Source organism: Cyprinus carpio, unplaced genomic scaffold, assembly GCF_018340385.1.
Source record: "Cyprinus carpio isolate SPL01 unplaced genomic scaffold, ASM1834038v1 S000000041, whole genome shotgun sequence".
NCBI classification, from domain to species: domain Eukaryota; kingdom Metazoa; phylum Chordata; class Actinopteri; order Cypriniformes; family Cyprinidae; genus Cyprinus; species Cyprinus carpio.
The window spans coordinates 117829-187387 of record NW_024872794.1 but is presented as its reverse complement, the minus strand read 5'-3'; the positions used below and the strand labels follow the sequence as shown (position 1 = coordinate 187387).

The following is a 69559-nucleotide window of genomic DNA, read 5'->3' as shown; positions in this document are numbered from 1 at the left end:
CTTTATATCAGTAAGACATTCATCATTCACTACCTCACATTGACCATACTGTAGTGTCAACCAATAAGGTTTGCACATTTGGCCCTCTTGTACAGTCCTGGTGAATCTTATTATTGACGACTACAGTTTTAACTTCATGCACATTATTTCTCACTATATATGTAATTCTTGTAGTATACAATCTCTTTTTATATATTTAATATTTTATTCTTATCTTTTTAAATTGTGTACTTTTATTCATTCTTTTCCATAGCTATATTTATGTATCTTTTTCAGCTGTGTTTTTGTATTCTTTAATATTGCACTGTTCCATGGAGCGGACCTGACTCACATTTTCACTGCTGGTTTTATATGCTCTATATATTTGCGTGTGTCTGTGAAAAATAAGAAAATCTTGAATCTTGGATTCTATGGAATCTTTGAGTAACTAGTACATGAGTAATAAATTACATTCTTTAAGTAATTAGCCCAACACTGTATGAGAGGACCACAACTTTCACTCTCAACCAAACTAACATTACTAGCCAGGGCAGAATTTTTTGCTCATAAAAATACGAGATGCGTATAATAGACCATTGCAAAGGGTCGCAGCCCGGATGAATGGGTGGCTACACGTTGAAAAACTGGAGGCTAACTAACTCAGAGTAATCAGGTCATAACCCCTATAAGAACGATATGATCGCCATAAAAAAAGGAACAGATTACCGGATTTTTGAAAAGTCCTGTTTCCCAACATGGGGGCCCTATCGACACCCGCGCAATACGACACCAATAGCACGCGGGTGTTTTGCTATTTCAGTCGCGGCGGCGTTCGCATTTTCCGGTCCGAGCGCCACGTCGTTTCAAATAACAAAATGCATTTGCGCCCATTTGTGTGTCCCATGGGGGTGCTGGTTCTAAAACAAGGGTGTGGTCAGGCGCGCATTGGGGGGGCTATTTTAGAGGAGCTGAAAATAAACTGCGCCATAGACCCAACTCAAAACCTGGTCTAAAAGTGTGGCGCAATGTTTTTTTCTTTGTTATTTAAAGAGCGTGTTAGTATAGACATGTCCCACAACAGCACGTACACACTGCTTATTAAACACAGGGGACGCCAGCAAGCAGCACAAACCTGCCAATATAAAAAATTAAAGGATTGCAATGCATAAGAATTTTTTGTAGTCTAATTAAATAGTAAAAATGGGCCTACATGTCATAATGGATAGTCATCGCATGTATCAGAATTAGGCTTATCTATTTGCTCGCACAACGAGCAGCTGTCTTTGCGCTTGCCAAATTCCGCCGTGGAAATAGCAATCCGTCATGGCACGAGCGCAACTGGCTCGTTAAAGGGAATGAAGACGTGAGACTTTGATTGGTTTTATTACACGTTATGCACAAAAAACACTCATTAATTATTAAGAGAATAGGGACAACCCCTTTAGACTATGCCCCGGGGCACGGCAAACCATTTTTCCGTCGTTAAAATAGCAATAAGTGGATTTGGACACGCCCTGATGCACCTGCGCCGGCGCTTTACACTTTTGCTTTTAAATCACATAAAATAGGTGCCCATGATCTTTAATGGTTAACTTACCAGTTATTTACCCAGTGAAGACAGTATGTGTGAAAGGGGCTAAACTTATACTCTTTATATGCTATTAATTTGAATTGCTTGAATTGTTCATCTGGGAGAACCGATGGTGCAACCTTATCTAACTAGATTTGTAACGGAAATAATTTATAAACCTTTGCCAACACAGAGAACATGTCAACCTGTTTTTCTAATATGGCCATTTATTGTATATTGGCGATTTCAAAATAAAAGTTTCTGAGTTTGCAATGTGGCCAAATATTAAAATCTCATGAATTTAAACAGCGTTCAATCACGCTGTAAAGTGAAACGTCACCAGGGCAGGCCGTTGGCAACCCTCTGCGGGTATTTGTTTATAATACATAATGTACTTAAGTCTGTTATGTTCTTATTATGTATAGGATATTACATTATGTATTTTAACAGTGTTGTTTAATAAACCCATGTAATTACTTGGTTTTGATATTTTTGAGCCATTATTATTGCCTCATCGTTAGTTTTATTTATAAATAGTCATACTAAAGCCTGGTTTTTTACTTAGGTATATTTGTGGTCGCTGAAAATGATCAGATTACTTAGTTGTCCAAATAATCATAGATTACTTTGATTACCGAAATAAAACGCTTAAAAATAGTAAAAAAATAATCTCTATCTTTCTTCAACCAAAAGACAAATATTTTTACACTGAAAATAACACAAAAATAGTATTAAAACATTCCCCAGTAGTGATCCAAGTATCTGTATTTTGTCTTATCTCTCTGTATTGTCACACCCCTAGTGCCGATAAGTGGTGATATAACTCATAATTTTCCAAGTGTATGATATAGCTTTCATTCTTCATATTCATGGTTTCACATCAAAAAATAAAAAACATCAGTTTGAATAGGGAAAGCAATAACTTTGCCATAGTATTTCTTTCAAATGTTAAAAATTACCCCCCCTGCCCCGCCCCTGGAAAAAAGTTCAGGCTCATGATTTTTTTTTTATTTATTTTTTTTTTGCTTTTTTGCTTTTAAAACCCATTTATTATTGTATTATTGTATTGTGTTTGTTACGACCCGTGAGGTCTGTGTGTGTTTTGTGTGGTGTTGTGGGTGTTTTCTGTCTCCCTTCTGGAGGTGTCCCGTATCTTGAGGTGTTGGCGAGGTGAGAATCCCGCGGCTGAAGCGGATCAGTGGCAATTAGTGGGGGTGTATAAGTTGAGCCAGTGAAGTGCGCTCGATGGGTTTTTTCTTTTTCCCTGGGCAGCTCGTGTCAGACTGTGTGAACTTCTGTGTGGATTACTGTGTGGATTACTGTGTGGTTTATAGCGCAATCTGCTGGGTGCTGATCTTAGTTTTTCCCCGTACCGTCTGTCAAGTGACTCTGTGGAGGCACCTGTCGGACCGGGATTCCCGATCAGCTGGAAGACGGCGTGGTGAGCTGGGGGCAATCTCCGCGTGCGTTCCTGTAACGCGGTGAGAGCCATGGAGACTGTAGATTGTGTTGCACTTTTTACTGAGTAGTTTACATTATATAAGGCTGAAATAAATAAATACATGAACTTGACACATGTTTTAGATTTTATCCTTGGTTTTCTTCCACCCTGGGTATATATTTGTTTGTTAGTCCCTACCCCTAGACAAGCCGGGGGACTTAACAAAGTGGGGGCTCGTCCGAGATATTTCTGGAAAACCAAGATGCTTGATTCATGTTTCATGTGGTATGTATGGTGATTAAACTTTATATTATATTTGTGATTTATTTTTTATTTTTTTGTTGTTGTTTATTGTAATGTAATCATTGATGTTACCCCCCCCGTGAATTTGCACTTGAACTGCTTTCCTCAGCTTAGCACAGGGTAGTGTCCAGCTGGGCTGAAACAGCCTTTCCTTCGGACACTAGTTTATTATTTTGCCTTTTTTGTTTTTGGAAGTAAATCCTGGGCGGAAACTATGTTCACACAGTTCAAAACGGATTAACCCATTAATTGCCGTATCCCTTAAAAAAACCTGAGTGCCAGAGGGTTACTGTAAATGCATGTGCCCGCTGGGCAAATTTTACCTCATTCCAACTGATTGCCTTATCCACCCATCGCTGCTTGCAGCTATATTTAGGGCTCAAGCCAATGGGAGCAGGGCCCTATTGGTTTCCTAAGGATTATTCTTCTTATTATTTTTTTTATTTATCTTATTATTATTATTAGGGCTCAAGCCTGGAGGGCGAGAGCCCTATTGTTTTCCTTAGGATTATTTTTTTTTATTATTATTATTATTATTATTTTTTTATTGGGTTTATTTTTTTTTTTCAACGTCTCGGGGGCTTTTGGGGCCCTTAACATACTCGAAAACTCTTGAAAATTGGCACACACATTGGAACCTGCAGCCATTAGGGCCGGGCAGAGACTGATACACGGGCGTGGCACAGGGGCTCTGCTACAGCGCCCCCCTGGAATATGGAGGGCCATATATCATACATACTTGCACGTAGACGTATGAAACTTGGTACACATATAGATCTCATCAAGCCAAACAACTTTCGTACTGCATGTCATAGGCTCCGCCGAACAGGAAGTTGGCTATTTAGGGTTTTGTATTCTTATTTTTTGTCAAAGTTTTGGGGGGCTTTTGGGGGCCCTTAACATGCTCAAAAACTCTTGAAAATTTGCACACACCTTAGAATCTGTGGCCATTAGGAGGCTGCAGAGGCTGAGACCCGGGCATGGCACAGGGGCTCTAAGGCGCCCCCTGGAACACAGTCAGAAATGTTGATGCATAGTTCAAACATACTTGCACTTATTCATATGAAAATCAGTACACATATAGATCTCATTGTGCCGAACAACTTTCATATTGCATGGCATAGGCTCCGCCCAACAGGAAGTCATCTATTTAGAGCTATGTAAAAAGCGCATGCTCTGGAATTTGATATACTGGTCATAGGTTTTTTACCCGATTGCCACCAAACTTGGTCAACATGATCTCAAGACATTGGGGATGCAAAATTGTCAGGGGATTTTTGATATCTCGAATGGTTTGCTTGTGGCGAGGCGTTGAAATTATGGCAAGAAATGAGAAACAGGAAGTGTCTAATAACATCCACATACATTTCCTGATTTTAATTAAACTTTATCAATTTGTTCGTTGTATGATGCCAATCACATATATGTGACTATTAGGAGTCAAAATTATAGCGCCACCAACTGGCAGCAGGAAGTGTGTCATTTTCAAAATGCTTCTGAATTCAGCATCTTATTTTTACTCAATTTGCTTCAAACTTCATCAGAATAATGACAAAACACGGCCCATGTAAAACTGTTGAGGGGATATTGATATCTAATATAGTGTGGCCATGGCAACATATCAAACTGGAATATTTTTTTCTGTATAATATATTCTGATTTTGAGGCAGATAACATGCTTAGAATTTCATGAAACTCAGAACACATATCAGTATTAATGATAGCTAGACACTGGCAAGAGCTAATAAAAGGGCGTGGAGGAGGCACTCTATAGCGCCACCTTTTGACAAAAGTGGGGGGCTTAGTTTTACCTACAGACACCAAACTCGTGTACATATATTGTTCTCATTAAGCCGGACAACTTTCTAATTTACAGTCATTAGCTACGACCAACAGGAAGTCGGCTATTTTGATTTGAATATGGATTTTTGGCTCTGTGTGAGGAGTGTATGTGTGCTGAGTATTGCCATTGTCTGAGAGAAATTGCGCCTCTACAGGAGCAATTCCCGGGACTGAGAGGGAGGAGTCTCGCTTAGTTTCACTTTTAAATCGGTTAAAAATACAAAAAAATAAATAAATTTAATTAACACTGACAAGCTAAACCAACATATCTTATTATTAGCGGGATCAGGGCTTATTAATAATTGATGTATGGCCAGAGAAAACAGAGAGATATACGAGAGATAAATCGCCGCTCGGAACAGCGCGTGCTGTCTCAACGAGCTCACAACAAACGAGTTTATTCTTGTTTAAGACCTTTTAAAAATAAAATATTACGGCGATTGCACACAATCCGCCAATTAGAACAAACCAAGAGCTAAATTCAGATGTTTGTGAGTGTTAAAATGAAATATTTTCTGCAGCCTGTCTGACAGCGCGAGACTTCTGAACACTTGAAGGAAAAAAGTCTACATACAGAAACTACAGCCTTTTACATTAAAACACAGCAGCGAATTAACACAAAACTTAGAAGAACATATTATAGAGATGAAAATGAGTGTTTATGAGTGCTTGTGAGATTTTCTTTGTCTAAGGGCTGAACATCACATCGATTGCTCTGCGCTCCAGAACACGGTGATGGTTTTTCAGCGAGAACGGACAAATAAATACACGTTTAGTTCACACTGACAAGCTGAACCACCATATGTTATTATAACCGGCTCAGATCTCATTAATAATTGATGTTTGGCCGGAGATCAGTGAGAAAGACCAGAGAGAAATCACCGCTGCATCAGCGAGTGCAGTATCACCACGAGCTCACAATAAAAGCATTTTTATAGTTTTAAGAGCTTTTTAAAACAAAATATTACCGCGAATGCACACAATCCACCCATTAGAACACAACAAGAGCTGAATTCAGGTGTTTTTGAGCTGTTTAATTGTGAAAATAAATACTATTTGACAGCGCGAGACTGTCTAAGGGCAGAATAACATCGATCTCTCGAGATCCAGAGGACGCTGATTCTGGCTTTTCGTCGCACAAGAACGAACAAATCGCGTACAAGATTATTTCAAAATACATAATAGCTGGGTGAATATAAACGAAAACAGCCACGTGAATATAAACTGTTGAGAAATAAATCTGAAGTGGATCATGATACTGGATTTGAATATTAATGTGACTGCATTTACCAGCTGCTTTCTTCTGTCTTCAATTTTAATCTATAAAAAACAGAAAATCATTCGTTTTGGCTGCTTTTTTGTATGTGTGTATTTATTCATGTATTTATTATTATTATTATTATTATTATTATTATTATTATTATTATTATTATTATTATTATTATTATAACTGAATCGATGACATGTTATTTTACATTTGATTTGTCCATTTCTGCATCCAAACACCTATAAACTTAAAACATGCACTATTAAACTATTGTTAGCAATTTCTTTATCATGCAATTTAACTGGTGTACACACCTTTATTTTCATAATACATTTTTTTTTTTAGATTATATTACAGTGGTCTGTAATAAATATTAACAGGTTTTGTTCAAGCTGCTTAAAATGTTTGAAGTAGGCTAAATTTTTTAAATATAAATCCTAAAAAAAAAATAAATAAATAAAAACAAACAAAACAAAAAACAGAAAAACTAAATTAGCAACTCACATAGTAATCTTTCAACACTGCTTAAAAAAAATGTAAATTGAAAATTAAACTCATGATTAAGCATGAAATAAGATACAGAATCAGTAAATTAGATTTTAATGTGGGTATATTATCAGTAAACTAATCATTATATATTTGTAATCATTCAAATAATATTGGCCCCTTTCATAATGTTGTTCAGAAATGAAGGCCACAATGCTAATGTTTTCCACACGATGGGGCGCCACAGGATAGCAAATACTTCAAGATCTGTTCAAAGACTTGAAAATGTTTCATTTATGTGCATAAATTAAAAAATGCATAAACATTCATTCTTTTTCCATAAACTTTAATAAAGCCCAATATAGTAATTATGCAAAAAGCTATCATCTCCTAAATACCATTACTTTTTGTTATTTTAATTGTATTGACAACATATTTCTCAAGTTATCACACATTACTGAAAAAGTATAGAAGGGACACTATATTAGTTATATATTTTCATGTTGTGCATATAATAGTACTCACATAAGGACTCATAATTTTCTTGAAAAGAGACACGTTCATTGTGTAACTGCATCATCTACACAAACCAATGTGCTTGGACCCCGAATGATCACCTTGACTTAAACCACATTGTTTCAGTTACCTTCTGTGTTTTGGCCCACAACGCTTCAGTGACTGGAATGTGAAATAGCAAACAGGGGAAAAAAATAAAAGGCATGACTTTATTTGCATCCAGCTAGCCAACTCTATTACAGATGTTCCACAGCCAAGACTTTTATTAGAATAGAAAATAGCAAGGGTTCGAATAAATAGTTTATTAATCATTTAATTTCACTTTCTTAATGAATACTGTTCTGTGTATGTGATTTCAAAGACTTGATGGTTCGGATTAACCCGTTAATTGCCGTATTCCTTAAAACCTGAGTGCCAGAGGGTTACTGTAAATGCATGTGCCCGCTGGGCACAGTTTTTACCTGATGCCACCGGGGTGGCGTTTGCGCTGATGGCTTGAGCCCGCCATCGCTGCTTGCAGCTATATATTTTTTTTTTTTTTTTAAACCTTCCGGGGGTTTTTAGGGGCCTTAACATAATCAAAAACTCTTGAAAATTGGCACACAGGTTGGAACCTGCGGCCATCAGGACGCCGCAGAGGCTGGGACCCGGGCATGGCACAGGGGCTCTACGGCGCCCCCTGGAACACAGTCAGAAATCTTGAACCATAGCTCACACATACTTGCATGTATTTATATGAAACTCTGTGTACCACTTATAGATCTCATTGAGCCGAACAACTTTCGCGCTCTATGTCATAGGCTCCGCCCAACAGGAAGTGAGCTATTCAGGGCTGTTTCAAAAAAGCATGCTCTGGAATTTAAAATACTCCTCTGAGGTTTTCCACCCGTTCTCCACGAAACTGGGTGAACATGATCTCAAGACATTGGGGATGAAAAATTGCCAGGGGATTTTTGATATCTCGAACGGTTTTTCCGTGGCGAGGCGTTGAAATTAGGGCAAAAAATGAGAAACAAGAAATGTCTAATAACATCCACATACATTCCTTGATTTAGATCAAACTTCATCGGATTGTTCGATGTATGATGTCGATCGCATATATGTGACTATTAATTGAATTGAACTATTAGGAGTCAAAGTTATAGCGCCACCAACTGGCAGTTATAGCGCCACCAACTGGCAGCAGGAAGTGTGTCATTTTCAAAATGCTTTGAATTCAGCATCTTATTTTTACTCGATTTGCTTCAAGCTTCCATCATCAGAATAATGACAAAACACGGCCGATGTAAATCTGTTGTGGGGATATTGATATCTAATATAGTGTTGCCATGGCAACGTGTCAATATTGAATATTCTGTTCTAGTGATTTTGAGGGAGATAAAATGCTCAGAATTACATGAAACTCAAAACACATATCAGTATTAATGATAGCTAGACAATGGCAAAAGCACATGAAAGGGCATGGAGGAGGCACTCTATAGCGCCACCTTTTGTCAAAAGTGGGGGGGGTTAGTTTTAGCTACAGACACCAAACTTGGTATATATATTGTTCTTATCAAGACGGACAACTTTCTAATTTACAGTCATCAGCTGTGACCTACAGGAAGTCGGCTATTTTGGTTTAAATGTGGATTTTTGGAAAAATATGGCTGTGAATTAATGCATACTCCGCACAGAGGGAGAATTACACTATACACACCAAAACTTTGTCTACATGATGCCAATATACTGAAGATGGTAAATTGGCTGGTTTAGGAGACCTTGAACGGTGTGGCCATAGCGATTTATTAAAGTAACATTAAAAAATGCAACACTTATTTTCCTATATCTTTTGAATTCTTTATTCTAACCCTTCATAATTTTTAAATATGTAGTAGAAGTCATTCTTAGAAAACACAGTAAGTTTCATAAATTTATCCATGTTCAGGAGCCAGCATAAAATTAAAAATATCATAACTTCTGGATCAAGCATGCATTTTTACTACCAGTGATGGCCACCAGATGGAGCTATCGGATTGCTTTTAAATAATTATTGTAGAAACGCGTATAGAGCATTTAAATCATTTATACAAAACTTTCAAAGAATAATAATACGTATTTTAAAAAAGTAATGAATTTAACTGGTAATACAGTTTTTTATATAATCATTTCACAAATGTTTATAGATCATTAAAAGTATTTTTTAAAATGGTTATAGATCATGAAAAGTGTTTTTATATATATTCTTTGTGTGTGTTAGAGAGAGAGAGAGAGAGAGAGAGAGAGAGAGACTCACATTATTAAATGCTAGGGCTGGGCGATATGACGATTTAAATTGGATGGACAAAATTAAAGGGTTAGTTCACCCAAATATTAAAATTATGTCATTAATGACTCACCCTCATGTCGTTCCAAACCCGTAAGACCTCCGTTCATCTTCGGAACACAGTATAAGATATTTTAGATTTAGTCCGAGAGCTTTCTGTCCCTCCATTGAGAATGTATGTACGGTATACTGTCCACGTCCAGAAAGGTAATAAAAACATCTTCAAAGTAGTCCATGTGACATCAGAGGGTCCGTTAGAATTTTTTGAAGCATCGAAAATACATTTTGGTCCAAGAATATCAAAAACTACTACTTTATTCAGCATTGACTTCTCTCCCCGGGTCTGTTGTGAGCGCGTTCACCTCACATCCGGTTCGCGAACGAATCACTCGATGTAACCGGATCTTCTTGAACCAGTTCACCAAATCGAACTGAATCGTTTGAAACGGTTCGCGTCAACAATAAGCATTAATCCACAAATGGACTTAAGCTGTTAACTTTTTTTAAACATGGCTGACACTCCCTCTGAGTTCAAATAAACCAATATCCCGGAGTAATTCATTTACTCAAACAGTACACTGACTGAACCGATCCAGATAACGAACGAAACATTGACTCGTTCTCGAGTCAAGAACCGGTTGCATCGGTTTTCGCGATCACCGGTAGTGATGGGAAGTTCTGTTCTTCTCCGCGAACTGGTTCTTTCGGACAGTTTTGATTCAATAAACCGGTTGACGAAAACGGTTCACCAGTTCTTTTGCGCTCGACGTAATGACTTCCATTGGCGATGATTGCCCTTGATTGAAGCCTTCGGTTTACCCGCGCTCATAACATTAGCACAGAATCGGTTCAGAATCAATCACCAAAAGAACCAGTTCAGTTCAGACGCTCTGTGTGTCAGTCTGAATCACCCATGCGCAGTATCATCAGCTCCTCGGTTCTCGAATTGGACGCGTCCGACAGAAACGGTTCTTGACTCGAGAACGAGTCAATGTTTCGTTCGTTATCTGGCTCGGTTCAGTGAGTGTACTGTTTGAGTAAATGAATTACTCCGGGATATTGGTTTATTTGAACTCAGAGGGAGTGTCAGCCATGTTAAAAAAGTTAACAGCTTAAGTCATTTGTGGATTAATGCTTATTGTTGACGCGAACCGTTTCAAACGATTCAGTTCGATTTGGTGAACTGGTTCAAGAAGATCCGGTTACATCGAGTGATTCGTTCGCAAACCGGGATGTGAGGTGAACGCGCTCATAACAGACCCGGGAGAGAAGTCAATGCTGAATAAAGTAGTAGTTTTTGATATTCTTGGACCAAAATGTATTTTTGATGCTTCAGAAAATTCTAACGGACCCTCTGATGTCACATGGACTACTTTGAAGATGTTTTTATTACATTTCTGGACGTGAACAGTATACCGTACATACATTCTCAATGGAGGGACAGAAAGCTCTCGGACTAAATCTAAAATATCTTATACTGTGTTCCGAAGATGAACGGAGGTCTTAGGGGTTTGGAACGACATGAGGGTGAGTCATTAATGACATAATTTTAATATTTGGGTGAACTAACCCTTTAATACAGCGTCCTCACTTATCAACAAAGTGCACACGATGTAAAAAAAAGGAGCTTCATTAATTGACAACTTCAGTGATTTTAAATGGAGTCTTCTTTGCTTGCTTTCATATAATTTAAGTAAAGTAAAAATAAATAAATAAAATAAATAAATAAATTGCAGCCGCATTTAAATGCATAATATAAAATGTATAATATTCCGTAAAATATCAGTGCAAGATTTGCTCTGCATGATGCTGAGTGCACGTGCAGCATTTTATTCTTATTTGTCTACATATTTTATCTTCATTACAATTCTTGTTTGGTTTTATTTTGGATAATTGCATGTAAAAAATTATTTACTTTGTAATGCAAATGCAAAAATGTGAATTATTATTCATATATTCAAGTGTTTGTGCAAAAATTATTAATGCGCATGCATGACAGGGAGGCGCCCTCTCGATCACGTGATTTTTTCCTAATAATGAAATAACTGAAAATCTGGGTGTCTCACATACATGATAAATGTCTTGAAATGTCTTTTAAACGAATCAATTCAGAATGAAAGCATTATGTAATCTGTGAAGGTTGTATTTCTATTTAAAGCGCGTCCATGTGGAGAGAGTCAGCACTGTGAATTTCATCTTGCAGCCGACAAGAAAACATTTGTTTATTAATAAATAATTAAAATGTCTCCTTTTTCATAATTATTAAGCTACTTCTACCTGTGTCTTGTGACAAACTTAATGCATATTATTGAGCGCGGAATATATTAAGGCTGGATTATAGTTGTAAATTTAATATAAAACTTGCGATTAGTTGAATAATGACAAATGAACGAACTATAGAAAAATCTTACGTGGGAAGCAGACCTATTAAATACCCTCTAGACATCTCTGTTAAAGTTTTTAAAGAATTTTATATGCGTTTGCATAAATTCCTCTTTCAGAACGGTCTGTAATGGAGAGATGCCTTAATACTGAGTTTTCCTCTGAAACACAAAAACAAAAATTGAAATAAAATAAATATTTTATGTTTTGAGAATGATTGGGCTCAAGCCCCCCCCCAGCGCGTTTGAGACACGCTGCCGAGCAGAGTATGAGCGGAGCGGAGTGATTCTGACTGAAGAGGAGAGGGTTTTTTAAAAGGTCAGGAGCGTCGTGGTTTTCACTCGCTCCCAGCACCGCTCCATCACGAATACAATTCATGCCAACAGCCTGTAATATAACTGCATATTTAGCAAGAATTCACATGATAAACATATTTAGCTATAGCTTGATACACATAATTTCTTCGATCAGAAGATTATAATGACGGCAACAGTCGAGCGGGATGTTACAGGCTAGTTCTCAAGGAGTTTTGTCTTCCTTTTACTGATTATTTTCGGGTTAAAGCATGATTTAAACAGATACAGCACATTCACACGTAATCGCTGTCGCAATAATGCATTCAAACAAATGTAATCTTACAGTAGGCTACTTCATCTGTATCTGATATTGAATGAGCAGAAATCTGTAACAAATGAATCGATCTGTAGATAAAATAACTGACGAAAAGGTAAACTGTTATTTTCATTACAAACAAAATTTGCGCAGCAAAGAAGCAATTATACCTTTTAATGCTGACAATTGTATTAGTTTGGCGTTTGGTAGGACAAAAAGTTTGCACACAATAGCCTAATCCCCTTTGAAACTCTCCTTAAATTAATTAATTAATTTATTTATTTATGTTAATTTTATTTTTATAAGCTATTATGAACATAACATTTCAACTTTAGCTACGGAGTGAAGGCGGAGCAGTGTTTCTGGTATCAATGAACCGCGGAGCTTAGTGATTATTAAATGCTAGGAACGCGGAGGGAAATTGTTGCTGCTCCACTCTCACATACTCTCTGCTGCTGGCTCACATAGGCCTACTGTACTGCCGAGTGAGAGAGATGTTTCGCCCTATATGAACAAGGCCGTCCGGTGTAGACACGGTTAGACAGTGTCTGCTATATTTACAAATAATTGATATAAGAAATAAACATACATAACCTAAACCAGCGGCATAATGAGATGAAAATATAGACTAGGAAATTGATTTAGGCCTACACTTGGTCTGTCATCCGTCCATGACACTGACTCACTGCGGAGCTGCAAGTTTTAATCTGAACAGCTCTTAACGCCGAGTGGATGGTTAGATGCATGATGGGCTAGTATTAAAAAATAATATATTGTTAAATTAAAACTTGTTTTGAACAATTTCTTTGTCATTTGAATATTGATTTTAAGTAGGGAGGCAAAAAAAAAAAAAATCAATTTAAATTGTAAATCGGATTTTTTTGTGAAAAAAATCGGGGATTTTTTTTAGGCCATAGGCCTATCGCCCTAATGCAACAGTTTTTTTTTTTTTTTTTTTTTTTTTTTTTTTTTTTTTTTAAGTTAAGGCAACTTCCTCTGAAATTAAGTTATAATAACTAATAAACTTTATTGCGCTATACAGTAGTCAATATTTGAAGTGGATCAAACCTTTCTTTAAAGTTGTCCTAAAACCTGTTCTGCAAGTTTGAAACCCTCATAGACTGTCCATATGAAAGAGCAAGAGATTCACACCTTTATCTCGACCCCCACAAGTTATACAGAACTACCCCCCAGCCTCCTCCAGCTGAACTGAATTCGGTCTGTTTGTTTGGCTGTGAGGAACGGTGTGTTGTTATGTTACTGGTTGAAACATGCCTGCACTCACAGCAGCCTTACTCTTTTTATTCAATATTTTCCCACAGCCCATATTATTATTTTCACTAGACCAAAATAATAACAAATTATCAATTGATAATTAATCATTATTTTTGCCAAAATCATTGTTATTTGTGAACGTAGGCGTTTGCGGAAGGCTTTAAGACCAAGCAGAATCCTCCGTTAGCTGCTCCCGCTTCACAGTGCGCGGGACGCGCGCAAACTGACCCAACATTTAGCAAAACAGGAAAACATTCAGTCTGCCTGAAGGAAGCATATTTCATTGTAAGTTAATGCTGTTAAATAGAGAGTAAAAAAAAAAAAACTATTGTAGGCTATTCATAAACAAGAACAAAACCAAACACAAGAACAAACCCAAACACCCTAACTCTCTAAACACTCACAGTGTTCTTTCACTGAAAAGTATGCATTTTATTTATTTATTCACAGGCTATATGGTTGAAATAGTAATATTTCAGTTGAAAACTTTAAGTGCCATTGTTTAAAAAAATGCATCAAATGTTTCATAAACCTTCAGTTGTCATGCTTTGAAATCCCATGCCATTTGTAATTTCACTGTATTTTCACCTTCTAAATTACTACCCTAATTCTATAATGGTAAAATTTTATTCAGACCGATGGCATTTTTTATGACATTATTTATTTTTATTTTTAATTTTTAGAATAGGCTAATTGAAGCCTACATAAATGGATTTATCAAAACAAATATAACTTTTTAACTGCAGTCAGATATAGGCCTATATTATTGTACATTACAAATATTTGGATCGTCCCTTATTTTATTAAAGAATAAATACTTATTTTCTTCAAGAATAAACATTATAAATAAATAATTAAAGCTGCAAGCAGCGATGAACGGGCCCTCGCACCCAGGCTCACCGCCAGCGGGTGGCTTTTATAAAACAGCGAACGGCGAGATATGTTCGTTTAATGTGGTAAATATAAGAGGAATATGTCAATGTCATTTATATGTGCCAATCTTCCTGCTGCCAGCTGGTGGCGCTATGACTATAACTGGATTTTGTCATGTAGATTTCTTCATTCCAGCACTTTTATCAAGCATATGAAATTTAGTGCAGATTGAACATGGAATGTTTGAGTTAGTATAAAGCATGTTGTGTCCTATTGCCAACAGGTGGCGCTATGATTATAACTGAACATTGGCCTTTAGATATCTTCAGGCCATGACTCTTTTCAAATATTTGAAGTTTGGTGCAGATTGGACATTGCATGTTTAAGTTAGTGTAAAACAAGCCATTTTCTGTTGTCAGCAGGTGGCGCTATGATTATAGTGGAATAATGACCTTCAGATGTGTTCAGGCCAAGACTCTTTTCGAACATGTGAAGTTTGGGGAAGATCGGACATCTTATGCCTGAGTTACAACAACTTCTATTCCCATGGCGAGACATCAAACTTTGTCACGGCGCCATGGGCACACCCTTTAATGGAAACCCAAGATGTTCACAATTTAACATCGCAAAGGCCTTTAGATTAGACTGACCAAAAAAAATTATAAAATGTCATAAAATTTCTAGGAGTAGTTTGTTACAGCGTAAAATATGTCACTTCCTGTTGCCAGCAGGTGGCGCTATAGCGATATCTGAATATTGGCATGTAGATATATTCAGGTCAGGAGCCTTCTCAAACATGTGAAGTTTGGGGCAGATTGGACATTGTATGTCTGAGTTATAGCAACTTCCTTTCTCATGGCAAAACATCGAAATTTGTAAGGCCGCCACAGACACGCCCTTTAACGAAACCTCAAGATCTTCGCAATTTAACATCGCAAAGGCCTTTAGATTACACTGACAAAGTTTGGTGTTGATCTGAATAAATCTCTAGGAGGAGTTCGTTAAAGTACAACCCCTGAAAATGGCAAAAACGACACAAATTTTGCAGAGAAAATTCAAAATAACTGACTTCCTGTTGGGATTCGAATTTCGTACCAAGAGACTTTTTTGTAGGTATTGGTGTGTTACATGTGTGTAACGATTTTTGTACATGTACGTGAAACGTAGCTCGAGGCGCACTCCGTTGAAAATGTATAGGTGGCGCTATCGAGGCATTTTGCCACACCCAATGGAATTTTGGCCTTCAGATGTGTTCAGGCCAGGACTCTTATCAAACATGTGAAGTTTGGGCAAGATCGGACATTTTATTGCCTGAGTTACAATAACTTTTATTCCCATGGCGAGACATCGAACTTTGTGACCGCGCCATTGACACGCCCTTTAACGAAAACTCAAGATCTTCACAATTTAACATCGCACAGGCCTTTAGAATAGAGTGACTGAAAAAAAAAAGAATTATGTCATAAAATTTCTCGGGGTAGTTTGTTACAGCGTAAAATATGTCACTTCCTGTTGCCAGTAGGTGGCGCTATGACTATAACTGAATATGAGCATATCAATCTGTTCAGGTCAGGAGTCTTATCAAACATGTGAAGTTTGTGGCAGATTGGACATTGTATGTATGAGTTATAGCAACTTCATTTTTCATGGCGAATCATCGAAATTCGTCAGGCCGCAACGGACACGCCCTTTAACGAAAACTCAAGATCTTCGCAATTTAACATCGCAAAGGCCTTTAGATTAGGCATACCAAATTTGGTGTTGATCTGAATAAATCTCTAGGAGGAGTTCGTTAAAATACAAGGCATGCAAATGACAAAAACGATGCAAAATTTTGCCCATAAAATTAAAAAATAACCGACTTCCTGTTGGGTTTCGGATACTGCTCCAAGAGTCTTTTTTGTAGGTACTGATGCTTTACATATGTGTGCCAATTTTCGTGCATGTACGTGAAACACAGCTCGAGGGCTGTTGATTTTTTTACGATAGGTGGCGCTGTCGAGCCATTTTGCCACACCCTCTTCTGAAACCTATATCATCCGTAAATTTTCACCAGGTCTGACGCGTGTGCAAAGAAGAAGAAGAAGAAGAAGAAGAAGAAGAATAAACGAAGCAGATACAAGAGGGTCCTCACACCATCGGTGCTCGGGCCCTAATAAACAAAGCAGATACAATAGGGTCCTCACACCATCGGTGCTCGGGCCCTAATTAAAGAAAGAACCTCTATTAGCCCTTATTTGTAGGTTGTAGGAGATATGCGAGCAATTCATAGATTTAAAAAAGAAAAAAGTGGGGTGCTTTGTTTCAGAAAACGAATACACCTCGTAAAAAATGCTATGATGAAAAAGTCATGCTAACTTATTAATTCATATAAATAATTTAAACAATTAAAACCTTTTTTTAATACTAGATTAAACTTGAATTTCAATTCTATTAAACTGACTTTAAAATCTCAAGGAGTTTATAAGTTGAAACGGTAAAATGTCACAGTGCATGTTAAATAGCCTAAATGAACTTGTATCTTATATAGTATCCGAAGACTTGATTGCATGTTAGCATAAAAATAACAATATAATTTTTTTTTTTTTTAAATGAACAATTCCTGTATAAAATGTGACAGCAACCTTTATATCAAACATTTTGAAATCGTCCACAGCTGAGCAACGCCAGAGGCAGATCTGAAGTTATATTTGTTTTGTTCACAAAGTGAATGTGATGCACAAAGTCATTTTTAGATGCAATGGAAAAATAAATCTGGATAAAAACATACACGAAAACACGCTAAAAAATAAATTACATTTGTGAGAATTGCATTTTATTACATTCAGAAATAATAACGGCAGACCTAATAATGCTATAGGCTAATGTACCAACAGGACATTTTTAGTTCCCTTCACTTTACAACAAATCCTTTAAATGTAAAAAATTTTTCAGAACAGAACAAGAATTACAAATATATAATTCTAATGGATAAATATAAGACTATATAATAATACAGGCTATATAAATACAGGCTATATAATAATATAGGCTTATAAACAACAACAAAAATAATAATTAAAATAATTTAAAGCGATAGGCTACATAATGTAAGGTTGGGCTTATCGCTCTCATTCGGGACAAATCCAAACATGTTGCCCATTTGAAGCTAAACTCTTATTTATTAGGTAAAATAGACTTTGGATTTCACACGTGTTTCAGTATCGACGGGAAAAAAATAATAATTAGCAAAAATATGCCAAAGTGGCCCGCTGCTCGCACCGCATGGCTCGGTGAACGACTTCTGTTTCCAATGAATATGTGCGCGTGAGGCACCAGCGCGATCAAAGTCACAACTCACAATTATTGGTCACACAGTAAAGGCATAATTAAAAAATGCAAAGTGTTAGCAGTTTGAAAAATCAAGAATTATATCAGAGTTAATAAGAATTATTTGTAAATGCTGGACCGTTCTCATTTAGCTCTGCAAATGGAACCTGAAGATTATTATAATTTTTTTTTTTTAACCAAGAATGAACCGAAATGAAAAATTTTAATATATATATATATATATATATATATATTTTTATATATATATATATATATATATATATATATATATATAGTGACTGTTTTAAAACAATAGCATGCATAAGAGCCTTTGTGTAAAGGGCTTTCTTTAAATTTTTGATGAGTAGACTGTAGCCTAAGACTATCCTATTTTTTAAATGGCTTTTAAGGATGTTATAATGTATATTATAATGTTATTGTTGTTTAACGTCTTCCTTTCAGCGGAAAAACACATCCAGTTTGCAATCCATCCCTTTGAGCCACCTGGCGGCATTTTTGCGAATGATTTTAACACGTGACTGACTTGCAGTTAACGCCCCAGCCCTGCCACGGTGGTACACGCAGCGGTATTACCCATTCTGGGATTATTTTATCAGAAAATATATATATATATATATATACACACACACACACACACAGAGAGAGAACAATATATATATATATATATATATATATTAGGATAATATATATATATATATATATATATATATATATATATATATATATATATATATATATATATATATATATATATATATTGTTTTTTTCTCTGTGTATGTGTGTAAGTGAATGTGTGAGAAAGACAGAGAGAGAGAGATACTCACATTAATAAATGCCATACAATTGTTGTTCATGTAATTTAATATAATTAATGTTAATAACTGAAACCTTATTGGAAGTGTTACTGAAGATATATATATTGTGTTGTGTGTGTGTGTCTCTTGATGGTTTGGATTAACCCTTTCATTGCTGTATCCCTTAATTCCAAACTGCTAAATCAGGTGTGCCCAATCCTGTTCCTGGTGATCAACTGTCCTGCAAAGTTCAGCTCCAAATCTAATCAGTCACACCTACCTTTAATTTTCAAGCAATCCTGAAGACATTAATTAGTTGCTTCAGGTGTGTTTGATTAGGGTTGGAGCAAAACTTTACAGGACAGTCGATCGCAATTAACAGAGTTGGACACACCTGTGCTAGAGGGTTACTGTGTATGTGTCAGCTGGGCACAGTTTTCCTGATGCCAACGGGGCGGCGTTTGCGCTGACAGCTCGGGCCCGCCATCGCTGCTTGCAGCTATATTTTTCATTTGTAACAATTCCTTTTGCTGCTCAAACGTTAAACTGCTATTTGCTAACTCGCTTACCTCAGTCATCTGTTGAAATTCCTTTTGGGGACAACTCCTCCACATCTGATTGCGTATGCGGGGTTAGCATCAACCTTTTAACAAATTTCTCTTTAACCCCTTTACGAAGTTGTTTTAATTTAGCACTCTTACGTAAATCTAATTAAATACTAAACTGCTCACAAACGAACTAATATCAAAATTAATCAAGCCAACTACTTCCCAGTTTTCCAGGTGTTTGATTGGAGGAATACTGCAGAGGTTGCAAACGCAAGACCAAGAATTAAGTAAGACCCTTATTCCTCGGTTGGGATCGTGTAGATCCCTTTGAAGCTGCACTGAAACTGCAATTATTTGGACCTTCAACTGTTTGGTAACTGTTTAAGTCCACTATATGGACAAAAATCCTTGGATGTTTTCCTCAAAAACCTTAATTTCTGTTTCGACTGAAGAAAGAACATGAACATCTTAAATAATTCAGGAAATTCAGGAAATTTCAATTTGAAAGTGTACTAATCCTTTAATGATCTTCTAAATATCTCTCTTATTTCTCTCTATTTTTATTTTTTTGTTTTTGTCTTAACATGTACTTTCTTCACCACCATGGGAGCTAGAACTTTGTTATGCTGCCCCTTATTTATGGAACTACCTCCCTCTTGATATTTGCAATAGTGATCCATACTCTCCATACAATAGTCTTCATACTTTTAAATCTTACCTCAAGACTCAGCTTTTTGAAGAGACCTTTTTGTGACCTGATTTTTATTGAGCCTGTATATTTAATGCACTTGTAACCTGTGTGTGATGTACTCTGTGGTGATGTCTTGTTTATTGTTACTTGCTCGTCTGGTCAGAGGAGAACTGGCCCGCCGACTAAGCCTGGTTTCTCCCAAGGTTTTTTCTCCATTCTGTCACCGATGGAGTTTTAGTTCCTTGCCGCTGCCGCCTCTGGCTTGCTTGCTTCGTTTACAGCGATATCGTTGACTTGATTGCAAATTATTGCACAGATACTATTTAAACTGAACTGAGCTGCATGATGAAATTACTGAATTCAATGATGAACTGCCTTTAACTGTCATTTTGCATTATTGACACACTGTTTTCCTAATTAATGTTGTTCAGTTGCTTTGACGCAATCTTTTTTGTTTAAAGCGCTATATAAATAAAGGTGACTTGACTTTTATTTAATTTCCTTGTATGGCAACCTTGAGTGTCATGAAAGGCACCTATAAATAAAATCTGTTATTTATTATTACTTCACCTGAAAGGGATGGACAATGGCAGTGCGGGGTGGGCTAAGCTAACAAGTGAAGGCGAACAGATTGCAGGCAACTGTTCTCAGGCTCTTACGCCACATGTCAATTTCTCTCATTTAGAACATTAAAAATAAGAACATAGAAAAAGTGCTTGAACTTTTGAAAGTTCAAAGTTGCTTTGTAAGATGTAAACCTGCAAATTTTGTTTCTCTGATTATTATATTGTGTCCTCATAAACCATATATGTCACACAGACACGAATATACACAGCAGAGCAGCATCCACTAATCCTTCCTTGTTTTCATCAGATTTCATGTTCTTTATTATATAAATACATTTTAACAATTTGCTTCATATGTTTTTTACATTTTACCTAGTGAAAGTGAAGGACAACAATCTTCTTCCCATTCTGCTGGAGGAGTTTCCACGGGTGCAGCTCTCTCCTCATACTTTGTCCCGTATGTGGAAACAGCAGCTCCGACAGATTGACCAGCTCAGCTCCACCCAAAACCAGAACAGACAGACACAGTCCAAACTTTTAAAACAAGTGAGAGATATAACACACACACAGAAACACACCGATTTAATGGCCCATAAGTAGGGTGACCAGATGAGATTGGCTGAAATTCGGGACGACGAATAAAAACATATTTTTATTCAAAGATCAACAGTCTGTCATTAGTCTTTAGTATGCCACAAAAAAACAACAACATTAAAATCATGAACTCAAATGTCATTGTGAAAAGAAAAAAAAAAACAATGACTGTTGTAAATGTGTGTAAATCAGACCTTTCTGTATAGCCTAACGCTAATAAGTTTAAGCAAAAATAGCGAAATAATTGTGTAGTGAAGTATTTTTTTTTGTACACAGTGCCGCTAACAATCAATCACTCCTTTAAGTGTCCATCACTGTCCTCCTCGCGGCTGCAGCAACTTGCGCTCTCTTCATCGTTTTTGCTATTTAGCAGCGTGTTGGGGTTCACCAGCCATGCCAACGGAATGAATGAAAATTAGCTTATCAATGCATATCTAAATTCGCGCCTAGCCGCCTATGGTATTTTTTTTAGAACTTAGAAAAAAGATGCTGCAGCCATTGAGCAGCCAGCGGGGGCTGGTTGCAGGACAACTCAACCTCCGCAGACAGTTTTTAATGTTTATCAGACAATAACTACTCAAGATTTTGCTTTAGTATAATTTTCGAGACAATTAGGGCCAGATTCGGGATTCGGGACAACAATTTAGGTTTCGGGACTGTCCCGAATTTTTCGGGACGTCTGGTCACCCTACCCATAAGCTGCTAAATTTAAATTAGTTTTTAATTGAACCATTTACAGTAGTATTATCAACATACTGTCAGCATAACAATATTCCGGGCCTTACATTGGCATAATGTGGCTGCAAAAAAAAAAACATTTGTGACAAGTGGGGCGGGGCCAAGAGCCGTGGGAAACGGAGCAAGGCCAGTGGATCTTGAGTCCTACAGAGGAGCTCCGGAAGGATAAAAGGAGGAGTGACAACAGTTCAAGAGGAGAGAGGACCAGCTTCTCCGTGGGATTATCACTTATCACGGGCATTATCACTTACTCCACGTGCCTCGCTCCGTTCCCATGGCTCTCGGCCCCACCCGGCCCACTCGTCACAGGTTTTATTCACTGAAAATATTGCCCTCTGCCAGAGCTCTTAACACTTGTTGATACCCATGTTGATACTTATAGTGACATGCTGTTGTAGTAAGCAATATATACTGTATATTCTCTTTTAATAATATGCAATAAATCTAGAAATGTGTTAACAAATTTTAGTTACTAACTGATATGTATCGGCTGACTGCTGATCAGTGTGCACAAGTTCATTGTGTTTCAGCACTGAATGGGTTCACTTTGTTGTATTTGTAGTTAGAAGAAGCTCAGAAAAGACATGACATGCTGGTGCAGATAATCCACAAAGAAAAGGAACACAACCGTCGCCTGGTAAGAGTATACTCCTAATAAAGACGCAAAGACTAAATCATACAAAATTAAAAGCCTTTGAGCTGAGCAACTCAGAATCTTATGTCTGTATATATTTCAGAGAGAGTTCAAGGAGAGGATCCAACAGCAGAAGTCAGCTCAAAATAAGCTTAGAGAACAGAGGCAACAGGTTGCTCGTGCTAAAAAATATTACAGCGTCTATCATATTCAGCTACATGCCAAACTGATGCAAGCAAAGACACAAGAAGAGCGAGTAAGTGCCAAATTCACAACCACTATTATAGGTGCTTTCTTAATTGTTTTAAAACCATAACTCTTAGCATTAAACGCCTATGGCCTGCAGGCCAAGTAACTTAAATCTAATGCAGTTGCAGAATTGCCCTCACACAAATGCAGTTACTAATATATATCCACTAGAGTTCCTCTTGTTGATATCGTTAAAGGGGGTTGCACACTAGAGGACATTCATCGTGCCATGTCATATCTTCAAAATTCTCATTGTTTTCTATATTTGGAGTATACAAGAGACTATGTAATTATTTGATATGTTGTCACTCAGCGGCAGAAATTCAACATCAACATCAATTTTCATTCCGATAAAATTAAATCTGGAATATTATTAGTACAATGAATGGGTCCTTATGCATGTTGTCTAACCCTAGCAGTTTAGGATGTGTAAAAATGCCAGTCCTTATGCATCTTTTCATTATCTAGGTGGATGTTAAAATTGCCAACAATTGACGTTATTTGCAAACCGCATTAATTTGGATATAAAATCAGCAAATTCATTGATAATGTCTCTGTGATGCCCTGGTAACCTATATATAGTAGCCAGTGAAAAAAATGGATTTAGATTTTTTTTCCACATCAATCTACACATTGTCACCATAATGACAGCCCAAAAAAAAAAAAAGGGTTTGTAACAACTTCTGAAATTTATTAAAAATTAAAAAACTGAAATTATTGTATTTCGTAAGTATTCATTTTCTGGGACACTTGAAAATCAGCTCAGGAGCATTCCTATCTCTTGTAGATGTTACTACACTTCAAATGGAGTTAACCTGTGGTAAATTCAATTGAATTGATATGATCTGTAAAGGCACACACCTCTCAATAAAAGGTCTAACAACTTAGAAATGCATATCAGAGAAAAAAAACAAGTCCTGAGGTCAAAAGAACTGCCTGAAGAGCTCAGAGACAAGATTGTGTCAAGAGACAGATCTGGGAATGAGTTTAGAAAAAATTCTGCCGCATTAAAGGTTCACAGAAGCATGCAGCCTACATTATCCCTTATGGAAGAAGTCTGGAACAACCGGGACTGAGGGACTTCTGAAAGCTCAATGCAGCAAAATATAGAGACAGCCATAATGAAAACCTCCAGAGCATTCAGAACCTGGACTGGGCAGATCTTTCTCCTTCCAACAGGACAATAACCCTATGCACACACTAAGACAATGCAAGAGTCAAGTCAAGTCACTTTTATTTATATAGTGCTTTTAACAATACAGATTGTGTCAAAGCACTTTACAGTATTAAATAGGAAAAAAGTGTGTCAATAATGCAAAATGACAATAGTAAACGCTCAATTTTCAGTTAAAGGCAGTTCATTATTTAATTCAGTGATGTCATCATCCAGCTCATATCAGTTTAAATAGTATCTGTGCAATCAAGTCGACGATATCGCTGGATATTAAGTGTCCCCAACTAAGAAAGCCAGAGTTGACAGCAGCAAGGAACCAAAACTCCATCGGTGACAGAATGGAGAAAAAACTTTGGGGAGAAACCAGGCTCATTTGGGGGGCCAGCTGTAAAATTCCAGGCTGCAGCAAAGTCACATTGTTCAGAGGACTCATCTGGTTCCTGTGGTCTTGTCCCGGTGGCCGTCTAGGAGACATGGTCTTCACTGGGGATCTGTCTCTGGGGCTCATCAAGTTGTCCTGCTCTCCGCTGACATTCAGGGCTGTTTGGGTCATCTCTAGGTGCTGATCCACCATCTGGGATGGAAACGTACTGGATCCGGGTGACTGCAGTGACCATCTGATCTGGATACAGACTGGATCTGGTGACTACAGTGACCTCAGAATAAGAAAGAACCAGAGTAATATTAGCATAGATGCCATTCTTCTAATGATGTAGCAAGTACATTGTGTGTTATTGGAAGTGTACCCAGTTCTTTTTAGTTAATGCAGCCAAATGTGTAAGTGTGTTTTCTTTAAACCAGGTTAAAGAGATGGATCTTTAATCTAGATTTAAACTGAAAAAACTGTGTCTGCCTCCCGAACAATTTTAGGTAGGTTATTCCAGAGTTTTGGCCCTAAATAGGAAAAGGATCTGCCACCTGCAGTTGATGTTGAAATTCTAGGTATTATCAAACTGAGTTTCGGGAACGCAGCGGACGTGGAGAATTATAATGCAATAAGAGCTTGCTTAAATACTGAAGTGCTAAACCACTCAGGGCTTTATAAGTAATAAGCAATATTTTAAAATCTGTACAATGTTTAATAGGGAGCCAGTGCAGTGTTGACAGAAGTCACTTATGGACAATTCTGTGAATGTCCTTGAGTGGCACAGCCAGAGCCTGGGCTTGAACCCAAACAAACATTTGCAAAATTGTCACAAAAATCTGCTTTTTGCTTTGTCATTATGGTGTATAGAGTGTAGATTGATGTAGATTGAGTAGGGATACTTTTGCAAGGCACTGATCTATCTATCCATCTATATCTATATCTATATCTATATCTATATATATATATATATATATATATATATATATATATATATATATATATATATATATATATATATATATATATATACATATATTAGGGGTGTGCCGATCTGATATTTAGTATCGGTATCGCACCGATAATGCCACTTTCTGCCGGATCGGGGTATCGGTCAGACGAGACCAATCCAAATCCGATATTGTGCGTATACTATTCTGTGTATACAAAGGCAACCCTCTACATATGCGACTAAATTTTCACTCTGGACAACTTAATAATGTCTATCGTTAGCCATTGGCTAAAAATTTCTTAGATTTTACTCACCAGTGTTTGTGTTATTGGCTAAATACAAGTTTAACATAGATATATTTTCACTCGCTGAACACTCAGACTAAGTGCTTGAGAGTTTTGCTCTCCATCAAGTGATCTGTGCTATAATTCAATTCAACTCGATGGATGCGCAGTGTACCTGTATTTGACATAATGTACCATGAACACTAGTGTGAAGGCGCACGACTCGCCGTTGCTTTGCTGAGAGCGCTGTGTTTCTCACACATGCAAAGAGAGAGTGAGAATCTTACATATCACACTAAATCGACGTGCTACATGTAAACGGTATTCTTTGTTGTATTTTCCTGTCAAAATAATGGAGTTCATTTAGAATTATTCAGCTTTTATGAACAAGCAGAATATAATGCGGTTTTTCTGGTAGTAGGTGGAACTAATGCACAAACGGCAATCTAATTAGCTGGCTCTCATCTATTACCATCCCTGTTTTGATTTCAGCAAATTAGCTTGAAAGGTGAGCCTAGCCTTTTGATTCTTTCTGCTGTTCACTGCAGAGGCTTGGTCACTGCAGAGTGGGCTTTCAGTCCGACTTCTCTTAAATGTGGCTGGTCTATGATATTTAGTCATAAGCTTTTCAAACAGTTTTAGAGAATTTGATGTTTCTCCATTCAAAGAGATAGGAGCTGCACTTGCATGCCCGAGAGGCATTTCAAAGATGGTCGCCAAGTGACATGACTTGCCTTAAAGGGATACTCAACCCAAAATGAAAATTGTGTCATTAATAACTTACCCCCAGTCTCGTTCCAAACTCGTAAAAGCTTTGTTTCGTCTTCAGAACACTCTTCTGTGTCGGCTGCACAACAAGGATGCGCTGTTTTCTTTCAAATCACAGCCTAAATACACACAGAGAACACGACTCACTTCCGAAAGATACACTCCCAAAAGCACACAGATTAGCCACTTTTGTGTTAGCTGGTGTGTACAAAACAAACATTAGATTGCAAAGACATGCGAAAATCCGCAAAACATTATTAAATTGTCGTTGTCGGGAGAGGCGTCTTAATCTAGTTTTGTTCATTAAACTGTTCATTATTGAACAGCCTGTACTCCCTTGACCGCAACTGTTCGGTCCACAATACACCTCTCTCCACCATCCTGTCAGATCTGAGGTAAACACTTAACGCCTAACAATACACACACATTGGTGTGCTTCTCGTAACATTAACAACTAGTTGTTCAGTTTGGTACCGTACACACTGCATAGAATTTTGTAAACGCAGTTGTCACTACCTGTATTTTTGGGGAGTTATTATTGTTGAATGCGGTCGTCACTTCTGTATTTTAGTAAAATATGTGTGTACAGAATGCAAAGGAGTAAAAGATGAACTGACAACCAAATTTAACTGCAGTGTGTATGTGGCCACTGTAAATTCGAACACGTGATGTTCTACTTGGAGCTGTTCACACCCTTGGACTTGAACTATTGCACTATCAATGCCTAAATATAGCGGATAATGAATCAGAGGTGGGCAGGTGGTACAAGTTATAACTCTCAGAAAACTCCCAGTTCACAAGTTGTAATTATGAGTTCTACGAGGACATGAATGCTTTTTACAAGTTGGTATGTCGTAATCACAGTAATTACGATATGGCATGAATGCACCTTTAGAATGTTGTTGTTTCCGTGTAAATTACGTGATCCCACTGCGCTGCAAGCCCGTTCGTTACTAGGCAACATGGATGCACACACACGTAGAGTGTAAGTTGGAAGAGCAAGATTTTTATTTTATTTTTTTTAAGCATTTTGATTCCTGAGATTAGAATTTTACAGTTCCTGGACAAAATCACTTGCCTGTGATCAAAGATAGTGAGAGCTGATGTTGGGGAATATAGCCACATTCTTTCTAAATTATTATTGATAGTCAAAAACTCTCCAACTGCTTTGCAACCAGAAGCTTTAACTTAGCTTTGGCTGCATGAAATTAAGGAAAGGACTAGAGATGTTATAATAATTGCTAAAATCTGATAAAAGACAGACAAATTCATCCAAATAAAATAAATTGTTATATAAATTTAAAAAAATACAAATGTATAAAAAAATGGTCCCTAACAATTACACATTTCAGCTTAAGAATGTTTTTTTTTTTTCCTGTTGTAAGTAGGGATGTCAATTGAAATGATTGATCGTCATTTAAATTAACGCTCAATTGATTAACCTAATCCTTAAACTTTAAGTAACCTTAAAACTGCAAAATGCGTCTATTGCAGTGTGACAGAATGTGCAAAAGCCACTCAAAAACAACAACAACAAAATAACACTGCTTTTTCACCCGAATTAAAGGGGTTTTATTCTGAATAAAATGCTAGTAGCAGGATTGTAAAATGAATAGATAACATGATAACATGGCCGTGGGAACTAGGGGTGCTGAGGGTGCTGCAGCACCCCCCGCCCCAGGGCTGGGTCTGAGATTTTCCTTCTGCCCCTCGATCATCCAAGATACTTAAAGGGTTAGTTCACCCAAATATTAAAATTATGTCATTAATGACTCACCCTCATGTCGTTCCAAACCCGTAAGACCTCCGTTCATCTTCGGAACACAGTATAAGATATTTTAGATTTAGTCCGAGAGCTTTCTGTCCCTCCATTGAGAATGTATGAACGGTATACTGTCCCACGTCCAGAAAGGTAATAAAAAAAAACATCTTCAAAGTAGTCCATGTGACATCAGAGGGTCCGTTAGAATTTTCTGAAGCATCAAAAATACATTTTGGTCCAAGAATATCAAAAAACTACTACTTTATTCAGCATTGACTTCTCTCCCCATCCCGGGTCTGTTATGAGCGCGTTCACCTCACATCCGGTTCGCGAACGAATCACTCGATGTAACCAGATCTTCTTGAACCAGTTCACCAAATCGAACTGAATCGTTTGAAACGGTTTCGCGTCAACAATAAGCATTAATCCACAAATGACTTAAGCTGTTAACTTTTTTAACATGGCTGACACTCCCTCTGAGTTCAAATAAACCAATATCCCGGAGTAATTCATTTACTCAAACAGTACACTGACTGAACCGAGCCAGATAACGAACGAAACATTGACTCGTTCTCGAGTCAAGAACCGTTTCTGTCGGACGCGTCCGATTCGAGAACCGAGGAGCTGATGATACTGCGCTGATGATACCGCGCGTCTGAACTGAACTGGTTCTTTTGGTGATTGATTCTGAACCGATTCTGTGCTAATGTTATGAGCGCGGGTAAACCGAAGGCTTCAATCAAGGGCAATCATCGCCAATGAAGTCATTACGTCGAGCGCAAAAGAACTGGTGAACCGTTTTCGGCAACCGGTTTATTGAGTCAAACTGTCCGAAAGAACCAGTTCGCGGAGAAGAACAGAACTTCCCATCACTACCGGTGATCCGAAAACCGATGCAACCGGTTCTTGACTCGAGAACGAGTCAATGTTTCGTTCGTTATCTGGCTCGGTTCAGTCAGTGTACTGTTTGAGTAAATGAATTACTCGGGGATATTGGTTTATTTGAACTCAGAGGGAGTGTCAGCCATGTTAAAAAAGTTAACAGCTTAAGTCATTTGTGGATTAATGCTTATTGTTGACGCGAACCGTTTCAAACGATTCAGTTCGATTTGGTGAACTGGTTCAAGAAGATCCGGTTACATCGAGTGATTCGTTCGCGAACCGGATGTGAGGTGAACGCGCTCATAACAGACCCGGGAGAGAAGTCAATGCTGAAGAAAGTAGTAGTTTTTGATATTCTTGGACCAAAATGTATTTTTTCGATGCTTCAAAAAAATTCTAACGGACCCTCTGATGTCACATGGACTACTTTGAAGATGTTTTTATTAACTTTCTGGACGTGGACAGTATACCGTACATACATTCTCAATGGAGGGACAGAAAGCTCTCGGACTAAATCTCAAATATCTTATACTGTGTTCCGAAGATGAAAGGAGGTCTTACGGGTTTGGAACGACATGAGGGTGAGTCATTAATGACATAATTTTATATATTTGGGTGAACTAACCCTTTAATTTTTGTGATAGTTTTGTGATTAATTATTTATTAAACTGAATAGAAATAAATAGCCTATAGCGGTTGTACAGTCTTGGCCAAAAATATTGGCACTCTTGGTAAATATGATCAAAAAAGGCTGTGAAAATTCATCTGCATTGTTAATCCTTTTGGTCTTTTATTTAAAAAATTCACAAAAATGTATCCTTTCATTGGATAATAAGAATTTAAAATGGGGGGAAATATCATTATGAAATAAATGTTTTTCTCTAATACACATTGTCCATAAATAATGGCACCCTTTTATTCAATACTTTTTGAAACCTCCATTTGCCAGTTTAACAGGTCTAAATTTTCTCCTATAATGCCTGATGAGGTTAGAGAACACCTGACAAGAGATCAGAGACCATTCCTTCTTCCAGAATCACTCCAGACCCTTTAGATTCCCAGCTCCATGTTAGTGCTTCTCCTCTTCAGTTCACTCCTCTCATTTTCCATAGGGTTAAGGTCAAGAGGACTGGAATGGCTATAGCAGAAGCTTGGTTTTGAGCTCAGTGACCCATTTCTGTGTTGTTTTTGAGGTTTGTGTTTGGGTTATTGTACGGTTGGAAGATCCAAACATGGCCCATTATAAGATTTCAGTCACTTACTGATTTTTTATCTGTTGGTATTTGATAGAATCCATGATGCCATGTATCTAAACAAGATGTCCAGGACCTCCAGCAGAAATATAGGCCCACAACATCAAAAATACAGCAGTATATTTCATTGTACACATGGGGTACTTTTTTCTCTGTGTTCACCAAACCCATTGTTTGCTGCTAAAAAGCTAATTTTTTAGTTTCATCTGATCATAGAAGCCAGTCCCATTTAAAGTTCCAGTCATGGCTGATAACTGAATATGCTTTAGTTTGTTTTTGAATGAGCTAGGAGAATTTTTCTTGAAACCCTCCAAAACAACATTTGTTGATGTAGGTTCTGTTTGATAATTTTTTTAAAGGTTTTCTGAACCAGATACTCAACTATTTTCTGCAATTCTCCAGCTGTGACCCTTTGAGAGTCTTTAGCTACTCAAACTCTCCTTCTCACCGCACATTAGGACGATATAGACACACGTCCTCTTCCAGGCAGTTTCGTAACATTTTCTGTTGGTTGGAAATTCTTAATTATTGCCCTGATGGTGGAAATGAGAATTTTTACTGCTCTAGCTCTTTTCTTAAAGCCACTTCACCAATTTGTGAAGCTCAATTATCTTTTGCTGCACATCAGAAATATATTATTTGTTTTTTCTCGTTGTGATGGATGATTAAGGGAATTTGGGCTTTGTTTTCCCTCCTCTTTATATTTCTGTGAAACAGGAAGCCAGAGCTGGATGATTTCATGTTTATAATCATGCTGGAGTGCTCAAAATTGTGAATATGAATGGGAATATACTTCAGAGATATTTTACTCATAAGAAATTATAGGGGTGCCAATAATTGTGTCCAAGGAGTATTTGAGAAAAACATTCATTTCATAATGATATTTCCCCTCCGTTTTAAATTCTTATTATCCAATGAAAGGAAACATTTTTATGAATTTTTTAAATAAAAGACCAAAAGGATTAACAATGCAGATGAATTTCCAGCCTTTTTTGATCATATTTACCAAGGGTGCCAATATTTTTGGCCACAACTGTATTTTTCTTGAGCGCCTCGCAGCGCACGTCCATACATCTCGCCCTCACACTGACAGAATTTCATGTGAAATGTTCACACGATATTACCATAATTTTACATTCCCTCTTGTAAAAACTATTCACGTCCTCACCCTTTTTATGAGCCATTTTCCGAAGCTTTCTCGCTTCTCAAGACAGCGCCCCATCAATCACATAAGCACAGCTCTTTAATTGCGCTTCAGTCATTGGTCAAACATGCTCTAACCACTGTAGCCTAATGTAATCTATTAACTACACACATCATAACGTTTTAGGCAAGTAGGCTACCATATTATGACATAAAATATTTTAATAAAACTGAATTTGTATTTAACCTGGTCATGTTTAATAAAAAGACATTTTAAGTTTAATTATAACGCCAAATGACCACGATTATTCAAACAAAGAACAAATTATAAAGCGAGCAAAGAACATTTACATTATCAAAGAATATTGCTGAATTCAGTCTAGCGTGAGTGTAAGCATTTAAAAAAAGTGAAAGTTATAATCAGTGATGTTGTCTGCAGCGTATGATGAATTATCTCTTATTTACATTGCATGTACATCTTCACTTTGTTGTTTCTGATGAGAGAATTCGCCAAAGTGCACTGACCAAAAAATTTTGCATACCAACGATGTTAATATTTAGTAAAATCCCCTTAAATAACAAAAAAAAAAAAAAAAAAATAAAAACACAAAAAAAAAAACAAAAACACAAATAAAAAATTCTTAGTATATAACTCTTCATGTGTATGTTAATCTATAAGAGTTTGGGCTGTTTAATAGGCTATTAGGAGTTTGTCAAATATCCCCCACCATGGCCCTGCCCTGCAACATCAAGCCCCGCCCCCCAGCACCCCCCAGATAAAATATGTTTCCAGTGATAATGATCATTTGATAAAATGAAGAGAGCGCGCTGTACGTTTGAGATAATTTTACTTCGTTGATGGTTTCCTATCCCATCACGGAGACCACAACGCGCCTCTCTAAATGGTTTTGTGTTGCTTGTTGTTGTATTTTAAAACACAATTGCAATGTTTTCAACAGTGGTGGAAAGAGTACTGAAAATTTGTACTCAAGTACAAGTACTGTTACATTGCTGAAATAATACTCAATTATAAGAAAAAGTACTGGTGTCAAAACAGTACTTAACCATCTTGGGTCTAAGGGTGTTTTGGGGGCCTGGAGAAGTGTAGACATGCCCTGACCTTTGTGCTTCTTTCAGTTGCTTTTCAACATATACATGGCTAAATTCTAAAAACACTGTATTCAGTACTAACTGGGCTACAATAATGTGTAAATGGCATGTATGTACATGATTGTGTTTTTGAGAAAACAAAGTTTATGCGTGGTTAGTGAAAAACTACAATTTTGAAGTCACTGAAATAAGGATCATAAAACACATACAGAACATTTGTTCACAAGACTGTCTAACATGGACCTTGTAGCCTAGAATTTTTGCTCTAAAATTGTGAAAATCATCTTGTTTTATTCGCTTACAGAAAACAATAGACTGATTTAAATTTTCTAGGACACTTTTTGTTTCGAAAGGGCATATGCGAGTAGGCCTGATTGATCATGAATATTAATGCGATTCACACCTGAGAAGACAAAGGCCTGCATAGTGAGCTGCATAATTAATCTTTCAGCCAGGTGTGTGACCAAGTGGAAACAAGAAAAGAGAGTTACAAGAAAGAATTGAGGACAAAATAAATGTATATATTTTTAGGTTTGTAGTTCATCTGGAATATATTTAATTATCCCACAAAATAACTTGAGATTCACTTGCGAGTGCAATTAAACAATTTATTAGGAACAATCAAAGCTCACTTTCAAAGCTGAATTTTTAGCATCATTACTCCAGTCACACGATCCTTCAGAAATCATTCTAATATTCTGATTTGCTACTCAAAAACATTATTATTATTATTATTATTATTAATGTTGAAAAGAGCTGAGAAGAATTTTTTCAGTTTTTTTTTTTTTATTAATTGAAAGAACAGCATCGTTTGTAACATGATTATTGTATTTATCATCACTTGTGTGCTATATAAGTTTTAATTTCTATATATACTGACTCCAAGCTTTTGAATGGTATAGTGTATATTGTTACACTTGGAGTAAGACTGGAGTAATGATGCTGAAAATTTTGCTTTGATCACAGGAATAAATTAAAATTTTAAATATATTCAAACAGAAAGCAGTTATTTCAAATAGTAAAAATATTTCGCAATATTACTGCTTTAGCAAATGCAACCATGTATTTTGGATCAAATAAATGCAGGCTTGGTGAGCAGAAGTTCAATTCTTTACAAAAACATGAAAAATTTTAAAAGCTTTTGACTGGTATTGTCATGTTGAAATATATAAATGAACATCACATACCTAGCATTTCCAAAGTGTATATTGTTTATGTGCTCTAAAGGACATACATATTTTTTAAGAGACTCATGGGAGTGTGCCTTGCTTGGTCTTAGTTGTGTTCCAGGTTCCTGAGTGGGCTGCTTATTTGCATTGGCTCGCTTTGAAACAGGTTATTTTTCAATGTTATCCTCATATCTAAAATTAAAAAGTAAGCATGCTGTTTACACAAATAAACTACATTATTAACATTATTGTTATAGTCACTGATACTAGTACTAATTTATAGAAAAAAAGAATGCAATTACCACATAGCACAATATTATCAGTGATATTTACAGCTTACTTGATACATTTACACCTCAGAGGATCCCGGGTATAACACATTCAAAATATTTACACAAGAGCAGATATTCATGAACAGAAGCTTAGTTACATTCATAAACACAAGCATGGTTTGTATGTAGGCCTTAAGTTTGTGAATCTGAATTTTTTTTTCAAGTCCCTGGAACATTTTTTAAAATGAACATACATACAGTAACTTAATGTGGCCCTCAAGTCAAAAAGTTTACCCACCCCTGCTTTATAGCATCAGCTACTGACTTGATGTTAATTTGAACCAGAATAAAAGGGAACTCCGAGACGTTTACAATTACACACCCACCATAGATGTTGTGTGCAAGTTAAAACAGATTTGTGTGTGTTTCTGTGTTTCAGGGAGGCTTAAATGACTATAAAACTTTTATTAAAAGTATTTAGTAGATATCCGTTGAAATGCTTCTATTTGCATTCATAATATAATTATGAATTGAAATAATTTTAAGTCTAATAAAGAATTGATCTCAAAGGGGGATCATTGGCATTAGAAATTATGAAAGCCCCTGATACAGACAGACTTACAAAGTTACATCAGGGGTCAAATAAAATAGAAATAACACCTCAAAGTTACAAGTTGCAATTGCATGATGTAATCACTTTTTGTGTGTATGCTGTACAGGTCTGATAGAATATATTTTGCTTAGCAAGAAAAGAAAAGAGAGAGAACACAGTTTATCATTGTTTATTTTTTGCAGACTGGCTGTTTTTAACGCAATATATGCACATTTGTATTGCTTTGATAAGAGCTTGTCCTGCTAATAATTTAATCAGTGGAAAAATAGTTGTGTGTGTTTATTCAGAAGCTCAAGCAGATCTTTGAAGAAGGATTGGAATTACAGAAAGCTCGTCTGAGAGAACAGAGTGCATATACTAAAGAACTGCATCAGGAGAATTACCGCAAATACAAAGATGAGATTGAGGCCATGGAGAACTACTACAGAGACCAGGTAAAAACAGTATTTATTCATGTGTGTGTTAACATGTACAGATTGTCTTTAAAATTAGAAAAGGTCACATTGTTCGGACAGTGGACAGTGAGTATTTGCTCTTCGAAAGCAAGCAATCCTCAATAAAAAGTAACAGTATATGCTGCAAAGTAGTTATTTTTGCAGGAAACTATACCATGTAGATGGACCTTTTAGGACTATTTGATTTTTTTACTATTTTGTCAGTTAAATGCTTGACAATTTTAATGGCACTTCAGGGTTTTTCCTGGCTCAAAATGAGGTGGTACCATCCTGATCATGTGCACACAATGTACCCACCCTTCAATTGGCTGAAACAAACACTTTTTACATGCAACATATTTTAGGTGCTAATAATAATTATATGATTGAAGAAAATGACAATTATAAAGTTACATTTTACGAAAACAACCTGTTGAACATTAAATTAAATACAATATTCTAGCTAAAAGGGGCCCTTTTGTAGTAAAGGTGAAGATAAACAGAACGTTAAGTTGTTAAATACTTCATGAAATTGAAAATCTTTATCCACTCCTTATACTCTCCTGATCCATAATATCCAATATACACTCACCGGCCACTTTATTAGGTATACCTATTCAATATTCAATATTCAACCTAATCACAGCCATCTCTAGGGTTTACAGAGAATGGTCCGAAAAAAAAAAATCCAGTGAGCGGCAGTTGTGTGGACGAAAATGCCTTGTTGATGTCAGAGGTCAGAGGAGAACTGGTAGAGAAGATAGAAAGTTAACAGTAACTCAAATGACCACTCATTACAACCAAGCTATGCAGAATATCATCTCTGAACGCACAACATGTCGAACCCTGAAGCAGATGGGCTACAGAAGAAGAAGACCACACCAAGTGCCGCTGCTAAAAGCTAAGAACAGGAAACGGAGGCTACAGTTCGCACAGGCTCACCAAAATTGGACAATAGAAGATTGGAAAAATGTTGCCTGGTCTGATGAGCCTCGATTTCTACTGCGACATTCAGATAGGGTCAGAATTTGGTGTAAGGAACATGAGAGCATTGATCCATCCTGCCTTTTCTCAACGTTTCAGGCTGGTGGTGGGGGTGTAATGGTGTGGGGGATATTTTCTTGGCACACTTTGGGCCAGGCGTGCAGATGGCACTAGGTATGGGGGGGACATGACCCCCCCAGCTTCATAGTGACACGATCTGTCCCCCTCACTGTCTCAATGAAAGGCTCTATTGGTAAACAGAGGATTAATCAAGGTTTCCGCTATATACATTAGTCTAAGTAGTAGCGAACCTGCCCGCCGTTCCTGTGTACTAAGCGATTTTTGAAACACGCTTTTGACCACAGTGTCTGACAAAGTCCCAAAACACACTTGTAGCCAATCAGCAGTAAGGGGGCGTGTCTTGTCCTGATAGCGAGAAGAGAGCGCTCAATTTGATTTCAGAAATTCCATCCAGTTCAAAATTTCATCAGTTTGACAGCACACGTGCTGCAAATACTCGCAACACAACAAAATGCTCACAACACAAACAAATACAGAAACGAGCTGCAAATACTCAACACAAGCAAAATTACCCCAACAAAACGAAAATTAAATTTTTGGCGTATTGATTACCATTTGCATAACCCACAGTTGTACAAATACCATGGTTTTTAAACTATGGTTAGAGGTAGTAAATCCATGGTTAATTTGTGCATGATTACATTAACCATTTTTTGTTTGCTTTTTTTATATAATAAATGTATTTATTAATTCATTCAATTCAATAGTAAAACCACAGGCTATGGTTAGTTTTTGTAAGGTATGTTGTAAAAGTAAGTTAGCCAGCGTATATAACCTTTCACAGTTACAGTAATTGTGTATTTAGTCAGCTTATTTAGGCTGATAATATCCACACAAAAAAAGAAAAAAAAAAAAAAAAAAAAAAAAAAAAAAAAAAAAAAAAGCTTTTCAGAGCAAACATTGATAAATTATGTCCCAGCCATATTTGTCACTTTACAGTTCCCTTAAATATTTCCGATGTGGTCTGTTTTTTTGCAGCACATTTCTTTATTTGCTTGTTGTGAGTATTTGTAGCGCTTGTTGTCAAATTGATGAAGATGTTTTCTTAACTTGCAGGTGTTTTTGTCATTTGCAGCGCGTTTAGCTTCCCCGGCCACTGTAGCAGGTCCTGTTGGGGTGTGGGTGTGTTTGTTTTTGTGCTAAAGAATCGGGTCAGGGCAGACGCAGGCTGAAGCACAATAATAATCTAACCATTACTTTGTACCCACCTTCTCACTACACGCTGTTCTGTTGTCAATAAATAAACATGACGATGGTGCTGCCACTGATGTTTATGTTCTCTGTGTGTGTATGTACTACGACTCCTGTCCCCGGGGTCCTATGAGGAGCTGGTAGCTGCCTCAGTTGTGCCTGTAGCGGTAACCATAGTGATCATTTACAGGTGCATCTCAAAAAATTTGAATATCATGGAAAAGTTCATTTTTTTGTAATTTAATCAAAAAAGCAAACTTTCTTATGTTCTAGATTCATTGCACACAAACTGAAATACTTCAAGAGTTTTTTGTTTTAATTCTGATGGTTACCACTTGCAGTTTAGAAAAAACTTAAAATTCAGTATCTCAAAAAATTTGAATCTTTTCAAAGATCAATCAAAAATAGATTTAAAAAACAGAAATGTTTAAAGATCTCCAAAGCAGGTTTAATTCTGCACTGAATACTTGGTTGGGGCTCCTTTTGCATGAATTACTGCTTCAGTGCTGCGTGGCATGAAGGTGATCAGCCTGTGGCACTGCTGAGGCATTACTGAAGCCCAGGTTGCTTTGATAATGGCCTTCAGCTCCTGTGTATTGTTTTTCAGATGTTACTTATCTTCCTCTTCACAATACCCCATAGATTCTCTGTGAAGTTCAGGTCAGGTGAGTCGGCTGGCCAATCAAGCACAGTTGTATCATGGTCAGCAAACCACTTGGAAGTGGTTTTGTCACTGTGGGCAGGTGCTAAAGTCCTGCTGCAAAATGAAATCAGCATCTCCATAAAGCTTGTCAGCAGATGGAAGCATGAAGTGCTTCCATCTGCTGAAAAGCTTTATGGAGATGAAGATTTCGTTTTTCAGCACGACCTGGCACCTGCTCACAGTGCCAAAACCACTGGTAAATGGTTTACTGACCATGGTATTACTGTGCTCAATTGGCCTGCCAACTCTCCTGACCTGAACCCCATAGAGAATCTGTGGGATATTGTGAAGAGAAAGTTGAGAGACGCAAGACCCAACACTCTGGATGAGCTTAAGGCCGCTATCGAAGCATCCTGGGCCTCCATAACACCTCAGCAGTGCCACAGGCCGTCATTTCTGCAAAATGCCACGCCGCATTGAAGCAGTCATTTCTGCAAAAGGTTACCGGACCAAGTATTGAGTGCATAACTGAACATAATTATTTGAAGGTTGACTTTTTTTGTATTAAACACTTTTCTTTTATTGGTCGGATGAAATATGCTAATTTTTTGAGATAGGAATTTTGGGTTTTCATGAGCTGTATGCCAAAATCATCAGTATTAAAACAATAAAAGACCTGAAATACTTCAGTTGGTGTGCAATGAATCTAAAATATATGAAAGTTTAATTTTTATCATTACATTTTGGAAAATAATGAACTTTTTCACAATATGCTAATTTTTTGAGAAGGACCTGTATATTTGGATACAGCACTCTGTGAACAGCCAGTCCTTTCAACAGTGACCTTCTGTGACTTACCCTCCTTGTGTCAAGTCAGTAGTCTTTCCCATAATTGTGGTTGCATGTTCTAAACTGCCTCAAGAGGTACCCAGTATTTATACTCAAAATAAATCAAACTAATCAAGCTCAAAATGTAATATTCTAATTTTTTGAGATACTGAATTTTAAATTTTCCTGAGCTGTAAGTTGTAACCATTTTGTCACACAAAATTTTAGTTTGTGTGCAATGTATGTAGAATATAAGAAAGTTTGCTTTTTTGAATTAAATTACAAAAAAATAAAGACCTTTTCTATGATAATTAAAATTTTTTGAGATGCACCTGTACTATCATCTATGACTGAGCTGTTGATTTTTCTGGACTGAAAAAATTTGACTGCTGGACAGCTTGGTCCCCCCCCAGTTAAAAACTCCTATCTGCGCCCCTGCTTTGGGCCCCTTAGTACCAATTGAGCATCGTTTAAATGCCACAGCCTACCTGACTATTGTTGCTGACCATGTCCATTCCTTTATGACTACAGTTTACCCATCTTCTGATGGCTAATTCCTGCAGGATAATGCACCATGTCACAAAGCTTAAATCATCTCAGACTGGTTTCAACATGACAATGAGTTCACTTTAATCAAATGGCCTCCACAGTCACCAGATCTCAATCCAATAGAGCAGCTTTGGGATGTGGTGGAACGGGAGATTCGCGTTATGGATGTGCACCGACAAATCTGCAGCAACTGTGTGATGCTATCATGTCAATATGGACCAAAATCTCTGAGGAATGTTTCCAACACCTTGTTGAATCTAGGCCACAAAGAATTGAGAGAGTTCTGAAGGCAAAAGTGGGTCCAACCCAGTACTAGCAAGGTGTACCTAATAAAGTGGTCAGTAAGGCATGTAAAAAAGGCATGTACAATAAAATTATTTGTCATTGCTTGCCATTGCAAGGGGATTTGCTGGATTATTCATTAAATATAAAATAAATAAATATGAATAATTGTGTGTCTGATTGGTCTAAACGCTACAGGAACTTTACTTTGACGTTTGAGCAGCAAAAAGTATTATTAGAAATGAACAGAGGTGTCAAGTAACGAAGTACAAATACTTTGTTACCTTACTTAAGCAGAAATTTGGGGTATCTATACTTTACAGGAGTAATTATTTTTCAGACAAATTTTTACTTCTCCTGAATTTACTTCTTTACACTGTAAAGTGTTCATCTAGGTGTCAACTATAATGCACACCATTCATATTTTTCATAATTATTCAAATAAACTGTAAATCAAATGTAAAATATTGCTACTTTTCATTACCCAATGCACTTAAATACAAATTTAAAGCTCAATAGCATTTGAACAGAATGACTCACATTCATAAAACATACTGTAAAATGTTCATCTAGGTGTCAACTGTAATGCACACCTTTCATATTTTTCATAATTATTCAAATAAACTGTAAATCATATGTAAAATATTGCTAATATGGCATATTTACATTTAAGCCCATTCGGTAATGAAAAGTAGCAATATTTTACATATGATTTACAGTTTATTTAAATAATTATGAAAAATATGAAAAGGTGTGCATTATAGTTGACACCTAGATGAACACTTTACAGTATGTTTTATGAAAGTGAGTCATTCAGTTCAAATGCTATTGAGCTTCAAATTATGCCATATTTTAAATTTGAGCCCATTCGGTAATGAAAATTAGCAACATTTTACATATGATTTACAGTTTATTTGAATAATTATGAAAAATATGAAAGGTGTGCATTATAGCTGACACCTAGATGAACACTTTACAGTATGTTTTATGAAAGTGAGTCATTCAGTCTCAAATGCTATTGAGCTTCAAATTATGACACATTTTACATTTGAGCCCATTCAGTAATGAAAATAAGCAATATTCTACATATGATTTACAGTTTATTTGAATAATTATGAAAAATATAAAAGGTGTGCATTATAGCTGACACCTAGATGAACACTTTACAGTATGTTTTATGAATGTGAGTCATTCTGTTCAAATGCTATTGAGCTTTAAATTTGTATTTAAGTGCATTCGGTAATGAAAAGTAGCAATATTTTACATATGATTTACAGTTTATTTGAATAATTATGAAAAATATGAAAGGAGTGCATTATAGCTGACACCTAGATGAACACTTTATAGTATGTTTTATGAATGTGAGTCATTCTGTTCAAATGCTATTGAGCTTTAAATTTGTGGTTAAGTCCATTTGGTAATGAAAAGTAGCAATTGTTTTCCATATGATTTACAGTTTATTTTAATAATTATCAAGAAATATAAAAGGTGTGCATTATAGTTGAAACCTGGATGAACAGTTAACAGTTGTTTTCATGACTGTAAGTCATTCTCCTTGCATGCTATTGAGGTTAGAGAAGTGTATAGTAGTTTCGCATGTAACTTTAGAGACGGTCCCTAGATTTGCGAATATCGAACGTCCAACGTCAAGCCAACTTTATGCCAGTCCCCAACTGGGGGACATTGCAGACGTATGTAGCAAATACAGGAAGCTATCAATCAAGAATGTATTAGGATTGTGAGTTATTTTTCCTTTTTTTTTTTTTTTTTTTTTTGATTAATCACTTGGATTAATCTTTCATTTTGACAGCACTAATGTTTATTGTATATAGACAACCATACAAGGGTAATTGTTACTAAGCCTGCCCTGGGTACACCAATTTTCTTGTCCATTGCCCTCGCAGATTCCTGCAGCTAAGCTTGGATGTACATTTACATTCCATTAAAGGTTATTGATGACATGCCTCTGAAGTTTGACTTTTTGCACCATTACAATACTTATAGGCAACTAATCATCATATCTCTAGTTCTTTAATGTATTTGCATTGTACTAAAGTGCATTCATTTTCAATGGGCATATATGCAGCTGAAACTAGAGCTTAGATTCTCTGCCCGAGCCCGAGCCCGAGCCCGGACTCGACCCGAGGACGGTGGCGGGTCGGGTCGGGCCCTTGATAAAGCACGTCACGTGTCATGCGCAACGTCTCGTCCACTCGCACTCGCAGTCTAGCACGCATGACGCATCACACCTGCTGTGCGTGCTGTACTATTCAGTAGCTTAAGTGCAACATGGAGCTTGAAGAAGCAAAGAAATAAATTAAAACAGGAGAATTAACTTTGAGCAAGTTTGGAGGAAAATCGGAGGTATGGAAACATTTTAAACTAGTCGTGGGGAGTGACAACATATGTGTTGGCTTTGTCTCGTGCATTAAATGCGGCACGCTGCTCGCCTATGACAGCAAAAAAAAAACTGTCTTAGGCCATCATTTTCTGTGTTCATCATTGTTCACGGTTTTTTTTTAATCTTTATTTTTATTTTTATTTTTATTTTTTACGTTTCTTTATTCGGAATTTCAGATCCATTTACGATCCATTCAACTATTTCTGAATAAACAAACAACAAAGTTTACATGCTTCTCCCTTGTCGTATTATTCATTAAGATAATAATTAATAAATGCACGCACAATTAGGAACTTGATAAATGTTACAGATATGTTTTACTATGCACAAACAAATGCCTTTCAACTTACATTTGCAAAATTCAGAATTAAATGAATGTGCTGCAATTTGTACAAAAAGAGAGTCTGTAGTAGCCTACGTGTTTAAGCCATTAAATAAGCACATTTAGTTTCAAGTTTGTTAAGTTTTGTTTTGAAGAAAGATTTTCTTTAAAGTGAATTTCGTTTAGTATAAATTGTATCTTAATTTTAATACATTTTCATCAACCAATTGCCTGGATTTAATACATAAAAAGCAATATAGCAGACAATATAAAAATGACATGGAGGCGCCGCTGCGGTCACACTTACACCATTTGAAACTCACCGAATTCACAAATGCACATCTTGCTTGTTGCTCACACACATATTATGTTGAAATAACAATATGTTGAAGTTACATTATTAATAATAATTAATCTTTAAGAATATTTGATTGAATGCTGAATGTTGTGCTTGTTCAATTTAATAAAATTAAAACTTTAATTATGATAATTAAAATAATTGAATATTTAATATTGAGTGGCCAATATTTGCTCATTTATTAATAGAATTTATATAATATATATATAACTGCGCAGCTCCCCCCTGTAGCCTAAATGATCTAGCACAGCAGCACCTGCTTTAATAAAACATCTGGCGCCGCCCCTGGTTATAACGGCCCACATATTAAAAATGGTCGGGTTTATATCGGGCTCGGGCTCATAATTACAGTGAACGTGTCGGGCCGGGCCGGCCTCGGACACAACGTGCTCGGGCTCGGGTAGGGTCGGGCTTGATTTGTTGGGCCCGATCTAAGCTCTAGCTGAAACAGGTAGCCTAGTGCCTCCCAAATTTTTCAACATGAACATTTTTATATAACATTATAGTCATTATGGCCTATGGCCTCATGAATGAATGTGTATTATATTATTTGCTTGCTAATCGCTAGTAAAGCTAACCAGCCATCATGCTAGGTAAACTTGCAAACTCACCTGGTTTATACTATTTTTAAATCAAATGCCAAATGAATGTTTTGATTTAGATAGTTTCACGCCTTATTAAGTGAGAAATGGTATATCAATCACTGTCTAAAGTTAGCTAGCTATAGGGTTGCCACCTTCCATGCATACTAACGTTAGTTGAATGTTTTACAGGAGGTTGTATGAACAAGCAGTTACTCTTCAGGTGCTTTGAGGCTAGCAAGTGCAAAGGTAGAAACTAGCGCACTACTCACTAAATAAGGCGTAAAACTATCTAAATCAAAACATTCATTTGGCATTTGATTTAAAAATGTTATATTATACATATATTATAATCACACATCTTAAAACAAACAAAAGTTCTTTTTTGTTTGGTTTTCTTTTTTTTTTTTGGCTTCTCTTTTAACCTAAAGGGAGTGATTTCTTTTGGAAGTTCTTTGCTCTTTTTGACACCTATGTGTTGCTGTTTCATCAAACCTTATCAGTGAAGATTCAATATAAACTTTGTTGTAAAAACCACATCATGAGATACAACTGGATTCAACATTCAATTGGATCCCTAATTATCCACGTGTCATTGATCCTTGGACCCGATGATTACTGCTTAGGGCTATATTGTCATTTTCAATTATTTAGTGCTTTGATTCAAATTATGTTGGTCCTGTATTGTAGTTTATACAATGTATCAAGTACTTTTTGTCCTATTGCAGTTTTCTTTATTGGCCGAAACCTTAGCCCATGAAAGGCAGGACATACAAATTTGTAAGAAAGCACAGGAAAAGGTGAGTGTGTGCTGACTCCATGTACCATGATTACTCTTTTGTGTAATAATTATAGTATATATTAGGGCTGGGCAAGTTAACATGTTTAGGAATTTGGTTAACGTCGACAATTATTTTATCGCACATTAACATAGTTTTTTTATTATTATGAAGGTCCGTTTCTCACTGGCTCTGAATACACATACAGACAAACCATAGGTCACAGGAGGGTTGGGATGTTGATCAGTACTGGCTTGGGATGTCATCAAGCGTCTCAACCAATGAGAGCATTTGGGATGGGCCCAAGACTGGGCCCACAAACCACTGTGGTTTGTGTTATTTTTAACAGAAAAAAAACTGCAACCTGCTTGTAATCATGACTTTTCCAATAGCATGTGGAGACAGCAGAGAAGCACTCTTGCCCAGCACAGTGGAGTGCAATGTTTTGTAACTTTGTGTGTTTTTTTTTTTTTTTTTTTTTGTCATTTGGAACATGGTAACACACGGCCGTCTCACAATATATTGCTTTACAGATCTATCGATTTTGCAGCTCAGAAATGTTCACGCAATCATGCTGCACATGTATCAGAAGATCTGCGCTCTGGTGTGGTTAGCGCTATGCTCACACTACATGCATCCTCACCCGAGTCCAACTGAACCGCGCTCTGGCCCACCTCTTCCAACCGAGCCAGGGATGGCTAAACGAATGCACGGAGCGATCACACTAGTCAAAAGAACCGTGCTTTAGTTGTTAAATGCACCCTAATTATTCTCCCACATCCCGCACACACAAGTCTCTACCCGTCTATACCCGCAACCCCATCAAGTGTTGTCAGTGCTGCACTCTGTTGCATTGGGTCCCGCGATCGTGCAGGTCTCTGCTTGGAAGGTGCCTGTTATACTGTTATGATCGACTATAAAAAACATAAACACAACTTCAGTGGAAAAAAAATACAAAAAAATATCTACAAAAAAAACAAAAACCCCCTCACAGTAAAAAATAGTTTGTTTTATATTTAATCTGAATACATTAATGTTATAAGTTGAGATTTACAAGAAATATTTTAACTGCTACTATGTAAAAGGAATACTGCAGTAAAAAAGCACCTTATTTGTTTAAAGTGTGTGCAAACCAAATGTTATTGCACATTGTTCATACAGCAGTACTTTTAAATGAAAAAAGTGCACAATACACTACTTTTGAATGCATTATTTGTGTGCATAACAATGTTATTAATCACAATTAATCGCAGACAATCATTCGATTAATCACAATTTAAAAATAAAGTATAATTTTAGCGTTGCCCAGTACTAATACATATATATAAAAGTGTGTCTGTCTGTCTGTGTTATCCTATATATGTTATAGCATATGTATAACTGATATATTTGTTATATGTATGTTTTTTTCCCCTCCTAAATAATTTGTTCTAAAAGTATGAATTTCTAACAGGCTCTGCAGAAAATGAAAAGAGAGTTAAGAAATAAGATGGAGAAAGAGATTGGCGAGCTGCAGAAGGTCATCATTCAGAATGACGAAAATAATTATTTCAGAGACTTGGATGTGGAACGCTTACAGAAGCGTGTACAAATGGCATCTTTCCAGTACACCACCAGCTGTCTGCAGTAATCACTAGCCAATTAAGCTGTGATTGATAATTATCTCCAGTGCATCTTTTACATACGTTAACCTTAGGTAGATTATCTTGAAAATAAGTAGATGAAATTTTATGTTTGAACCGCTTGAGATGTACTTGCATGGTTCTTTTAAAACATTAACATTACTGTAATATTGTTTTTATAATATTGCATTTAATATTGTTTGATATTAAATATTTGTATCAATATTAATATTTAATATTGTTTCCCAGAAGCTGATGTTGTATCAGGTTTCACCAGTTTATGTTGGAAGGTTTTTAGACTGTAAGCTTGTTCTATAGGACAGCATGTGCAATCACTTTTCCCTTTGATGAACTTTTTATTGAGACTTCCATTTTCCTTTACCTTATTTCTGAGAAGCCTGTAATGATTTCCCACCTCGAATGTGCTTCGAAAGTTAACTAGTGTCTGGTAACAATACTAATCATGATTGTATTTTGGTTTTCACATCAAACTTATCATTGTTCTATGTTCAATGTCATAACACATAAATTAATGGCATGACTATTTATTAAATCTCCAATTTTAAGAATTAGGTGTTTTTATAAACAAAATTCGTTAACACTTTGTTTTAAGTTGTCCTTGTTACATGTTACATTTACTTACTATTATAATAACAATTAATTGTGCATAATTATATGCAAGTAACCCTGACGAACCCTAATCCTAACCCTAACCTTATAATAAGTACATGTAGTTGATTAATGTTACTCAGTACTTAAATGCATAGTTACACTGTAACAAGGGCACCTTAAAATAAAGTGTAACCCAAAATTAATTTACATATAAACAATCAGTTTTTGATGTAAGGGAAAATATTAGGCCAAAATGGAAAAATTTATAATAATTTTTGTTAAATAAAAAGTATATTTGGATGAAGTAACTGATCTGGGGATTCTTGACGGAATGTATGATAGACATCACACCAGCATTTGTCCAGCAAGAATTTAATGTGAATGTCTGTAGACCAGGGGTCTCCAACCCTGCATTACTGTTGGTCACTGATGCTCTGCAGATTCCGAAAGCTGATCCCAAATCATTAGTTCTCATTCTGCTGGATCTATCTGCTGCCTTTGACAACATAAATCATCAGATCTTTCTGTCCACCCTCTCATCACTGGGCATCACAGGAACTCCACTTAACTGGTTTGAATCTTATCTTACAGGCAGGTATGGGCAGTATTTCAGAAACATTTATTTAAAATATGTATTTGAAAAGCAGAGCTGAACTGGAGCATCCCCTGAAGCTGTACTTCCATAGGAATTAGTTAAAAACGTTCGTGTAGGCTGTAATTAGTATGCACACTATAATAGAATGTGTAGTTATAACCATCTCTTAGCTCTGTATCATGCTTGAAGAAAATTTTGGTTTCTGTTTTTGCTTTGATTTGAATATTGAGAGAGTAGCCTACTGTGATCATGGTTGCACTTAATAAGACTAAGAAATAACTGTTCTTTTTTTAATGATCAATTTGTGGAAAAAAGTTCAGATAGGAGGTCAAGCATTCTAAAACAGCCTGCAAGGACAATTCTATAGGTCTGAAGAGACTCATGAAATCATACAAAAGAGAAGTCAGTCAGTTGAGTTTGTTGCAAATTATTTTACAGTGCTTGAGTATTGTCTGTTATTGCATATTATAATTCATACTCCAAAAACAGAACTGAGATGGCATTTATTGCAAGATTTCAAAGGCATCTGCAGACTATTTTTCCAGGCATGTTTTTCATCATTTAAGATTTCTTAAAATAGTGTAAAAATCTTATCTAGTCTCCTTCTTTTGAACCCTGTCTCGTGTCTGGTCTCAGATTTTTGCCTTCACTTTGATGTTGTTTACACTTACATTTGATTATTTTTACATTTTAATCTGGCCTGTCATGCCAGCCCAGAAAATTAATAATAATATTATTATTATTATTCTGTTCTCAAATGTAATTTTCATAACCAGGTGTTTTTGCATTAAGCATTAATTGTTTCTGCATTAAGCATTAATCTCACTGAATTTTGATACATTACTCTTAAGCAATGTTAAACTCTTTCATTTTAAATTTTAAACTCTTTAGTTCTAAAAGTTTGCATTAATGGGTTGTTGACATGACATGCCATTTTCACACAAGATAAAAAAAAATAATATTGTCATTTAAAATTTCTTTGTCTTACATGGACTCATTGTTATAAAAACTGCTTTGTTAATAGAATTATTATTATTTTTATTATTTTACATTTTTCAAGCTAAATCTTAAAATTGTCCTATGGTGTCTCAAGGATGTTCAATAAATTACAACTTTTATAAATTAAAAAGAAAAGCATACAATTGTTAATAAATACCACATAAATAACTTTACAAAACTCCACTTAAAAAATTAACAATCATTTTTTCATCCATATATTTCTAAAAGCATATGTCAGACAAAGACAAAGAGCTGGTCTGAGGTCCTGAAGCTTTGTGTGCTTGGACGGGACAGAGCAAAGCCAGTGGTGGGTCTGCTTCTTCTGGGGGCAGCGCTTGCAGGTTGGCCACTTGGTCTTTGAAGGGTGTAGTGGGAAACTTGGGCACGTAGCTAGGCCGGGGCCTCAGGATTATCTGGGAGTTAGTGGGCACAAATCGATGACTGAAAATGCATGCAGGTCCCCTACCCTCTTGATGGAGGCCAGTGCAAACAGGAGCAGAGTTTAATGAAAGAAACTCAGAGAAGCGAACAGGTCTACCTGAGCGGCTCCGAAACGTCTCCAAATCAGCTGGACCGTTTGGGGATGGAGTCGCCATTCTTCCGGGAGCATTGCTCGAGACAGCTTGTCAGCTGTACGGTTGAGCAGTCCCGGAATGTGAAAAGTACGATGCAACCTCAGAACCTTCCGACTCCAAAGGATTGATGTTGATGTACGCACGGTCAATGTGTTGTCCATTCAGACCAGCATGTGATTGCCTCGTAAGCGCCCTTTGAGACGGTTCAAGGCAACTCGCACTGCTAACAACTCTAGGCAATTGATGTGCCAATGCAGATGCGGGCCCGTCCAAACCCCTGAGACTGCATGTGAAGTGCGTTCACAAGAGTTCTAACAGTTCAGACATTTGCGTGAATAAAAACACAATATAAATACTGTTTGGATTAATTTTATCATTCGCCTTTTTTTCTAAATCTGTGAGTGCAACGCACCTGCAGCGTGTTAGCATTCGTTAGCTTGTCATTAGTGTTTCCATTCGTGCCTATCACTGTTTTCTTTTCTCCTCTCTCTTGCAATGTTTCTTTCTCTCTCGCTCCCATTTTTTTTTTCATTTCCTCAAACAACCATGGTAAGATTCTTTCATCAATCAAGGTGAGTAATGGCTTCTCCTACTACTGTTATTTGCACCGCTTGCCACATGTATAGTTTATGTCTCTCTGTTGGCGACGAGGGATTCACATGTGATAAATGCAGGGAAATAGTTTGGCTGACAGAAGATTTAGGAATTAGAGACACGTATCCAAACCTTTATTTGAGGACAGTAAGAATGTGAGGACCCTAGATTCGGCTTTGGATGCGACTAGCTCAGGGAGTCCTGTACATTGTTCGGTTCCGGTAACAGCGCCTCTGCAGCAGGGCAACTGGGTGACTGTGAGACGGCATAGTCGGGAGTCAAAACATCGCTCTTCCATTCCGATCAAAACATTAAACAGGTTCTCCCCACTCAGTGACGCACCCACTGAGAAAAGTGATGAAAGTGCTCTAGTTATTGGCGATTCTATTGTACAGATCGTGAAAATAGAGACACCAGCCACTATAGTCCAATGTTTACTGGGAGCCAGATCGCCTGACATCTTGGCAAATTTAAAATTGCTGGCAAATGCTTAGACACGAATTCACGCGAATGACGCAAATTGAGCGTCTGGCGCGATATACGCGTGTTACGTGTGAATGGTGATTTTGTGCATTTATGTGTTTGACGCGAATTCGCGTCTGCCGCCCGAGTTGAAAAATTTGAACTTTGGCGTCAATTCGCGCCACGTTAACCAATCAGGAGCCTCCTCAGGAGTCACTCATTCAACATGGAGGAACGACTGATGTTGTCAGTGAGCAGTCAACCGGAGCTATATGACAAAAGTTCATATTTCTATAGAGACAGGAATAAAAAGGACCTATATATATAAAACATATTAATAGATTAATTGAATGAAGGCCAAAGATAAGATTTACCCCAAACGAATTATATTTTATCTTGAACCACTGAAGAGACATCAGAGCCAGCGGCAAATGTCAGAAGGTCTAGCCGAGGTGAGGCTGCTCTCGGCCGATACATGATCACTGAGTTCCCGCTGATTGCATGGAGCTCATCTCCGAAATCAGCGAAACACATTTTTAAATAGACGCTGTCTTTATAAATAAACCTCATATTTGAGTTTAAAACAACTAAATTCTCGCCTGAAATACTTTTAAAACTACATTTCATGACACGATAACAGTAATATTTTGAAAATTATCCGAATAAAAATGGTGGTTGAAAATGCTGCGTGAACTCAGCTGGCAGAAGCCCCCCCATGACGCGAATTCACGTCTGTTGTGAAGTTAATTTCACGCGTGAATGATCTCAAAATGTTCAAGTGGCAAACTAGACGCGGTAGACGCAAATTTGATGCTCTGTTCGTGTTTGGTGTGAACACAGCATTAGAGTTTGTACTTGACTAACTGGGGCCCAGGTCAGGAAGCAGACAGACTGGCTAAACCGATCATCTGCTAGCCGCCTCATGTCACAGAATTCAGTTAATTCTCAGCACATAGAGACTCTTTCACCTAGATATCACACTTTAGAGACTGTGTCTGTTCCCCAAACTAAAAAAAATACAAACAAAGTCCAAACCAATTAAGGAGTAACAATTTAATTGAGGTTCAACAAATAAAAAACAGATGCAATACGGATAAACATGATAAGGCTTGGCTTATTGAATATCATGTCCCTTTCTACAAAATCATTTTCTGTAAATGGTATGATCACTGATCATAACCTAGATGTGCTCTGTTTGACAGAAACCTGGATAAAACCTGATGATTACATAATTTTAAATGAGTCTAAACCCCCGCGTCCAAAAGGTAAAGGGGGAGGTGTTGCTTCAATTTATAACAATGTTTTCAGTATTTCTCAGAGGGTGTATAACTTGTTTGAAGTAATGGTGCTTCATATAACATTATCCAGAGAAACAAGTGTTAATCATAAATCCCCTGTGATGTTTGTACTGGCTACTGTATACAGGCCACCAGGGCACCATACAGACTTTATTAAAGAATTTGCTGATTTTATATCCAAGTTAGTGCTGGCTGCAGATAAAGTTTTAATTGTTGGTGAGTTTAATATCCATGTTGATAATGAAAAAGATGCATTGGGATCAGCATTTATAGACATTCTGAACTCTATTGGGGTTAGACAACACGTCTCAGGGACTAATCATTTATTGCACAAGTCATACATAACTTAATTCATTCATTCATTCATTACGTACATGAACGAACAGGACAGGAAGAAGAAAATCTTATGGTACCTGTCGCTTATTTGTGCACATCAAAAAAAAAAAAAAAAAAACTTTATAAATGGATCAACCCCAATCCTCACCCCAAACACCAAGTATTTTCAGTAATACCTATCTTTACACTTAATTATCATTATTTTAAGCATGTTAGTCATCATTTTTCTTATAACATTCCTGTATTTTTTTCTTATACAAATTCTTAAATTTACAAACACTTTTGCAGCTCTTCAGTTCATAGTCCAAGGTGTTCCATAGTTTAACTCCGTAAATTGACAAACACATCTGTTTTTGTGTAGTACAGTACGTGCAAAAAGAGTTTTAAAATAATATTGCCTTCTATGGCCATCTTCCTCTGATACAAGAGTAAATAAATTTTGTAAAAACATAGGCAAAACTCTCTGCTTAGCTTTCCACATAAAAATCAAAATCTTCAAGTCAACCAAATCTTTGAATTTTAGAAGTCCAGAATTTACAAATAAACTATTTGTATGTTCTCTGTAGCCTGTCTTGTTAATAATCCTTTTTTCTGTAACAAAAACAGAGATCTTGTGTTACTAGAGTATGTATTACCCCAGACTTCTGTGCAGTATCCAAAATATGGGAGTATTAGGGAATTGTACAACATATGCAATGAAAAACAGTCTAAAACATCTTTAACCTGATACAAGACCCCAATACTTTTACAAACTTTACTCTTAATATAAACTATGTGATCTTTCCAATTCAATTTATCATTCAAAATAACACCTAAGAATTTTATCTCATTAACTCTTTCAATTTCATTTCCTTCAATTGCTATTCTTACATTTTCATTCTTTTTACAATTACCAAAAATCATGTATTTAGTTTTCTCCCAATTTAAACATAATTTGTTTTTGTCAAACCACTTCTTAACTTTTCCCATTTCTGAATTTATATTTTCTGTAATTTCTGACAAATTATTTCCAGAATAAAAAAAGTTGGTATCATCGGCAAACATCAAAAAATGTAACACTTTAGAAACTTCGCAGAGGTCATTAATGAACAAAAGAAATAGTAATGGGCCTAAAACGGATCCTTGTGGAACTCCACATATTATATATTTTAAATCAGATCTTTGACCATTAATTTGAACAAACTGCTGTCGATTGTTAAGATAACTTTTGAGCCATTGATGAGCTGGACCCCTAAATGCCATAGTTGTATGATTTTGACAATAGCAAACTGTGATTTATAGTGTCGAATGCTTTGCTTAAGTCGATGAAGACCCCCACTGTGTGTTGCTTTTTTCTCAGTTGCAAATGTTATTTTTTTCTATGAGTTCAATTAATGCCAAAGCTGTTGATCTTTTTGCTCTAAAGACATATTGTTTTTCAGTAATTTGTTTTTCTAAAAAAATATTTAGTTTTTGAGCAAACCACTTTTCAAGGATTTTTGAAAACTGAGAAAGCACATGACACTGGTCTGTAGTTGTTAAAATGATGTACATCTCCATTTTTGAAAAGTGGAACGACTTTAGCGACCTTCAGCTTCTCAGGAAAGACACCCGAATGTATAGACAAATTAAAAATAAAAGTCAGTGGATTAATAATACAGTCAATGGTCCTTTTTACAATGGCCATGTAAAGTCCATCACTACCAGTAGAAGTTTTATTTTCACATTTAGTAACAATAGATAAAATTTCATTTTCCTGAACCTCACCCAGGAACATGGACTGCATTATTCTACCTTCCATTCTACAAGTAACATTTTGACTTTGGTTAGATATATCAATTGATTTGGCAATATTTTCCCCAATATTGATAAAAAATGAATTAAATTCATTGGCGACATCTATGCTATTGTTCATAACAGTTTCATTATACACAAAATATTCAGTTAACTTAATATGTTGTGAGTTTGGTTTTATTATATTATTTAATATATTCCATGTTATTTTCATATTTCCTTTATTATCTTTCATCATTTATTATAATAGTCCCTTTTATTTTCTCTTAAAATTGTCGTCAATTTATTTTTGTATGCTTTGTATTTGGCCTCACAATTAGATGTCCTATTTTTTACAAATTCTTTATACAACCTATTTTTCTTTTTACATGCTTTAATTAATCCTAATGTTTATCACCAAGGTTTATCACTTTTAGGGGTTTTCTTTGACAGCTTTAGTGGACAGCATTTATCATAGCTAGATATATATATGTTTAAGGTGGTTTCATATGCTGCATTCACATCATTCACATAGACACCTGACCAGTTCTGTTGTGAAAGCACACTCCTAAAGTCATTTATTGTTTTCTCAGTTCTCACTCTAAAATATGATGGTTGATGTGAGCTCTTGTATATCTCAGGTTGCATGTCATATATGGTAAAAACAGGCAAATGATCGCTTAAGTCATTTATCAATAATCCACTTTGAACAATTTTTTGAACATCATTTGTGACGATATTATCAATTAATGTGGCACACGAGCTAGTGATTCTGCTAGGCTGCGTAATTAGAGAAAAAAAGAGATCTTGTATACAATGCTTCTAAGAAATCTGAAGTAAACTTACATTTAGATTGATTAAGAAAGTCAATATTGAAATCACCACTTATTAAAAATGTTTTATGGTTATTCTGTGTATCAAGTAATTGTTCAAATTTGTCCTGAAAAACATCAATTTTGGATCCTTGAGCTCTGTAAATGCAAGCAGCGATCACATTCCTGTTTTTTCCCATATCGATTTCAACAGCTACACATTCAAAAATTCCCTCGACTGCAATAGACATTTTTTCAACAAGTTTGCATTTCAAATGACTATCAACATACAACGCCACACCTCCTCCTCTTTTTTCTGATCTACTTACGTGGTACAGCTTATATCCTTCTATTTCAAAGTCTACACCCTTTTCATCGCTAATCCATGTTTCAGAAAGTGCTATTATTTTAAATCGACTTGTAAATGTAGTGATATAATCCTTCAATTTGTTGAAATTTGCATAAAGACTTCTAATGTTGAAATGAACAAGCGACAGACTGTCCCTTGAATTAACATTTAAATTAAATTCATAATCAGTATAATATTTAGAGGTGTCACATCTTTCATTCAACACATGGCTATCAGGGTCCAAGTCCTTATCAAAATCATGCATGCTTTTCCAAAAATTCAAAGATGTTTTCCAAAGACAGGTAGAAAACAAAATACTGGTGATTGAACAATAAACATTCCCTTCCCACTCTTCCCCCACTCATCCCCCCGACCTCCCCTCTCTCATCCCCCCCCCCCCCCCATATAAAATAAATCAGCGCTCATAATAATTCCACTCTCCCAAGAATTTTATCAAAGTAACAGACATTGTGACAAACCAAAAAACAAACCAAAAAAAAAAAAAAAAGTCATCAAAAGTTCACAAGCTCAAGAGAAAAAAAGTCAAACAAAATTGCCTCGTAACAGCCTTACCAAGTCACTCCGCTGGAGTTTAATCCTCAATAGTTGAAATGAAAAGCTCAGCCTTACTTGCGTCTTGAAATAAATACCTGACATTCCCTTTGGTGAATTTTATTGTCGCGGGGTACAGAAGGAAAGCCTGAAACCCCTTTGTACGGGCTTCATGCATCACCTTGTAGAATAATTTACGGCGCTTCAAAGTAGCCTCGCTGTAGTCCGCGGCAAACTGAAGTTGAATATTAGCCACTTCTGAACGATTTTTCCTGGATTCTTTGAGGATACGATCCCTGTCGGTGTACTGGAGACATCTAACGATCAGCGGCCGTGGTCTCCGCGACTCACTCCCAGTGCCTCGCTCAGGCAGGCGTCCAAGCCGGTGACATCGCGTCAGCTCCGGGCAGGTGTCAACGAGAGCAGAGAACCACTTGGGAAGTTGTTCTCGAAGATAATCCAGAGCATTTGTACCTTCAACTCCTTCTTTTAGATTAAATATAAGCAAATTGTCTCTCCGTGTGCGATCCTCCATTTCTGTAAGTTTTGCTTGATATTTGTGCATTGTTTCCACACACTGTGAGACAGTTTGTTCAGCCTCACTCACACTCTCTTTTAACTGAGTTGTATCTGAGCGTATTATCCGTATTTCCTCCGTGTGCTTGGATAAAATTGAATGCATACTATCAATGCGTTTCTCAAGCCTATTGATGCGTGATTCGGCCTTCACATCAGCCTCTTTGAAATATTTGGCCATTAAATCATCAATGGCCTGAGTCAAAGCCGCATTGTTTTCACCAAGCTGCTTGTTTACTTCAGTCATAATGTGTTGTTTGGCTGCAAACGACTGTCTTGTTTCTCGCATTGACAAAATACAGGTTTAAGCTGAAATTGTCCTTCTTTACAACAGTCTTGTCATACGTACAAAGGTTTATTTGAGCGTTATTGGGAGAGTGTTGCGCCGAGTCTCAGCATGTCTCCGCCATTGTCGAAATCACACTCTAGATTTAATACTGTTGCATGGAATTGATGTTGATGTTGAAATTATGCAGCCAAGCGATGATATCTCAGATCATTATTTAGTTTAGTGCAAACTTTATATAGCTAAAACTGTAAATTCCATCACTTCTACCACAAAAGAAAAGCATTAAAAACTGCTAGATCTGATTACTTTTCATCTGTTTTAGAAGAAAACAAACATAACCCCAGTTATTTATTCAATACAGTGGCTAAATAAACGAAAAATAAAGCATCAACAAGTATTGACATTTTCCAACAGCACAGCAGTAATGATTTTATGAACTACTTTACTTCTAAGATCGATACTATTAGAGCTAAAATTGTAACCATGCAGCCGTCAGCTACAGTATCGCATCAGACAGTGCACTATAGACCCCCTGAGGAACAGTTCCACTCATTCTCTGCTATAGGAGAGGTAGAATTGTATAAACTTGTTAAATCATCTAAACCAACAACATGTATGTTAGACCCTATTCCATATAAGCTCCTAAAGAAGGTGCTTCCAGAGGTCATAGATCCTCTTCTGACTATTATTAATTCCTCATTGTCATTAGGATATGTCCCCAAAACCTTTAAACTGGCTGTTATTCAAGTCAAGTCAAGTCTGCTTTATTGTCAATTCTTCCACATGTACAGTACATACATACAGAGAATCGAAATTGCGTTACTCTCAGACCCCCGGTGCATACAGATAACACTAACAGTAGAGCCTAAAAATCTAGATCAAATATAAAATATAAGATAAAACTATACAATAGGGAATGTAAAAAAAAAAAAATATAAAAAAAATAAAATAAAAATAAGGTTAAATAAAAAGCAGCGCAAGGCACATGGCAGATAGAGTGCAAACCAGTGAACAAACAGTGCAGATAAAAAGATATTTTAGTGCATAAAAAAATATCTTATTCAGTCTGATTAAAAGTGACAAAGTGACAAAGGGCTCAGAGCAGTTATTTTATTAAACTGACTGATGAGGAGGTAGAATGATGTCAGATCCATGGTGAATGAGGTAGTGAGCAGACCACTGCTGCACAAAGTGACTGGTGCATGACATTCGTATGTTAGAGGGAGGGGGGGTGGAAGGACCTGGGGATGTGGGACCTGGGGGGGTGGGGGGGTGGGGGGGTTCATAGTTCAGTGGTGCCTGAGGCAGAAGAGGGACGGGGGGGTAAGTTCGGGAGCGAGTTCAGCTTCCTGACAGCCTGATGGATGAAGCTGTCCTTCAGTCTGCTGGTCCTGGCCTGGAGACTCCGCAGTCTCCTCCCTGATGGGAGCAGACTGAAGAAGCTGTGTGACGGGTGAGTGGGATCACCTGCAATGCAGAGGGCTTTTCGAGTGAGACGGGTTCCATAAATGTCCTGGAGGGAGGGGAGAGAGAGACACCAATGATCTTCTCAGCTGCTCTCACTATGCGTTGCAGAGTCTTCCGGCAGGACGCGTTGCAGGCGCCATACCACACAGTGATGCAGCTGGTCAGAATGCTCTCGATGGTGCCTCTGTAGAAGGTGTACATGATGGGGGGTGGGGCTCTGGCTCTCCTCAGTTTGCGGAGGAAGTAGAGACGCTGTTGTGATTTCTTGGCCAGTGCTGCGGTGTTGTCGGTCCAGGAGAGGTCCTCTTTGATGTGCACACCCAGGAACTTGGTGCTGCTCACTCTCTCCACAGTCGCACCGTTGATGGTCAGAGGAACATGCTGAGTGTGCGCTCTCCTGAAGTCCACAACAATCTCCTTCGTCTTCTCCACGTTCAGAGAGAGATTGTTGTCACTGCACCACCCGGCCAGGTGGCTCACCTCGCTCCTGTAGTTTGTCTCATCTCTGTTGCTAATGAGACCCACCACAATCGTGTCATCCGCAAACTTAATAAAGAGGTTGGAGTTGTGTGACGGTGTGCAGTCGTGGGTCAGCAGAGTGAAGAGGAGGGGGCTCAGCACACATCCTTGGGGGGCCCCAGTGTTCAGTGTGATGGTGCTGGATGTGTTGCTGCCGACACGTACTGCCTGAGGTCTTCCAGTCAGAAAGTCCAACAGCCAGTTGCACAGCGAAGTGTTGAGCCCCAGCTCGACCAGTTTGTGAATGAGCTGTTGTGGGATGATTGTGTTGAATTCTGAACTGAAGCCTATGAACAGCATTCTGACGTATGAGTCTTTTTTCCTCTAGATGTGTGAGTGCTGAGTGGAGGGTAGTTGAGATGGCATCATCGGTCGAACCGTTGGACCGATATGCAAACTGGAATGGGTCCAGGGAGGGGGGGAGGGCAGACTTGATGTGGTGCATGACTAGCCGTTCGAAGCACTTCATGAGGATGGGAGTAAGTGCAACAGGACGGTAGTCATTGAAGCATGATGGAGATGGCTTCTTCGGGACTGGAATGATGGTGGTAGCTTTGAAGCATGTGGGAACAACAGCTTGACTAAGTGAGATGTTGAAAATGTCTGTGAAGACATCAGTGAGTTCTGCTGCACAGTCTCTCAGTACACGCCCAGGAATGTTGTCAGGACCCGGAGCTTTGCGTGCATTGATCCTGCTGAAGGATCTCCTCACGCTGTCTGGGGTCAGCATCATCACCTGGTCACTGGGAGGAGGTGGAGTCTTCTGTGCAGTGGAGCTGTTTTGTGCCTCAAAGCGAGCGAAGAAGGTGTTCAGCTCGTTCAGCAGAGAGATGTTGCTGTCACAGGTCCGCTGTGGGGGCTTGTAGTCCGTAATGGTCTGTATCCCCTGCCACAGGCTCCGAGTGTCTCTGCTGTCGCTGAATTGATGGGCTATCCTCCTGGAGTACTGTCTCTTAGCCTCTCTGATGCCGCGGGATAGGTTGGCCCTGGCTGTTCTCAGGCCCCCCCTCGTCTCCAGCTCTGAAGGCAGCGTTCCGCGTCTCCAGGAGTCTGTAGACTTCCCCTGTCATCCACGGCTTCTGGTTGGCCCGGACAGTAATGGTTTTTGTGACTGTTACATCCTCAATACACTTGGTGATGTAGGCAGTGACAGTCTCCGAGTACTCCTGGAGGTCAGTGGAGTTATTATAAGTGGCAGCCTGCTTAAACATATTCCAGTCAGTTGTATCAAAGCAGTCCTGAAGAGCCTCAAAATAACCTCACTTCAAAAAAAAAATCATTGCACTTTAAAACTGAGTGCACTTTAAAAATAGTAATGCAAAAAGGCATTAGCATGACAGTGATGTGGTCTGAGGCACCGAGGTGGGGGAGGGGGAGGGCTTTGTAAGCTCCTCTCTGTGTGGTGTAAACAGAGTCTAAAATGTTTTTACCTCTTGTTGGAAAGTTAATGTGTTGGTGTATTTTAGGAAACACACTCTTTAAGTCAGCATGGTTGAAATCCCCAGCTATGATGAGAAAAGCATCGGGGTGTGCTGTCTGCTGCTCACTGATGTGCTGGTACAGTTCATTTAGTGCATCGTTCCTGTTGCTGTTGCTGTTGTTCGGGGGAATGTAAACCGAAACGAGCAGTATGGCAGTATATTCCCTCGGCAGATAGAACGGCCGGCACTTAATAATCATAAACTCCACCAGGGGTGAGCAGTGTTTTGCAGATCACAACAGCATCGCGGCACCACGCGTCATTGATGTAAACACAAAGCCCGCCGCCCGCGGGTTTTTCCTCCCGCGACGCGAGCTCTGTCTGCTCGATAGCACGTCAGCTGGTCGAGCTGAATGGCGCAGTCCGGAACGCTGTCGCTGAGCCATGTTTCCGTGAATACAAACACACAACAGTCTCTTACAGTCCTCTGAGTTGAACGTAGTAATCCGATGTAGTCCAGTTTTTTGTCCAAAGAGCGTACGTTAGCCAGTACGACGGTGGGGATGGATGGCTTGTGTGGGTTAGCCGTTAGCCCTAGCCCGGATACCTCCGCGCTTACCCCTCTTCTGCTTCCTCTCACGCCGCTTGTGGCGCCTCCGCTGTGGGCGAGATGCAGTAGAGGGGGTCGGTGATGATGTAGGCCTCCGGAGCAGTTCGAGATCTCGCAGCAGTTCCGCGTGCGCGGAGTTTAACTCTAAAAATGCGGCTCTGCCGACATCCAGCAGAAACTCACGACTGTATGCGCGCTTAAAGACAGATAGACGCGATGACGACGTACAAAAACACTGCGACTCACAAGACAAAAAACACGAAAACACCGTTCTGTCGGGACAGAGAGAAGCCGCTGCGTGTGGACGCGCCGCCATCTTGAAAGAAAGATTATTAAGCCTGTCATCAAAAAACCACAACTTGACTCCAAAGAACTAGTTAATTACAGACCGATCTCGAATCTCCCTTTTCTGTCCAAGATACTAGAAAATGTAGTATCCTCCCAATTATATTCCTTCTTAGAAAAAAATGGTATCTGTGAGGATTTCCAGTCAAATGACCTGCTCTTATCATCTGATTGTGGTTGTATCTCTCTATTAGTGCTATTGGATCTTAGCGCTGCATTCGACACTATTGACCACAACATTCTTTTGCATAGACTAGAAAACTTTGTTGGTATTAATGGAAGTGCATTAGCATGGTTTAAATCGTACCTATATGACCGCCATCAATTTGTAGCAGTGAATGAAGAGGTATCATATCGAACACAAGTGCAGTATGGAGTACCTCAAGGCTCAGTACTAGGGCCGTTCTCTTTACGCTTTACATGTTACCCTTGGGAGATATCATCAGGAAACATGGTGTTAGCTTTCACTGTTATGCTGATGATACTCAGCTCTACCAATTTGAAAATCTAACGGAATGCATAGTCGATATAAAAAACTGGATGACGAGTAATTTCTTACTACTAAATTCTGAAAAAAACAGAGGTGTTAATTATAGGACCTAAAAACTCTGGATGTAATAACCTAGAACACTGTCTAAGACTTCATGGCTGCTCTGTCAATTCTTCTTCATCAGTTAGGAACCTAGGTGTGCTTTTTGATAGCAATCTTTCCTTAGAAAGCCATATTTCTAGCATTTTTAAAACTGCATTTTTCCATCTCAAAAATATATCTAAATTATACCTATGCTCTCAATGTCAAATGCGGAAATGTTAATCCATGAGTTTTTGACCATGGATCAAGGTTAGATTATTGTAATGCTTTATTGGGTGGTTGTTCTGCACGCTTAATAAACAAACTCCAGCTGGTCCAAAATGCAGCAGCTAGAGTTCTTACTAAAACCAGGAGGTATGACCCTATTAGCCCGGTTCTTTCAACACTGCACTGGCTACCTACTAAACATCGTATAGATTTTAAAATCACCCCAATAACTGAACAAGCCCTGAATGGTTTAGCACCTCAGTGTTTGAACAAGCTCTTGTTACATTATAGTCCTCCACATCCGCTGCATTCTCAAAACTCTGGCAATTTGATAATACCTAGAATATCAAAGTCAACTGCGGGTGGCAGATCCTTTTCCTATTTAGCGCCTAAACTCTGGAATAACTACCTAACATTGTTTAAATCTAGATTAAAGACCTATCTCTTTAACCTGGCTTACACATAACACACTAATACACTTCTAATATCCAAATCCGTTAAAGGACTTTTAGGCTGCATTAATTAGGTAAACCGGAACCAGGAACACTTCCCATAACACCCGATGTACTTGCTACATCATTAGAAGAATGGCATCTAAGCTAATATTAGTCTGTTTCTGTTATTCCGAGGTCACCGTAGCCACCAGATCCAGTCTGTATCCAGATCAGATGGTCACTGCAGTCACCCGGATCCAGTACGTTTCCAGCCCAGATGGTGGATCAGCACCTAGAAGGGACCTCTACAGCCCTGAAAGACAGCGGAGACCAGGACTAGATGAACCCCAGATAACCTGTAAAGACCTTGTCTCAGACGACCACCGGGACAAGACCACAGGAAACAGATGATTCTTCTGCACAATCTGACTTTGCTGCAGCCTGGAATTGAACTGCTCGTTTTGTCTAGCCAGAGGAGAACTGGCCCCCCGACTGAGCCTGGTTTCTCCCAAGGTTTTTTCTCCATTCTGTCGCCGATGTAGTTTTGGTTCCTTGCCACTGTCGCCTCTGGCTTGCTTAGCTGGGGACACTTCATTTACAGCGATATCGTTGACTTGATTGCAAATGATTGCACAGATACTATTTAAACTGAACTGAGCTGAATGATGACATCAGTGAATTCAATGATGAACTGCCTTAACTGTCATTTTGCATTATTGACACACTGATTTCCTAATTAATGTTGTTCAGTTGCTTTGACACAATCTTTTTTGTATGAAGCGCTATCTAAATAAAGATGACTTGACTTGACTGCATGCCCGTTGTACGTGGCCCCCCAGCGGGTAGTGGAGGCATCCGTGTAAACTACAGCATGCCTGGAGATCTGTTCTAGGGGCACCCCTGCCAGAGGAACGTAAGATCTGACCATGGGGTGAAGGTTTGGCGACAGGCCGGTTTAACTTGGGCCCAGTGAGTGCCACGCTTCCACGCCCACCTCGGGACTCTGCTGGAGCGGTCTCATATGTAATAGGCTGAGCGGTGTAAGCATAGTCCCTTTAAGACAAGTCATATCACTCGGCGTCCATCTTTGAAACGCCTCTAGGGCATCCAAGTGCAACTTCTATCTCTTTGAATGGGGAAACATCAAATTCTACAAAACTGTTCACTAGATTTGTGATTAAATTTCATATTTGAAATACCCAAAAAGATCTTATAACAACTGTGTCATAAATGTTATTTATTTTGCTCAAATAACGTTATTAAAAGCTTATTAATCAGGCTAGATCAGCCAGTGCGCATGCGCAGTCCTGAGCACACATCTCAGAACGCTGAGTGTTTCTATAGCAACCGGGACGCTTGTAACGGCAGCTGCTGACTTTACCGATTAGTGATTGGCTCCTTCATTCAGAAGGCGGGGCTTCCTGTGATTGAGTGGCCATATTGAGCATTGCATTTTTCCCCATTCAAAACTAAACGAGTGACATATCTTGGGTATTCTATAGTCTTTGGTGTAAGTGCAGCTGCAGCTGCCATATACCCCAGGAGCCTCTGAAAAATTTTCAGTGGGACCTCTGTCCTGCCCTTGAACGAATTCAAGCAGGCTAGCACCGACCATGCACGTTCCTCTGTGAGGCATGCTGTCTGCTCAACCAAATCCATGCCGAGAAAAGAGATCCTCTGCGTTGGGGAGAGTTTGCTCCTTTCCAAGTTGACCCGAAGGTCCAACAGGCTGAGGTGCCGGAGCACCAGGTCCCTGTGCTCGCACAACTGATCCCGAGACTGTGCTAGTATAAGCCAATTGTCTAGATAGTTGAGGATGCGAACACCCTGCTCTCTGAGGGGAACAGAGCCACCTCTGCGACTTTCATGAAGACACGAGGAGACAGAGACAGACCGAAGGGCAGGACCTTGTACTGATATGCCGGACCTTCGAATGCAAACCACAGAAATGGTCTGTGGCGCGGAAGGATCGACACATGAAAGGGACAATCTCAGGGACAGATGCACCTGAAGATGCGTTTCTGCATCAACATTTTGAATGGTATGGCGCTGCAGCCGGCGGACGGGTGGAGGCAGCAGCTGGATGTGTCGGATCGCCTCAGTCTGCTTAGTCTGCAGTCAGCGGCCCGGTAAAGAATAGCTGTCATCTCTTGATCCGATTCAGACTTTGCTACTGTCCCGGAGGGTGGCAGCGTGGCCAAACATTCATTAGAGAGCTCTCCCTCCGATGCTGAGATTGGACCTCCCCCGACCAGATGTCACTGGATACTGCTGGTACGCTCTTTGAAGAGGGCCCAGCATGTTCCGTGGGTCGCTCCACTGGATCAGAGGTGCAAGAGGAGTGATGGTCCCCCAAGGGTTGGTTTCCTGAGGGGTTTGCCACCACTGTAACCCTCAAACTGCCCATGTTACTGCTGGAAGTAGTTCTCACCTGTTGTCCACCAGAATGAGCACCAGATCACGGGCACGGGACTCCGTCCCCCTGGAGGTAGCAGAGCCTGGTTCACAGCTCCGAGATGGTCATCTTCCCGCAGTGGGGAAGCACCGTCTCGCCAACATACGAAGCTACCGAGAGCATGCTGAAGCAATATCCCAATTCGTCGGTCACTGATGTGATGTCGAGAGTGACCGGCTGAAAGGGAACTATAAATTCTTAACACAAAGAACCATTTCAGCATAAAAGGGTTCTTAAGGATGATATGGTTCTAAATGGAAATGTTACTATATGTAAAGAACCATTTTTTTAGAGTGTAGTCAACAACAAGTTTGACAGCTATAGAAAAAGCAAACCACTATTCATATTTCTGTATAAATATGTAGTATTTCATGACAGAAGCACAGTACAGTGTCCAGATGTCAGACAAAACTTTATTTTTTTTATGTGTGTATATATATATATATATATATATATATATATATATATATATATATATATATATATATATATATATATATATATATATATATATATATATATTGGGGTTGCAAAGACTAATCGACTTCAATGCTCTGCCATGACGCTTTAAGCTTGACATCGACTAGTCGCTGATCCTATAGAGGGCACAACAGAATAATAAATCTTTGAAGGACTTCCATATTTATGCTCCGTTTCCAAACAGTTAAAATGACAAATAAATGTACAGTATACTCCAAAAGCTACACAAGACATGTGTGATTATATTACTGGATGCTCGAAATTGAATGGGAGAATGCACATTCTAAACAGTTTATTGTACAGGCAAGTTAATGGCTGTTCTAATCTAATGCGCTGCTGCACTTTAACACACACATAGGCTACAGACAGTAGCTCATACGTCATGCGCAGATCGCACCCACACAGAATCATTCAGCGTGGAAATGTAGTGTCAACACGGTTCTGTGATTTCTAAATAAAATAGCTTAGAAACTGAAAAGTTCAAGCATTTATTTCTTAATAACTAAAATCACACAGCGTCACTAGAGAGATGCTGCCATGCAGAATTAATTCACACACACAATTGTGACATACAATGACACACACACACACACATACTCACAAAAAAAAAAAAAAACACTTCCAGCAGTATATAATCTCATTAACCAATTTAGCAGGATGTCAGGCTACTCCATCAACTGTTCAAAGTCTGAGATTCTCACTATCACTAAATTGAAATGGGATGCTGAGGTCAAGAGTTAGCCTTTCAGACGCATAACTAAGACACTTAAATATCTATGTCGAGTCCATATCTCATCTGATATAAATAAGCTGTTCAATTGCAACCACATAGCTCTCTTGGAAGAAATAAAAAATAATCTTGACAGAAGGAACAAACTGCCTCTGTCTTTAAACTACTGCATATCAACTGTTAAAATGAATATTTTACCAAAGATAAATTACCTTTTTTCCATGATTTCTGTGACCCCCTCCTCCAGGTTGGTTCTCCTCTCTGGACAGTAGTACAATTATTACATTTTATTGGAAAAATAACAAGCCACGTATAAAATGATCTGCCAAACCAAAACAGTATGGAGGACTTGGGGCCCAAAATATTTATTTTTATCTCTCTCAGCAATTAATATACAATTCATCTTTGGACCAGTAATTATTACCTTGTATGGCTAGACTTTGAAAAACAATTTATGAAACAATTTAATATTAAATATCTACCATTTATAGATAAATCCCTGAAAAAAACATCTTAAAAACAATATTACTATCATTACCACAATGAATGCATGGTGGGATACTCACAAAATATTAAACCACAGGTTTGAACCATCAGAACACACCCCACTATGGTACAATCCCATGTTTCTCATTAAAGGCCCCTGATATACTTCAAACAAAATTGAAGAACAAACTGATATGATGTCATTTCAAACAAAATCAGGCCGTAACGAAGGTCATTTTGAGTTTGTTTTGCTATTTCAAAACAAGTGACCAAAGCAAACTTTCTGGGGGAGTTTGTTTTGGCTCCTAAACACCTTTGAGCTTCCATTGGTCTGTGGCGATTATGCAATCGGTGGGTGTGTTCTGAAACTCCACCTTCTTTAACGTGCAATTTTTTTTCCCCCGTTCACTTCTCATTCAACGGAGGTCAGGCTAGAGAGAACAATATCTCCGGCCTAGTCACTAGCAACATGGATACACTGGAGTGTCGAATAGCTGAGCTGGCACAAATATATCCGCACCTGTACGATCGCTCACGGACAGACTTTAAAGATTCAGAGAAAGCATTTAATTCCTAGAAAGAAATTGCAACGAAGCTTGGTGTCGATGACCCAGAGTTATGCAAAAAGTGACACAGAGAAACATCCAAGACAAGTTTTCCAAAGCGATGAAAATAATTAAAGGAAAGAGTAAAGATATAAGGTAGCAAGTACCAAATACATGTTTCAAATAAATGTTACACCATACTGCTGCTGCTGCTGCTGCTGTTCTTTCAATAAGCAAATTTAAAGGGTATACAATAAATGAAATGCCAAATGAACATACAATAATAAATCTTTGTTTTTATCAAAAGTAAATTGACACCACATAAAAAATAAAAAGGTGTAACAATTTACCCAGTTTAATAAAATAAATGAACACTAATAAAATAAAGTAACAAACTGACTCCAATATGTGTTTTCCACATCATGCTAAAGTTTTACAGACTATGAGACATTTACACTTCCCATAGAGGACTGATTATGGTTCTTTTGTATTGCAAATATGATACTTGAACTGCTGCTAATCATTATTCTTTTGTTTATAATATTCTGACCATTGGGGCCCATCTCACACCTAGATTGCCTACACTTAATGTCATCGTTGTTGTGTTTAGGGCATACGTGTGAGCATCGCGACGCATGTTTACATTAATCTTCACCCCACCTCCAGCAGCGCGGTGGTGTCGGAATGTTCGAAAACAGTGTACTGTCACTCAGCCTTTTCGAACTTCTTTTTGCCCCCAAATGAAGAATGAAAACGAACTTCGTTTGAAGTATATCGGGGCCTTAATAAAAAGCCCATCCATTTTACAGCATGGAGTCAGAGAGGGATAACCAGCCTGGGTCATTTGTACTCCGGTGGTCTGCTCATGACATTTGACCAAATTAAAACGCAATATAACGTTCCAAACCAAGCCAGCTTTTAATACATACAGCTAAAACAAGTAATAAGAGAAACTGTTGGTTCAAGAAACTTAAAACAAGGTCACCCCCCTCTTTTCCAAGCCCTTTCACTTTTAAAACCGAAGAAACTGCTGTCACAAATATATAAATTCTTAATAACATCTGACAAATCAATAGTAATTCCCACTCAAAAATGGGCTACAGACATTGGTTCAGAGAGTGTTAACTGGGAAACAGTCTGCAACAATATATTATCACAATATATTGTCTGCAACAATATATTGTCACCCCCTTCTTTTGCAAGCCCTTTCACTTTTAAAACCGAAGAAACTGCTGTCACAAGTATATAAATTCTTAATAACATCTGACAAATTAATAGTAAATCCCACTCAAAAATGGACTACAGACATAGGTTCAGAAAATGTTAACTGACAAACAGTCTGCAACAATATATCGTCACCCCCCTCTTTTTCAAGCCCTTTCACTTTTAAAACCGAAGAAACTGCTGTCACAAGTATATAAATTCTTAATAACATCTGACAAATTGGACTCAAAAATGGACTACAGACATTGGTTCAGAGAATGTCAACTGGCAAACAGTCTGCAACAATATATACTCTGTCATGTAACAATAAAATTCAACTGATTCAATACAAACTACTACATAGAACACACATTACAACCAATAAACTAAATCTAATGGGATATACAGATACCAATAAATGCACACGTTGTCCAAATTATATTGATAATCATTTCCATGCCTACTGGGATTGTAGGTATGTTCAGCGCTTTTGGTTGGATGTCTGTGACTAGTGGGGCGGGGCCGAGAGCCGTGGGAACGGAGCGAGGCCGGTGGAGTGATTGGGAAATGAGCGACACCTGCTCCACTCACCGGTCTCGAATCCCATGGAGGAGATTGGGAGGATACAAAAGAGGAGCGACGACAGTGAAGGACGAGAGAGGACCAGGCCTGGGTTTTATTTTGTGGTTGGTTTTTGTTTGTGCGCGGCAGTCACCCCTGAGGGGCTGTAAAATTCAACTGATTCAATACAAACTACTACATAGAACACACATTACAACCAATAAACTAAATCTAATGGGATATACAGATACCAATAAATGCACACGTTGTCCAAATTATATTGATAATCATTTCCATGCCTACTGGGATTGTAGGTATGTTCAGCGCTTTTGGTTGGATGTCTGTGACTAGTGGGGCGGGGCCGAGAGCCATGGGAACGGAGCGACACCTGCTCCCCTCACCGGTCTCGAGTCCCATGGAGGAGATTGGGAGGATACAAAAGAGGAGCGACGACAGTGAAGGACGAGAGAGGACCAGGCCTGGGTTTTATTTTGTGGTTGGTATTTGTTTGTGTGCGGCAGTCGCCCGTGAGGGGCTGTCGTGCCTTTTTATGTTTATTTGGTTATTAAAGTTTTATTTGAGTGTTCGCCGGTTCCCGCCTCCTTCTTCCCGTGATTGTGAAGTTTGTTTATTATTACAATGTCATGCGCAGATTATCAGAGATTCTAGGGCTCAGCATCCCAGTGTATCCGAAAATAACATTACTTGGCTTAACTATACCCACTATACCCAACTATACCTAAACAACAATTTTTACTCGGTGCACTAACTACAGCTAAGAAAATCTTAGTTAACTGGAAAGACAGAATAAAGCTATCGACAAACCTCTGGTTTAACTTTCTAATAACACATAGCAATATGAAAAATCTTACAGCATCAATAAAATCTAAGCTTGGAATTTTCTAATTTTCTCAGAATCTTGTCTGGTCCCTATTCCTTAACTTCATAGATGCCTAGGTCCTCATTGCACCTCCAATCTACACTACCATAACTGTGTCTTGCTATGAAACAAATCATCATCATCATAATATATATATATATATATATATATATATGTATGTAAATCCAATTTAAAACAGTGTAACCATAAGTAGCTTATATTGATGCCCTTTCACTGTGTATTTATGTCTTTATGTATTTGTGTTTATATGCATATATATATATATATATATATATATATATATATATATATATATATATACACATACAATACAGGTCAAAAGTTTGGAAACAATACTATTTTTAATGTTTTTGAAAGAAGTTTCTTCTGCTCATCAAGCCTGCATTTATTTGATCAAAAATACAGAAAAAAAATGTAATATTGTGATATATTATAACAATATACAAATAATTGTTTTTAAATTTATTATACTTTAAATTATCATTTATTTCTGTGATGCAAAAGCTGAATTTTTAGGATCATTATCACATGATCCTTTAGAAATCATTCTAATATGATGATTCATTATCAAAGTTGGAAACAGTTCTGTTGCTTAATATTTTTTCAGAACATGTGATACTTTTTTAGGATACTTTGATGAATAAAAAGTAAAAAAAAAAAAAAAGAAGCTATGTTTTTAAAATATAAATATTTTGTAATAACAATATACACTACTGGTCAGTAATTTGGGGTCAGTAATTTTTTTCTTTCTTTTTTTAAGATAAAATCAATACTTTTATTCAGCAAGGATGTGTTAAATTGATAAAAAAGTGATAGTAAAGAAAATATATTATTAGAATATATATTATTAGAATTTTTATTTTATTTTGAATAAATGCAGTTCTTTTTAACCTTTTATTCATCAAATATATTAGACAGCAGAACTGTTTCCAACACTCATAATAAATCAGAATATTAGAATGATTTCTAAATAATCATGTGATAGACTGGATGTTACATGTGACACT

General features: G+C 37.6%; 1 protein-coding gene across 3 annotated transcripts; it reads left to right on the top strand.

Annotated features, from left to right (window-relative positions):
* Nucleotides 1-20981: 20981 nt before the first annotated feature.
* Nucleotides 20982-47475, top strand: LOC109067540 (centrosomal protein of 95 kDa). Of its 3 annotated transcripts, none has more exons than XM_042753809.1 (6): nucleotides 20982-21326; nucleotides 22675-22749; nucleotides 22850-23002; nucleotides 35011-35175; nucleotides 44124-44195; nucleotides 45628-47475. In XM_042753809.1, the coding sequence occupies exons 1-6, from the start codon at nucleotides 21135-21137 to the stop codon at nucleotides 45802-45804; spliced, it is 834 nt and encodes a 277-aa protein (XP_042609743.1). In that variant the 5' UTR covers nucleotides 20982-21134; the 3' UTR covers nucleotides 45805-47475. The 3 variants fall into 3 exon arrangements, with proteins under 3 accessions (XP_042609743.1, XP_042609746.1, XP_042609744.1); XM_042753812.1 differs by having other exon boundaries at nucleotides 45612-45744; XM_042753810.1 differs by having other exon boundaries at nucleotides 20988-21326; nucleotides 35029-35175.
* Nucleotides 47476-69559: the final 22084 nt, after the last annotated feature.

Coding starts and splice junctions, on each gene's coding strand:
- LOC109067540 (XM_042753809.1), top strand. CDS start 21,135: ATGTTTTTTACATTTTACCTAGTGAAAGTGAAGGACAACAATCTTCTT. Junction 21,327..22,674: donor AGTCCAAACTTTTAAAACAA/GTGAGAGATATA, acceptor TTGTATTTGTAG/TTAGAAGAAGCTCAGAAAAG. Junction 23,003..35,010: donor CAAAGACACAAGAAGAGCGA/GTAAGTGCCAAA, acceptor GTGGAAAAATAG/TTGTGTGTGTTTATTCAGAA.